The following is a 72,089-nucleotide window of genomic DNA, read 5'->3' as shown; positions in this document are numbered from 1 at the left end:
CTAAAACCGAAAAAATGCCCACTGGCCCATTTTATTCCCCCGGTGCTGCTGAACATAAAGCGTGTCTCTCCAAAGAATACTAACAATGCTTCCTTCTTCTGTTAAATGATTCAGAGGATGGCGTTTTCACAATTGCTTTCACTTTTACAGTTTGAAAGTGCCCGCATTAGTATATTTAACCCCTGACTTTTGTTGTTGTTGTTGTTGTTGTTGTTGTTGATCCTGTATCTGTAAAACTGGGTTAATTCAGTGGGGAATATGGAATGGTCCATATTTTAGCACTTCCTGCACTTTGCCTGCTGCTAAAGGTCCAGAGTTCTTCACCATGAGAGCTGGGGGCTATTACTATAGTCTTTCATACATCACACCAGAACTTACACTTGAACAGAGAGAAATTCACTCTCAGAATTGCCCTTCAAAGACACAAAGGTAGCATTATTCTCTCTTTCCTCATCATATAACCATACAGACCTGTCTTAATTATCTTAAATACCAAAGACCTCTTTAATTAGAAGATTACTTTCATGGATGGCTTGCTGGATTGCCTAAAACTACATTAATTGTGCCTTTGGATCCCAGGCGGAAAAAAATTCTGTTGAAATTTTTTAGCTGGAAGGGTACAAAATTTTCAGAGTTACCACCTATAAAACATTCACACAAATGGAAAAGTATGATTAGCCATCAAACAGTGGGACCCTTAGGCACCGGGTCAAGAAACAAGTGGAAAGAGTTTTGAAAGGCTTTGAATATGAAGGAGAAAATCAAGGGCTGGAAAGAAATGGAAAACACATTTTGCCTATGGCATACCCTCTATGTAATCCTGTGCCTTGCAAAATTTTAAAGGTTTTGACTAAGATGTTGATTTATATGCATACATATGCTTACTTGATAATACTTGGATTTAGGGTATTAATAAATGATGATTAAAGAAAATTGTGGCCTTCATGTGTGCCTAAGGGCAGCCTTGACATGCTTTCCAATAATTACCATCTTTCCGATTACAGAAGAAAAGTTGAATTTTAAAGCAGAACACCAAAGTTTTAATTAAACCTACAAGAGAAAGTTGATACTAAGTCGTACAAGAGAAAATAACTGAAGCATATCCAATTTGATCAGAAGTCAAGAATTTTTAGTAAAAAGAAAACCTCTTAAACATGAGATCTTGTTAATACCAACACACTCATCTTATTCATCGGATAACTCTGTCAAATGTTAATGAGAAGGATCCAAAACTAACATAGTCTAAATAATGTTTTCATAGAGCTATGGAGTTGCACCCTGTCCTGTGTTTTTGACACACATCCAGGATTTATATTGTGAGTGTACTAACAATAGAAAAGTATTTTTCAAATTAAAAGAATTGGAAAACAAGAGAGAGACGTGTAATAGGATTTGGGAATCCAGTGAATTGATTTTCTTCATATTGGCTTAGTTAACTATGTGGCTATTCATTTCCACGGTAGTCATTTCCACATATTAAACTACATGTTCCTTTGATCTAAAAATAACTAAAGAATTTATTAAGTTCTACATAATTTTAATAGTAGAGTGGAAATTGTTTTTAAAATTTCACATTGGAAGAACAACCACATTTATTATAGGCTCTTCATGTTACTTCATGGTAAATATGTTACAATGATTATATACTATGGGAGAAACTTGAGTTACTAAATAATGCATGATATTACTAATGAACATAATAGCCAGCATTCATACATTGTTTAAACATTGACTGCCTGCTTATTTTGTTCATTGCACTGCCTGAGGCATCATGGAGCCAGACAAAAATAAATGTCTTCTTCCTTTAAGGACTTCTTCTAGGTTGTGGGTTAATCAAGTAAAGAATCTAAGCACTGGATTAGCACTAAGAACACAGGAAGAAATGCTGGATATCCAACCACACTGGGGCCAAGAATTATTTAAATCAGAAGCTTCCCAAGTATACACACAAAAATAACCATTGGTTCATAGCACACTGTCACCACAGGTCTATGCTTAACCCTTAAAAAAATAAACTATACCATATATGTGTGTGTGTGTCTGTGAATAGTATATTCTTTATTTCTGCTTGCAATTTATCTTTTAATTCCATTTGTCTGTTTTTACTGAAATAATGAACACCCAAGAACCCGTCATTTAACTTCAAACTAAAGCAAATTGACATATATGTATATGATTGGTAGTTCATATCTTCCTATCCCCTCCATGTCTTCCTTCCATTTTTCCCCACCATCCAACACAGAAATAACCACTATTCTGAATTTCACTATTTTTTCAAGTTTTGTTATTTTTTTTTACATATACACATATACCTAAATAGTATACAACATGGCGTTGTTTCTTTTAATTTTATCAATTTCAAAACCCAAGCTATGTTTCAGGGACTGAAAAGATACTGCCTGAATCAGTATTGAGTCCTTGCTTTCTAATCCAGACTCTTGAAAGTGCTGTGGACATTTTCTCCAGGTCGCCTCTAGGATTTCATCCCTTTCTACAAACTACTATGAACGTATCAGTGTACGGGGACCACAGGCCGAGGAGATGAAAAGACAATGCCAATTTGTTCTGAGAAGAATTGTGATTTCCTCCAACTTTGTATACTCTCTTCCTGCCATCATATTTTACGCTACCTGTCATGTAAAAGATAGAGCAGAAGCGCCCGAGTGAATCTTCAAAATATAAATGTGGGGCTAATTCCCGCATCCAGACTAGGGTGGGGAGGAGACCCTAGCCTCATTAAGATTGAAGAAGTTTCCTAGATGACTGTGAATTGCTTTGTGTGACCCCATTCCCCAAATTGGTGGTGGGGGGGGAACAAAACAAAACAACTGCTAAGCTGGTTAAGTTCTCCTCAGCATGTCTGGTATCTGAAGACCTGCTTCCATCAGAAAGAGGGTCCCCAGGTACCATAGTTCGGTATACAGAGGCAAGAGCAGAGCGTCTGGGTTGACACTCCCAGCTAAATGAGCTTGGGCAAGTCACCGACTGTCTCTATGTATTCGTTTCTCATTTACTTAAAAGGGATGATACTAACACAGAATCTTCCTTACGAGTTTATAGTGACAAATACATTAATAGAGGTAAAACAGCACCTGGTAATAGTCACTGTCACTTGATTTTGTTTTCATCTCACGGGATTGTTGTAAGGATTCATTGGCTAAAGCTTTCATCAGGCATAAATTATATTAGAGATCACAGATGTAAATTGGATGTTTTCACACACATGTTTTCAATCATAATGTAACCAAGAGGGATACCAATTAATTACTATTTATGACGTGAAGCAGATGCGGTTTTATGAGGTCTGCAGCTTTATACAATTTGGAGGATTCTCTTTAAAAATACAAAATTATGAATTGAAATTTCAGTATGAAAATGAAGATTTATTTAGAAGGGAGAGATAAGTCACAAAATTAACACATTTTTGACATCTACCCCCCACACAAAAAAATTCCAGGAAAATAATATCAATGTGTTTTTAATTAAGTTTTCCTTCCAGCATAGTTTTATGATACCTTTTGCCCTATAGGTTTTGGCTTAAAACTCTAACTTTTCATATGATAATGCATTTGTAATAATTTCTGTGGAGAAAGAGTTGAAATTGCTTTTCAGCACGCCTAATAGAAACTCATTTTTTATTATTATTATTACTTAGGTCAAAGATTTGAGGGCACAGTCAAGTGTATGCCTGAAGGAAAAAACTTTGTTTTAGCCTGAGTATCAGTTGAGGGAAAGAAATTTACAGATATGGCAGCTAACAATATGTTGAACACCCTGTACTGTCCTCACTCCTCACACAAGGCCTGGGTGCTGAAGGACGGGGGTTCAAACCTTGGTACGACCTTTGGCTTTGTACCTTTTTGTCACGGTGTTGGACGCATTGTCATGCACTTCTGAAAATCATTCCTACAAGGGAATGGTGAGCAATAAATTGACAGTGTATGCGCAGAAGTCGAGGCCAAATCACAAAGGGATTGCTAAAAAGACATCCCACTAAACCCAAATACATCCCAATTGCCTCTGAGGCCAAATCCAAAACTGCCCAAGGCTACTCCACAGCCACTTGATACAGAAGCTGGAGTGAATAGACAAGAATCTGAAATGACGTTATTTCAGATTACTCACTTAGTAAATTTTAGTGAAAATATCAGACCCTGTCAATACACTGCTCGGGCCTCTTCCAAGAACCTCGGAAGGTTCTCATGTGAGTGAAGAGTTATGAAGCGTAACCCTGATCTGATGCAGGTAAAATCTTGACCATAGCAATTAAACACATTTTTGAGAATCTGTACTAATTCAGCACTAACTGTTGCTAAAGATCGTATTGGTTATAAACACGAGGAAAAATACAGGTTTCCTTACAGGATGACTAAGTATACCTTTCTTTTGATTTCACTTGAAGTTTTGGGGAAAAATATGTTACCTAATTGACAGGAAATCTAAATGATACTTATCTTTTAGTATGGCAAACCATGTGACATCTTTTCAAGAATATACATGATAAAATCTTTTGATAAGTCTCACACTTGCGATGTGTAGCTTTGGTCTACTTTTTCAAACCCTAGAGTTGTGACTTTTTTGTCCTCCAAAAAAGAGACACTAGGGTATATTTACAAAATACTTATGATGCTTTAAGAATGATTAAAAGACTCTTCATATTAAGAGATTTTTTTTCTACAAATAAACCAGAAATGGTGCCAATGATATCCAAGTATTACTAAATTTGAGAATTATTTTTTAACAATGTATTATCAAACAAGACTTCATGAGACCATTCGTAAGGGATACCTCATTCTAGTTATATCATTTCATATTATTTTGATTAAGTCTATTAACTTCAGGCTACTGAACCCAGAAAAAAAAACAGTGGCTCAATAATAAGTTATGGTCTGCCTAACATAATACAATTTTGGAAACAAGGTTAATGTTCGGGTGTTGTGGCAACTTTCTCAGGCAGATAGGTCTTCTCCCAAAGCAAATGGAGGACGCTTATCAAATGATGCGCTTTACGTGCATTTCCTAATAAAAGATTGGTATGTGATTTCCGACAATAGCATCATCATTCATTTATAAGTTTAGAAGTACAAGAATCAAAACTTAGGATCAAACAAATACTATTTTACGTGCTAGCATTATTTTCAAGTGTTCCATTAACTCTTGCTTTGAAAAGCCAGGTGTGGGCTATTTTGCATTTTGTAAGAGCCAAAAAAATATGGAAAAAGCCAGAAGGTATAATTTACCACACAGTACGAACAGCCTCAATACTGTATGTGACGGTGAGGGTCAGTTTTCAAGACCTTGCATCCCAATTTTCTCCTGTCAGTAAATCCACTGCTTTATCACAGACACATTGCAGTAGGAAAAACTCTTGCCAAATTATTAACTTCCTCTTTATTCTCCGAACCAAAATCAACCCCAGAAAAACGTACCTAAAGCTGCCTAAAGAAAGTTTTCAATAGCCATTTGGTCTTTTTATGGGAAGAGATTCCTCTTGGCTTTTTAAGACACTCTTCTCATTTTGAAGTGCACATAAAATCTGATGAATGTAACTGGACTACTTCGTATTCTTCTCCATCTATAAATTTTTGCAATCTCATATACTAAAAGAACAGTCTGGATCAGCATCCCCAAATAGAGAACAGATGGACAAGAGAGAGCATAATGAGGAAAACTACAGAGAATAAGGCATTATTATTCATATTCACACTAAGTATTTATTATGCCTCTGCCTTTAAGTGATTGTCATTGTAATACTTTGGAAAATAAAAGCTGTCCCCAAAAGTTTCCATGAATACGCTGACTCTCCATTTGTCATCTGAAACCATTATGAGTTTAACAGTGGAATGCATTTTCTCTTGATGATATAAAGGACACTGGAAAGGTCAGCAGAAAATGTAAAATATGCATAAAGCTACCTATTAGGCCATCAGGAACTAAGTAGGTACTAAGGATGTACTCATAACAGGTCCTGTATTAAAGACATTAATGGAAAGTAGCTGTTGCTAAGTATAGGTTGGTGACAGCAGCCAGAGGAAAGCGGAAAATGAATGGAGGGGATGGTGAGGAATGCCTGGGAGCTCATGCTTAATGGATAGCTTTGACAAGTACCCAAGTCACAGAAAGGGGTAGAGGAAGCGGAAAACCAGGATGAAGAACTTCGGTGAGTCTTTCTTGAGCTCTGTATCTTGCAGGCACGCTGAATACAACATTTCACTCTATGTAATTACAAGCCATCAGTCACTTTTTTTCACGGTGTGTAGAACCACAGAAATCACATGATTGCCACCACCTTCCTTTTGTGAAATGATATATGAAACAACATGACTGTAAATGATAGACACCAAAAAATCCCAGAAGGAGCAATCACCTTAATTTTTATCTAAGTTGTATGTTTACATGGTGAGTAGAATTTTTTCTTTCTTCTTTTAGAAAGCACATTATTCTTCTAACATCATAGAACATCACTGCAGATTCTTTCTCGAAGGAGGTTTTATTTTTAGGGAATATATAACACTGATATTATAACCCAGTAATAATAATGTGCCTTGTAGTTGTTGTTGCTTACACAACAGACTTTGCTGAAGATTTCAGTGTCCCTCTTCCTAACACTATCTCAAGAATCCAGATTCTCCTTTTTAATTATTGTCCTGATAAGCAAGCATGATAAGCAGACTTGGATACACAAAAAATTACTCTATGTGGGTAGTAAAGATGCATAATTTTATCATCATTTCATCCTGATGATTACCTGTTTCACCAGCTTTACACCTACATTCTCAATTAATCCCCCAACAGATCTCGATGAAGTTGATATTACTTCTGTCTCCTTTTTACACACGAGAACACTGAGGCCTGGAAAAGTCAGGTCATACCACCAGCATGTGGCTGCGGTAGGGGGGAGGGGAGGCCTTGAATCTGAACCCTTATGGTCAACCTCCTGTAGAGTTGTGCTCTTACCTCTCTGTTTTTCTGCCTTGCTATGGTGTTTGTGCATATATTATGTGCCAGAAATAGTCTCAGCTTGTTATATGTATTTTTATTTTTTTTAATTATTTTTTTAACGTTTATTCATTTTTGAGACAGAGAGAGACAGAGCATGAACAGGGGAGGGGCAGAGAGAGAGGGAGACACAGAATCGGAAGCAGGCTCCAGGCTCTGAGCCATCAGCCCAGAGCCCGACGCGGGGCTTGAATTCACGGACCTCGAGATCGTGACCTGAGCTGAAGTCGGCCGCTTAACCGACTGAGCCACCCAGGCTCCCCTGTATTTTTTTTTTTTTTTTTTGAGAGAGAGAGAGAGAGAGAGAGAGAGAGTGAGAGGGGGAGAGGGGCAGAGGAAGAGAAAATCCCAAGCAGGCTTCGCACTCAGTGAGGAGCCCAACATGGGGCTCAATCCCATAACCCTAGTATCATGATCTGAGACAAAATCAAGAATCTAATGGTCAAACAAATGAACCACCCAGGCACCCCTCAGCTCATTACATGTATTAATTCAATCAATTCTTCCTTAATGCTTCTGTGATTAGGAACCACCGTTATATTCATTTTATACATGTGGAAGCTGAGGTTCTGAGAGTTGCATAATTGGCCCAAGTCAACTTGCTCTTAAAGCAAGGGCAATATCAAAGACTTCATAAATAGGAAAAAACTTACCTGTTTAGTCTATATGTCCCAGTCCCAGATGATTTGAAGCTAGTTGGATGAAGCACTGAGAGGTGAAAACAGATTGCCTAACTCCCAATCTACTGCTTTTTCAATTCTTAGTGAAGTACAGAGTACGTACCAACTGGGCTAAGCCCACCAGAAACGATGCTGCTTTTCTCATAGTTCTAATTTTCACAATAAGATCTTGACTCTCACTTGTGAGCTGAGGTCCAGCTGGTCCAGAGATTTAGCTACAAAAAAAAAAAAAAAAATCTGAATTTTACACAGTTACCAGGATTTGTTAAAGACAAAAAAAAAGTTTAAAAAATATATATATTTATAGTTTATTATATAATTAGAGTAACTAAGGTAATGATGTATATGATATGTTGTGTTTCTGCTATTAAGTTTCATTCAACCTTTCCTCATTCAGAATTGGAGAAATCTGTAGGCATCTCAGAGCTGAAATCCATAACCTGATCAATCCTTTCTGCTATGTTCAATCCCATTCTCCTGTGTTCTAGATTGCTCACATGCTCTCTGATCTAACTAGGAATGGTCATTTCTGCACATCAGTTATACTATTACTAACTGGACGTTAATAGATGCTGTGACTTGCAGTTGTTCAATCTTTAGACTTTAAATATAGCTTCCATACAGTGATTAATTAAATATCAATTTAATTTTTAAAACGTTCCTTCCCTCCAAAATGAACTCAATAAGAATTTCACCAAAAAGTGCCTCTCTGTACAGTGGCAAGGTTTTCCATTAGTTTCACTTCCCTGTACAGTTTGGGATCTGTCCTCAGTGTAACTGCACTGGCTTTATTGAGAAAGATTGATAACAAGGTCACATCAAGCTTTGAGACAAAAGTAAGGCAGCTGAAGTGAACACCCATGGTAGAGTGAACTAGAACGTATACATTTATTCAGTACTTAGGGAATGCTATTTTTTTTCACAACTGAGAATTTATAATAATAATAAAAAAAGAATTTACAAACTAAAAAAAAAAAAATGTACCGTAAAACGTTTTCAAATTAAATACAACCAGATATAACATAAACATATGCATGCAAATGGATGAGATATTCACTTGATGACTTTGGAACTAATAATTATGTCACATGAAACATGTACCCCAAAGCTGACTTTTACCCACATATTGCTTTAATTGCTAACTACATCTCAGGATCCTGTTTGCAAAAGCTGACAGCAGACTAGCCTGGTATGTTATATTTAGTAAGCTTGGGATTTACGAGGATTTCTAAAATCAGGCAATCATCAGAATAAAGCGTAAATTCCTGTAGGGTACATCGTTTTATGGTGTCTGCAAAATAAATTTATTGTGTGTTGTAAGTAGTCAATTCATATAACTTGTAAACCAAACAAGGCAGGGAAAGTGTAGTTTGTCCAAAGTAATCTTAGCCCATGAACGTGCGTAGTTTAGGTATAAAAATGCACGTATCACATGTGCCCTGGAGACTACTAGGGGAATGAGTGTTGTGAGCTTCTACTTCTTTTTTGTATTAGACCTCCATTTTCCTTTCCTCTTGCTCAAATTATTCACTGAAGTTGGTTCTACGTGGGGGTTTCCTCTACATGAGGGAAGTCTTCTAGGAAAGAATTCTAATGGATCCATTTCTTTAGAAACATGAATACAGAACTATTTTATAACAATGTTTTGAATTTAGTGAAATGTTGAGAAAAATTAAAAGTCCATGAGTTGGTACATGGAGGCTGACTAGCAGTTTCCTTCTCTTTATCTTTACCAATGTCTTATATTCAAATCTAAATAAAATAGATCTAAAAATATTTCCTTTGTTTTGAGATGTGACCTGGTTTTCTCAATGCCTATGCTTAGGATTTTCTTTTTTCTTTTTCTTTTTTAAATTCATTTATTTATTTTGAGAGAGAGAGAGAGAGAGCATGAGGAGAGGAGCAGGGAGAGAAGGAGAGAGAGAATTTCAAGCAGGCTCCACACTGTCAGTGCAGAGCCCAACGTGGGGCTCAATCTCATGAGCTAGGAGACCATGACCTGAGCGAGATCAAGAGTCAGACGCTTAACCTACTGAGCCACCCAGGTGCCCCAGGATTTTCTTTAAAAAAAAAATTAAACTAGGGTCGCCTGGGTGGATCAGTCGGTTGAGCGTCGGACTTCAGCTCAGGTCACGATCTCGCGGTCCGTGAGTTCGAGCCCCACATCAGGCTCTGGGCTGATGGCTCAGAGCCCAGCTTCGGATGGCTTCGGATTCTGTGTCTCCCTCTCTCTCTGCCCCTCCCCCATTCATGCTCTGTCTCTCTCTGTCTCAAAAATAAGTAAATGTTAAAAAAAATTAAAAAAAAAATTAAACTAGGGGCGCCTGGGTGGATCAGTCAGTTGAGTGTCCGACTTCGGCTCAGTTCATGATCTCACAGTTTGTGAGCTCAAGCCGTGCATCAAGCTCTGTGCTGACAGCTCAGAGCCCTGGATCCTGCTTTGGATTCTGTGTCTCCCTCTCTCTCTGCCCCACCCTCTGCTTGCTCTCTCTCTCTCTCTCTCCCAAAAATAAATAAATGTTAAAAAAATTTTTTTAAGTAAAAAAAAATTAAACTACATTTGATTATATAGATTCAAGCGTACAACATAGTGATTCAACATTCATATATATTATGAAACATTCACTACAATTAGTTACTGTCTGTCCACCATACGTTACAATATTATTGACCACACTCCCTATGCTGTACTTTTCAATACTGTGGTTTATTTATTTTATGACTGTAAGTTTGTATTTCTTAATTCTCTTCACTGACTTTGCCTATTCCTCTGCCCCCTTTCCCTCTGGCAACCACTAGTTCTTTGTATTTACGGGTCTGTTTATGTTTCTTGTTTGTTTTGGGTTTTTTTATATTTCACATATAAGTAAAATCATGTGGTATTTGTCTTTCTCCGACTTATTTCACTTAGCATAATACCTTCTAGTTTATTTGTCACAAACGGCAACCTTCCATTCTTTGTATGACTGAGTTATATTCCATTGTATATATCCTACTCCTTCTTTATCCATTAATCTACTTATGGAAACAAGTTGCTTCCCTATCTTGCTTATTGTAAATAATGCTGCAGTAAACATGGGGGTGCATGTACTGCTTTGAGTTAGTGTTTTCCTCATCTGTGATTTTTGTTACCATTTTTTTTTCTTTCTGTTCTTCTTATTACTTGAATTTTTCTTTGGCATTATTACTTTAGTCCCAATGAAAGCGTGTGTGTGTGTGTGTGTGTGTGTGTGTGTGTGTGTGTGGAGTTTGAAGAGAGACACTGAGAGAGGAAACTATTTTAACATGTTCTTCAGAGAATTTTAGTATGTCCTAATTTAAGAGCCACTGCCCTAGATTTCCAATCTAGTATTCTTTTTACCCCATAGTGAAATGATGTGACTCAATATAGTTAAATTCAATAAATATGCTTCGAGTATCTGTTATTGATCATGGATTTTGTTATGAGCTGTATGTACATGTATCAGTAAGAGATAATCTATGTTCACAGAACTCACATTTAATATTCTATTTTTAAACCATTATGTACTATCACGTTGACATTTCTAGACTCTTTAAACAATACCATTGCAGGTTTTTTTATCCATGTAAGAAATCCACCACGGAGAAGTAATTTCAAAACAAACCTTTTTTGACCTGAATTACAGTTCAAGATTTTGAAACAAGTGTGTCAACAGTATATTTTCGCATGCTTCTATGAATTTCACATACAAAATTCTGTTTATGCATTTATTCTTAACAGCTCATCTGATCTCTGTAGCTTATGAGGTTGGAGAGGCTGAAAGCAGGAATATCTCCCGAGTGCCCAGAGGCATCACAACGGCTTTATTTCAAACCCTCGTTTAGAGAAATTGGTTCCAGAAATGCTCTTCAGTTTTAAAATTTCAAGGACAATGTTAATAGAAAATTTCATAACTTCTACTGAATGAAATTGAACTCGAAATGTAGAGAGCTATTTCAATGATGTATGTGACACAGTATTGTCAAAATATCATCAAAGGCATATAGTTTATTTCCCAATCTTACTGTTCATAAGAAGCCAGAACAAATTCTTATGGTTCGTAAGAATCAGGCAAGGTATCAGCTATTATTCGTTAATCAATAGAAGATTCAATATGTCAACTGGTGTTTAATTACAAAATAAACAAACAAAGTAGAAGAGACCAAAGTTTAGGGCCAATTCCTGTTCCAATTTGAAATCTCAGAGGTTTGAATGTATTTTTCTTGAGTTAGAAAATAGTTTCGGGGCGCCTGGGTGGCGCAGTCGGTTAAGCGTCCGACTTCACCCAGGTCACGATCTCGCGGTCCGTGAGTTCGAGCCCCGCGTCAGGCTCTGGGCTGATGGCTCGGAGCCTGGAGCCTGTTTCCGATTCTGTGTCTCCCTCTCTCTCTGACCCTCCCCCGTTCATGCTCTGTCTCTCTCTGTCCCAAAAATAAATAAAAAACGTTGAAAAAAAAAAAAAGAAAAGAAAATAGTTTCCAGGGGCGCCTGGGGGGCCAGTCCGTTGAACCACCTACTTTGACTCAGGTCACGCTTTCACAGTTCTTGAGTTCGAGCCCCACGTCAGACTCCCTGCTGTCAGTAGGGAGCCTGCTTCAGATCCTCCCTCCCTCCCGCTCCCTCCTTCCCCTCCCCTGCTCACACACACACACACACACACACACATACACACACACATTCTGTCTCTCTCTCTCTCTCAAAAATAAATAAAACATTTAAAAAATGGTTATCATACTAAATTCTTCATTTTTCTTTCATTCAATGTCCTTTTTTCCCCACACATTGTATTGTGTCCTGTCATCTGACATTACAAAAAACAATCTGTACTTTTTTTTTTTTCCATTTCAAACAATTGCTAAATACTGCAATAGATTCGCTCCTTCTGTGAAATTCCAGGGAAATCTTCAATTCACCTCAGACTTGACGTGCATCATAAGCAGGCTTCAGGCCCTCTTCTGAGCGCATGCGGAGCATGGCCTCTCTGGCAACATTGAGTTGTGGCCTTATTTCTGGCAAAGCAGTCATTCAGCAGAGCCAAGAATAAGAGTATTTGAAGGAACTGCCCATATATTAGGCTAAAAAAAGTGATGAGTGTATGAAATCTCCCAGTGGGTAGACAGCCATTCCCAGATTATTCTGGCTGCCTTTGCAGATGCATAGAATGCCTGTCCCTCCCTTTGTCCTCATTGGGATCTTCTGCTTTCACATAGGAGACCCACTGCGGTGACACATTCAACTTATCTGAGAAGACACATTCGAACTCCAGGCTTTTCATTAAAGGTGCAATTTATCTCACAAACATTTCTTTGAAATTTTTAGACACTTAAATGGTGCCAGGATGAAACCTTATTTCTATTCATTAAGCAATTCATCTTATCATGAATCCATTTTTCTAAGCACAAAAAGAAGAATCACCGTATACTTAGCATTGCGGGCAAGAAATGTAGGAAAAGAAAGTTGCATTACGAGTAGTAATAATAGAACTAGTAGTATAATAATAACAATAGAAAAAATAGAACAATAGAAACCAATAATAACAACCAAAACAATAGAAAAAACAATAGCGAACATAGAGCACTCCCCCTGTTGGAGGCATGGATGATGGAACAGCCCAAAGTCAGTCCAACTATCATTTCGTCTCTAAGGAAAAACATGCAGTGTTATTCCCCCCACAAGCAAAAGTCAGATTCACACAAGGCTTTTACTCACATAGCCTTTTACATTCTCATTAAACTTCATTTTGCCTAAAAATGAAGACCATTTCCATTCAACAGAAAGTCACGCCAAACAGAAAATTTCTGAAACAGATGATATAACCAGTAAGGATAGAAAATCATGTTCTCATTGCCTCTATTTATATCTAGCCACACCTTAGTTACCAGGTCTCGATTGAAATGTACATTGATTTTACACTCTTGTATATCTCCTTTGTAGATAGCTATGAAAGACTTGACTTACAAATACTTAAGATGTGGTTTTGTCATCAGAAGCACAGAAATGTGTTTAAATTAATAAAAATGATTTCAACATACTTAGAAAAATAAATTGCTGCTTATTATCTAACATGAAAATGTGCTAAAAACCTTGAGGGGATAAAACGAAGCCAGGAGAAAATCTTTTTGACTGGGCTTCTTATCACGTTTATTTATTGCTATTAGTTCACTTTGGTCACACTGTTAATATGCCTCCTTTAAGCAATGATTTATTCATCCCCAGACAATAAGCAGAGTGACATATATCACATGAAAAAAAAAAAAAAAAAAACCAAGGGGCTAAAACTTAAACCACAAGTCTACTTTGTCAAGGTCAGATAATGCACTTGGGAATGGGGAATTTGGCAGAATCAGGCTGTAATATTTTAAGGGCTGTCACAAACTTGGTTAAGGTGTGTTCTTCTTAAAAAAGCAGTTTTATTGCTTTGCATTTCACTTTTTTCATATTGACTTGTAGTTCTGAGAGACTAGCAAGGTACAAGTGTCATATTATCCGTTTCAAATTGGGGGCGCATATGAACGGATGTGTCTTTAAGCGAGACAAATTCATTTGTACATCAATTTATTTTAGATACTTTAAGTTCATATTTATGCTCAAGTTATAAAACTTTAGCCTCACCATAATCAATACATAGAGGCCTAAAAACACACTGTAATTTTAAAACATCACTGTGATTTAGATGGGACAGATTCACCTTAAAATTTTGACTTGTGCAATCCAGAGCACCCAAGAAGAAATGGGTGCAGAGAATGTAAGGCATCCTATTAAAAAATTATTCCAGGGGCACCTGGGTGGCTCAGTCGGTTAAGCGTCTCGCTTCGGCTCAAGTCATGATCTCGCGGTTCGTGAGTTCGAGCCCCTCATCGGGCCCTGTGCTGACAACTCGGAGGCTAGGGCCTGCTTCGCATTCTGTGTCTCCCTCTCTCTCTGCCCCTCCCCTGCTTGCACCCAGTCTCTCTCTCTCCCTCGAAATAAATAAATATTAAAAAAACTAAAACAAAATTTCCAAACAGTTCCTTTTGTTACAAAGCTTGGGAGGTTCACAAACATTTTCTTTCATGACACTTAATATCTTAGTAATTTTTCCTTTGCATGTCTTAGGCCAAAAAAAAAAAAAAAAAAAAAGTACCTAATAGTTCCATTTATTTAGTAGCTAATTCCACACACTTTATAAGGATTTACATCTTAATTTAGTAGGCTTCTGGGAAAAGATACGCGCAAATTGAAAGAATGAAATATTTTTCGTTCATTCTTAAATAACTAGTTATTTACACATTGGATGTATGCACCTGTTTGGTTCTGCAAGCCCTTAAATCAGATGAAGTACTCATGCCCTCTTTTCCTGTGTCATACTGCTTTTCTTCCATCATTTCCTTTCATCATGCAACCTCTGGAAATACAGCTTAACAAGTTACGATGGCACCAAAGGGCATGTAACCCCGTGTAATGGTGAACCTGTTAATAGTTCGCTGGGTGTGTGAGAGCTGTTGAGTACTGCTGTGTTTCCTCTGAAAACTTAAAATCTTATGCACCTCCCCATGAGTTTGCTGAGGCTCTTGAGAGAATGCGTTGGTGCATTGTTTGGGGAGTGTGGCTATAGATCTCATTTTTGTACAGATACACTGCAAATAACTAGTTTATTTATTTTTTTTAAAGCCGTGTCTCGCTACTAAACCCATCATCTTTTCAGCTCGCCAACCTTCCTCTTGCCATAGGCACAGAACCCTGGCTGAGCCAAGAGACTAGGAGTAAGCAGCAGCTGGTTCCACTCGGCTTTTATTGGACTGAGAAGTGAGAAGTAGCAATTGCATCAAGGCACTGGAGCCCTGAAGCTGGTCTTTCCAGGAATACTTCTTTTGAGTCGTACTTTTTGACTTAATGTTATTGGTTGTACAGGTTCCAGGGAAAGACATCTGATAGAACTTTTCCTAGCAACGGTTTGATCAAAGGAACGGTTTGATTACAAAATAAATACAGCCGTATTGAGTATAGTGAAATAGCAGTGAAGCTTCAGGATAATAGGTAAAGAGATACTTCCATATGGAAACTTTCTGTAGTCAGTTTATGGTCAAATCAGTGCACAGGGAGATATTCTGCAATGTCCAGCCACATGTTATTGTCCAGGAACTGTATCTCCTACCAAGATAAAAGGATACAGTACGACCTCACTTAAATGTGGAATCTAAAGTACAAACAAAAACAAAAACAAACAGAAAACCCCAGGCTCATAGATACAGAAAACAAATTGGTGGTTGGGGGATGGGAGATGGGTGAAATGGGTTGAAGGGGGTCAAAAAGTGAAAACTTCTAGTTATAAAGTAAATTAGCCATGGAGATGTGATGTACAGCACGGTGATTAGAGTTAATATTGCTGTTTTGTGCATTTGAAAGTTTCTAAGAGAGTAAATCTTAACAGTCCTTATCACAGGGGAAAAAATGTCACTGTGTATGGTGACAGATGGTAACTAGACTTATTGGGATGATCATCGTGCAATATATACAAATGTTGAGTTATTATGTTATACATAATGTATATCGATATTTATCTCAGTAAAATCATTTTTAAAAAGTAGCAATGAAACAATATAGAACCATGTTTCAGTACCATGAAACAATATAGAACTCTTTCTGAATATCACTTAACACTAATTTCACTATCACTCATAATTCTGCGTTTTCTTTTTTTTTTGTTTGTTTGTTTATTTTTGAGAGACAGAGTGCAAGTGGGGGAGGGGCAGAGAAAGACAGAGAGAGTGAGGCACAGAATCCAAAGCAGGCTCCAGGCTCCGAGCTGTCAGCACACAGCCTGATGCGGGGCTGGAACCCAGCAACCGTGTGATCATGACCTGAGCGGAAGTCGGATGCTTAAGTGACTGAGCCACCCAGGCGCCCCAGTAATTCTGCATTTTCTATAGTGCTATCCATGAATATTGGTTTCTAATTACTCTTTCAAAGATTATTAATGTTCCTATATTTTGTTGATGATGATAGCAAATGCAAGTCTTACCCATAATACAAACAAGCATGTGCACAGTAATTCATTTTCTGCTCAGGTAAAATTTACCTTTAAAACCTTGTTGGCATAAGGGCGCTTGGTTGGTTGGCTCAGTCAGTTAAGTGTCCAACTCTTGGTTCCTGCTCAGGTCATGATTTCATGGTTCGTGAGTTCGAGCCCCATATGAGGCTCTACACTGACAGCATGGAGCCTGCTTGGGATTCTTTCTCTCTCCTTCTCTCTCTCTCTCTCTGCCCCTCCCACGCATACTCTCTCTTTCTATTTTTCTCTGTCTCTGTTTTCTCTCAGAATAAATAAACTAAGAGAAAAAAAATTGTTGACATAAACGTAGGACAACACATCTTCCAGCCATGTCCTCTGGAATCATCAGTCAATAATCACTGCATTCCTAGAAACTGATCTTTTTCAACGTTGGCTACATTCTCGCCTGCCACACACTGAAGAGGATGTCAGTCAAAGGACCTGTTCACCCTGCAGATTGATAATCTCAAAGATTGTCAGCAGATAGACATGCCACCCCAAGCCCGTCCTGTCGTGTAGCCTGGAGTGGTCTCCCTGGGTGCCAGCGGGGAGGGGTTGAGGGAGGGGAGGGCATGGGATAACGCTAAGGCAAACAAACATTATAAACCACTTCAGTCAAAAGTTGTTTAGGAAAGTGTTATTCTCTCCAGGTTTGTTTTCCAGGAACTTAGCCACTGAGAGCAAGGTACTATTAATCCTCTTGGAGAGGCTGTCTTCCTTTTAGTATTCCTCTCCTTGGACTTTCTTTTTGAGCCTTACCCCTAATACATTGGTTTCCAAGTTAAAAACATATATCACAAAGGTTCCCCTTTTCAATTTATGTCCTTACCTGCCACCTATGAAATCGGTAACAGGATTTTATCATCTGTTGTGCCTCCTGATTGTCTGGGGTTCCACAGTATTAATGAAAACCGACAGAGGTAACTCATTCTGGAATGAATTTTAACATAACTTTGATCTTCCAAAGCATCACTGTCTTGACATAGATCTGTCACAAAGAGAAAGCAGCAACAGGAGTGGAAAATTATTAATTTTTGCCAGATAAAGATGAGGTTTATACACCATCCTCAATTGTATGTTGTTGTGACAATTATTCTGTTTATTTTGTTGTTTTGCCTGTGTATTTCTGTTTTGTTGTTGTTGTTGTTGTTGTTGCATGGGTGAGGCTCAAATCCTTGACGTGAGTCATGCTACAATATGAAGATATTTAGATTAAATGTCAGGCTGCTTGTTTCTAGACCAACTCTCTAGTGTCTGCTCCTCTACTAATCACATTTTATTAAGCTTCAACTCATCTAATACAACGATTATATTACCTGAACTCTAAGCCCCATTATGTATTGAAATTCGAGTTATGGTTTTAAGTTAATAAATAACTGTGACTTAGCTGATATAACCCAAGTTTATGTCATTTGGGCCACACCATTCCCTCTTTATATGGGATAGATTTATGGATTAAAGAAGTTTAGTTTGCCCTAGGCAATTAGTAAGATATCACTATCATTCACAGTAATACTCTCCCCAAAATAGTGAGAACAGATCTAACATGATTAACAGAACTTGAAGTAACCAGAAAATTCTTAGCTATGTATGGTAGAACTAGATCTGAGTCTATGGAGAAAGGCCTATTACTTCCCTCTCATCTTTAGGTAATAAGAGAATTGCCATTCCTTTATGCTATAAATACAGTTTTAATTAGTGATTTAAAATATCCAATTGAATTTATTCATTGATATTTTAATCATTTTGTAAGGGTAAAACTGTTTTCCTCCCTAATCAGGGTCAGAAACAGGAAGGACATAGAGAGTTGGGGATATTTCTTACTCTTTCCCCAGATATCACCATTGGAGACTGCCAAGGACAAAAGGAGGGGGGCAACAAGGTGTCGAGGGGGTTGTTGGATTATTTGTGGATTTTTAATTTATTATTTTTTAATGTTTATTTATTTTTGAGAGATAGACCAAGCACAAGCAGGGGAGGGGCAGACAGAGAGAGGGAGAGACAGAATCTGAAGCAGCCTTGGGTTTTTATTTTAAATTATGTTCCAGTTACTGATGGCTTGTTTACCTTTAGTCTCTAAACTGACTATTTAGTTGCAATTTTGTTGGCTTAGTTTTAGCATTTGTGCAGTATATATTGGAAGAGGACGTCTACCACAGGCCCGGAGCATCCCTGCATGTTCTCAACTGTGCCAGGCTGCAAGCCTTGTCTTCATACAAAGAAGTTTCTGTAACTGGTCACATAGGTAACTAAGAAGACCACAGTGAATACATGTATCTATCTGTTTGCTCTAAAAGGGGAGGAAGCCGGTTTGTTGGTTTGCTACAATGTTTGCTGTGTGCCAAAAGGAAATATCGGGTCACGGGCCCCAGGTTTCTTTCCTGTAAAGCAGATGACTGTGTGTGTGGGCAGGTATCCTCTGGCCCTCCATGCATATGGTCCTGTGGGAGGTGGAACTCTAAAGATCCAGGGAAGCATGCTGACATGTGGAATGCTGCTTTGGTCTCAACTCTGATTCAAGAATTCCCTGTCTTTTGTCAATTTCAGTGACACTGTGGCAAATTGACTTGCTATCCTGCAAGTAGGGAAAATCTCACAGTTTTTCACAGTTCTTGACAGTGTTTGGCAATGAGAATGCTGGCAGAGACTTAACTTTCAGGAAAAGGAGACAGACCTGAGACCTGATGGCTAACTGATGGATTTAAGGGAAGTTCCTGGGAGTTTGTAGTAAGTTTATTGACCGAATTGTATGGTCACATGAACAACAAAAGTTTCTGAGCCACATTGTTGCCTTTAATAAGGAGAAATTAAGCAATTAACAGTGTATTTCTTTCCTTTTTTTTTTTTTTCCTTTTCAGAGAGAGAGACGGAGAGGGAGAGAGAGAGGAGAAGAGGAACAGGGAGAGAGAATCTCAAGCTGGCTCCATATTCAGTGCAGAACCCTCTGGGATCATGACGTGAGCCTAAATCAAGAGCTGGGCACTCAGCTGACTAAACCACCCTGAAGCCTCTTAACAGTGTATTTCTTAAGTATTTAATTGGCTGTGATTAACCCCCCCCCAAGAAAAAAGTTAATAAGGGAAAAGAAGTAACTAATTTCAGTAATGTACTACCCAAATATGTGTGTGTGTGTGTGTGTGTGTGTGTGTGTATACACACACAGATAGAAACTCTATTCTAGATTATTTCTCATTAATTAAAGTAGCATTTCATACCCATATACTCATTATCAAAATTGTTACCCTAAGAAAACCAGTATCTGATTAAATACTTTCTTATACTAATGGCTAATTAATGAGAGCTAGTTTAAGATTAAAAACCAAAAATACTAGGAATTTGTTATTTATGAATTTGTGATTTAGATCAATCATATAAATTAATTTCAGTCTCCGTATTTTTCATCAGAGAGAAAAATATATGAATAACACCATATATTAATAACAGGATTACTGTAACATGTAATAAAAGATAAAATTCTGCTCCTCACAACGTGCCCATTAGAAAAGTATCATAACTTTTCATTAAACACTGCAAGGGAGAATGTATACTAGAATAGATTAAGACAATGTGCTGGAGTAAAGACCTGAGTAGAATTTGGGATTTCCCTGGCACAGACTTCATTCTTAATGAGTGGTTACTTTGTATCCAGTATTATTCTAAATGTTTCACATTCATTACTTACTGCAATGATGCTATGGTTAAAGTTCACTAATAACTACATTGCACAAAGAAAGAAAATAAGAAATAGAGTTCCAGCTCTGGTTCTAGAGTCAGTTTTTTTTTTAATTATTTATTTTAATTTACATCCAAGTTAGTTAGCATATAGTACAACAATGATTTCAGGAGTAGGTTCCTTAGTGCCCCTTACCCATTTAGCCCATCCCCCCTCCCACAACCCCTCCAGTAACCCTCAGTTTGTTCTCCATATTGAAGTCTCTTCTGTTTTGTCCCCCTCCCTGTTTTTATATTATTTTTGCTTCCCTTCTCTTATATTCTTCTGTTTTGTATCTTAAATTCCACATATGAGTGAAGTCATATGATATTTGTCTTTCTCTGACTAATTTCACTTAGCATAATACCCTCCAGTTCCATTCACGTAGTTGCAAATGGCAAGATTTCATTCTGTTTGCCGAGTAATATTCCATTGTATATATATACCACATCTTCTTTACCCATTCATCCATCGATGGACATTTGGGCTCTGTCCATACTTTGGCTATTGTTGATAGTGCTGCTATAAACATTGGGGTGCATGTGTCCCTTAAAAACAGCACACCTGTATCCCATTGATAAATGCATAGTAGCGCAATTTCTAGGTCATATGGAGGAACGTCCATACTATTTTCCAGAGTGACTGAACCAGCTTGCATTCCCATCAACAATGCAAAAGAGATCCTCTTTCTCCACATTCTCACCAACATCTGTTGTTGCCTGAGCTGTTAATTTTAGCCATTCTCACAGACGTGAGGTGGTATCTCCTTGTGGTTTTGATTTGTATTTCCCTGATGATGGGTGATGTTGAGCATTTTTGCATGTATTGGTTGGCCATCTGGATGTCTTCTTTGGAGAAGTGTCTATTTATGTCTTTTGCCCATTTCTTCACAGGATTATTTGTTTTTTGGGTGTTGAGTTTGATAAGTTCTTTATAGATTTTGGATACTAACCCTTTATCTGACATGTCATTTGCAAATATCTTCTCCCATTCTGTCGGTTGCCTTTTAGCTTTGCTGTTTCCTTCACTGTGCAGAAGCTTTTTATTTTGATGAGGTCCCAATAGTTGCGCTCTTCTCTCTCTCTCTCTCTCTCTCTCTCTCTCTCTCTCTGGAAACCTTTTGTTTCCCTTGTCTCCGGAGACGTGTTGAGTAAGAAGTTGCTGCAACCAAGGTCAAAGAGGTTGTTGCCTGCCTTCTCCTCAAGGATTTTGATGGCTTCCTGTCTTACATTTAGGTCTTTCATCCATTTTGAGTTTATTTTTGTGTATGGTGTAAGAAAGTGGTCCAGGTTCATTTTTCTTTATGTCGCTGTCCAGTTTTCCCAGCACCACTTGCTGAAGAGACTGTCTTTATTCCATCGTATATTCTTTCCTGCTTTGTCAAAGATGAGTTGGCCATACGTTTGTGGGTCCATTTCTGTCTTCTCTATTCTGTTCCATTGATCTGAGTGTCTGTTTTTGTGCCAGTACCATACTGTCTTGATGATTACAGCTTTGTCATATAGCTTAAAGTCTGGTAGAGTACGGTTTTTAGCTGCAATGCTAAGTCAGGTAACCTTGCTTTTTCTAGGTCTAAGTTTCCTCATTATGTGACAATATGGACCAGTTAACATTGAAGATGGCTCAGGAATAAGAATTTTTTACATCATCAGAGGAGAAATCACATTTATACGATTAAATTTAATTAGGAATATAATTAACTTTCTGACTACAAGCTTTATGTTCCTGAAATTTCATAACTGCAGACAGACTATTCTTTTTTAAAGTTTTTGTTTTAATTCCAATTAGTTAACATACAGTGTTATATTAGTTACAGGAGTACAAAACAATTCCATACATCACCCAGTGCTCATCATGACAAGTGGACTACTTAATACCCATCATCTATGTCACCCATCCACTGCCTTCTCCCCGCTGGTAACCATCAGTTTGTTCTCTGTAATTAAGAATCTTTTTCTTGGTTTCTCTTTCTCTCTCTCTCTCTCTCTACCTTCCTCTTTCTTTCTCTCTCTCTTTATCTTTTCTCATTTGTTTTGTTTCTTATACACTTAAATCTTACCATGTTAGAGTAGACAGAGTCTGTGTGATCACATTTTATAAATATGATCTCATAAGATTCACTATTAATTATTCAAATATTAATGACTTGGGGAGTATTAAGCACAAAAAAAATGTTTTCCAAGTGAGACCCTTTCCTATACATTTTCTTAAAGATGGCATCTTTGCTAAAATCTTTTCAGAACAAAGACTACTCTAGATTGTAGTATCTATCTTCTTTAAACAAAATTTAAATACTCCTCTCTCCAAATTCCTCACTGTAAATGTATATTAACAAAACCTATTTATTATTATGTTTTGGAGTAAAAGCAAAGGCTCACATCTCAGATCTTAAACTAAGATATAAACTACAGAGTATTGTTTGGCCAACAGTCAAATACTACAGCATTTAACCCTTAACCTTTCCCTTTTCTAAGACATTTTCTCTTTTTATCAGAATATTAATCTCTCCACGTTAGCTACTTCTGCCTTCTCGGCATAGTTAACCTTAATTCATGGTGATCTTGTCAAAATACTTCTATTTCACCTTTTTAGAGCAATTCCAGCTGTTTCTTTTTGTCAAGGAGTTTTGTTTTTACTGAAAAAGCATTCAAATTAGACTAAATAAGAGAAGTGTCCGAGTTTATTCTTTTCTTGTAGATAAAATGTTTGCATTGTGAAAAATATTTTATTTTAATTCTACCTCTAAAGGATAAATAATCCAGTTTTTCTTAGCCTAATTACAATACATTGCTTAATATATTTAAGACCAAATGCCTTAAGTATTGCCTGAACTTGGTATCTCCCAAATGGGACAAAGACAACTGCTAAAAACTTTACCCAACCAAAATTTATATAAATTCGTCCCACCTTTCTTATATTTTTCAAATATGCATCTTAAAATTGGTAGTACAGATGAGCCAAAGATCCACAGGACTTTCAGCCAAAGTATGATAATTTTTCCCAAAGTGTTAGGGTATATTGAATGAATACTTGGTAAATATTGCTTTCATTTTTTTAACCAGATTATTACCCATTTATAACAAGAAAGTGGACTATACAAATAGCACAGTTTGGCAAGTGATTGTTCATATTCTAGGTTAGTTCCAAAGTAGCCTTGTTTCCTTGTTGTTGTTGCTTTTTTTTTTTTGTCTTTTTTTGGTATGAAGAATTTATATATATATATATATTTTTTTAATTTTTATTTAAATTCTAGTTAGTTAACATACAGTGTAATATAGGTTTCAGGACTAGAATTCAGTGATTTATCACTTACATATAACACCCAGTGTTCATCACAACAAATACCCTCCTTACTAACCATCACCCATCTAGCCCATCTCCCACCTGCTTCCCTCCAACAACCCTCAGTTTGTTGTCTATTGTTAAGAGTCTCTTATAATTTGTTTCCCTCTCTCTTTTACTTTCCCCCTCCAACATGTTCACCTGTGTGACTGCTTAAATTCCACATGAGTGAAATGATATGGTATTTGTCTTTCTCTGACTGACTTATTTTTCTTAGCATAATACACTCTAGCCATGTGCATGCTGTTGCAAATGGCAAGATTTCATTCTTTTGATGGTTGAGTAATATTCCATTGTGTATACAAACTACATTTTCTTTACCCACTCATCAGTCTGTAGACACTTGGGCTCTTTCAATAGTTTGAATATTATTAATAATGCTGCCTTATTTCTTTGTCTATTATTTACTCTTTTGTGTAGTATATCATTATTATAACCACTTCAAATGAGAAAATATATTGACTATGTATTTCAAGAATTTTGCTTAGCAACCTCAGAAGTTCTGCAAAAGTGAAGCAGTAAAGTCCTTAATTATCTTTTCTTGTATTTTTCTTCCTAAATTTTATGTATCTTTCTGCCACGTGTCTTTCTTACCTCTTATCTAGATTATGACAACACTCTCCTGCCTGGTCTATCAGCCCACAACCTGTCTAACCCCTACTTCCTGCCTCTTGCACCATATAAACATCATCGACAAATCATCTTTTTGAAGAATAATTTTGATTACATTATTTGCAATCAGATTTTTTTAAATTATAATTTACATGAAATGGTATGGCCGCATTTTAATTCTGCATTATGATGCTATGACAAATGTATAACCTTTAAACTATCACCAAATACAAGATACTAAAAATTTCTATCACTCCAGAAAGTTCTTTCATGTCCCTATTCATTCAGTTCCGTCCCCAAACTCTGACCCCAGACAACAACGAAGCTAATTTGTATCACAATAACTTATTTTTACTTCTCCTAGGAGCTTATTAAAAAAAAATTACACAGGATGCATGTGTGATTTCTTTCACCAACCATGCTTGTTACAGCTATATCTGAAATTTGTTCTTGTTATCTGATGAGTAATACTCTATTGTATGCCCATATCAGTTTGTTTTTCCACTCACATGTTTATGAATATTTGGGATTTTTCAAGCCAGAAGGGGATGGAAATAAAGCAGCTATCAACATTGGTATATGTCATTGATGAACATCAGTTTTCATTTCTCTTGGGAAAATATAAACTATGTGAAACGTTAACAAGGAACATCAAAATATTTTTTCAAAATCACTCTCCTGATTTGTTCATTTTCTACTATATGGCCCAGCAATAGCACTGCTAGGAATTTATCCAAGGAATACAGGAGTACTGATGCATAGGGGCACTTGTACCCCAATGTTTATAGCAGCACTCTCAACAATAGCCAAATTATGGAAAGAGCCTAAATGTCCATCAACTGATGAATGGATAAAGAAATTGTGGTTTATATACACAATGGAATACTACGTGGCAATGAGAAAGAATGAAATATGGCCTTTTGTAGCAACGTGGATGGAACTGGAGAGTGTGATGCTAAGTGAAATAAGCCATACAGAGAAAGACAGATACCATATGGTTTCACTCTTATGTGGATCCTGAGAAACGTAACAGAAACCCATGGGGGAGGGGAAGGAAAAAAAAAAAAAGAGGTTAGGGTGGAAGAGAGCCAAAGCATAAGAGACTCTTAAAAACTGAGAACAAACTGAGGGTTGATGGGGGGTGGGAGGGAGGGGAGGGTGGGTGATGGGTATTGAGGAGGGCACCTTTTGGGATGAGCACTGGGTGTTGTATGGAAACCAATTTGACAATAAATTTCATATATTAATAAAAAAAAAAAACAAAATCACTCATAACATATGAGCATTCAAATAGCTGATGTACTAGTCGATATTTGATATTGTAAGTATTTTTAATTTTTGTCATTTTGGTAAGTGTGAAGTATCTCATTGTGGTTTTAATTTAAGCTCTTAAGTTGAACATCTCTTAATGATCTTATTAGATACCTTTATATCTTATGTTCTGAGTACCTGTGTTAGATGTTTGCCCATTTAGAAAAATGTTTATTTTTTAAGTATTAATTTAGATAAGTCCATATATGTCTTAGATAGAAACCTTTTGTCAGATATATGTTTGGAACATGCTTATCCTCCAATGCGAGCCTTTTTCCAAAGCAGAAACTTTTACTTGTTATGAAGTCCAATTTATCAGTTAATCCTTTTGTGGCTAATGTTTTTTGTGTCCTCTCCAAGAAATTTTTGCCTACTTCAAGTCTGTGAAGATTTTTCTCAATATTTTCTAGATTTAGAGCATTAACTTTTATGTTGATGAATAATATTAATTTTGAATTTTTAGAAATAATAATATAGAGAGGTCAATGGTCACATTTTACATACAGCTATCCATTAATTAATTGAATTAATTGAAAAGACTATGTTTTCTCCACTGAATGATCTTGACACCTTTGCGGGAAATTAGTTGACCACATCTGTATGAATCTATTTCTAGGCTCTATTGTGTTTCATTCATTTATGTATCTATCCTTATGGCATAGTTCACTCTCTGCTTCACTGAGCTCTATCGTGGGTCTCAAAAGATGTTAGTGTAAGTCACTGCATTTATTTTTCTTTTTCACTATTGTTTGGAATTTCTAGGTTCTTTATTTTATCACATAAATTTTAGATCAGCTTATCAATGTCTACAAAAAAAAAAGCCTGCTTGTGATTTTAATTGGGAGTGTATTGAATCTACAGATCAATGTGGGGAAATTTGATGCTTTAACAATTTTTCAAGTTCATGGGCTTGTATACCCGACTATTTATTTAGTGTTTCTAAATTCCTTCTAAGAATATTTTGTGTTTTCAAAGTACACATTTTATAGGCCCTTACAAAATTATTCTTCAGACGTTTGACTTTAGTATCGTTATAGTTTGTTATCATTATTTTCCCAACTGCTAATTTCCAGTCCACATAACTATATTTATTTTTTATAAAGTTAAATACACTGATTAGTCGCTTTGGAACTAAAATGTATTCTTAAATTACCAAAGTTTACTTCAAGTAAATCTTTGTGACTTCCTACTTCACCTTTCCCTGTTAAATATTATTACATTATGTAATTCCATTTACTTAGCTGTCAGTGTTTTTACTATTGTAATAACTTTTATTTTTATCTAATTCATAAACCCTTATTTACAATGTTATGATTCTAGGTTTATAAAGCAATTTATCTGTTATGAAGTTTTCCTAAAAATTAAAAGCAGTTTTTATATGTATCCAATTATTAACAATTTCTTGTGTTTCCATTCTTTCCTTCAAATATGGATATACCAATAGATCTGACTCTATCCAATCCATCCATGAAGGAAGTATCATTTCCCTTCATCCCGAAACGGAACATCCTCTCCCTTCTCCCATGGTGCCGTCTGCTAGTGACACAACCTCTCAACATCTGTGTATCTGAAAAAGGTCTTTTTTTATACTCTTTTTAGAAGCATGATTTTAGTGGATTTAGAATTCATATTTGACTGATATTTTTATTTTCGCAGCACAATAATGAAAAAAATTTTAAGCCTACGTGTAGAAATTTCATTGTTGGTTCGGTGCCTCAACAATATTGAAGATTCAAGCTGCATGTGTAACGCAGCTTTGCAGTTCTTAGCGTATCATTTCACAGTTCTGTGGGTCCAATATGGCTGTTATCGTGGCAAAAAAAAAATATGTCTTTAATGGATAAAGTAGGTGGAATGGTGCTCTAGTTGTATTTTTCTATTTTCATCTGCGATGTAATGAACTTTTTCCAGAAGCTTTTGCACCAGACTTCCACTTAAATTCACAGCCTAGAGCAGAGCTTTGTACTCAGAACTGTAATATGAGGCTGGAAAAGTTGGTATTTGGCTTTCCATTCTCTGTAGGGTGATGCAATGAAGGAGAACATTTTCAGTATGGATTGGGGGTCACCCATCAGTAAGATTTGCTTCGCTAGGAAAAGAAACAGAAATAGTATCATGTGGAGATTGGAATCCCAGCAAAAAAGAGAAGATGCATTTACAATGCTAGAGGGTAGAGAGAAATAAAGAGGAAGAAGAGATATTTGAAAAGTCAGTGCCTCAGAATTTTCCAAAAATTATGAAAGATGTCATTATCAACTATATACCCAAGAGGTTTCTCAAGCAGGACAAATAACAATAAACAAACTAACAAATAAAAAACAGATCAGACATTTCATACTCAAGTTCATGAAAACCCAATGGCAAAGAGCAAATCCCGAAGTCAATCAGGGAATAAAAGATCCAGGGGGAAACAGACTTAAGATTGGAGAACGCTTCTCACCAGGGACTATGCAAACTGGAAGAGAATGTGATAACATTTGTATGGCCATCTGGAAAAAGCAAAATCGTAAGGGAAGACAACTAATGAATGGTTTGCCAAAGATTGGGGAGGTTCAACTGTGTTTAAGTACAAAGCGGTAGAGAGGTAATTTCGGGTTGATGGAAATTTCCTATATCTTGATTGTGGTAATGGTTACACAGATAGATATGTATGTAAAGCTCATAGTATTTTTCTCCAAGAAAGTTGAATTTTACTGTACATGAATCATATCTCAATAAATTGCCTATTAAAGGTAGAACACAGTTTAAGTTTTCCAATAAGCATGGTAGAGTGACTGCAGATATTACAGCTTCCCCCTAGGATATAAATACAATAACAGTAAACAAACATCCTATCTAGAATATAAACTTACTATGTGGAGAAGAGGAAATGGAGGGGGAACATCAGAGTACGTGTCAGAAAAAAATGGTCAGGGACCAGCTGAGGAGGAGGGTACTCAAAGTCCACCCTCCAGCTCAGCAAAAACCCTTAGTTTGTCCTTCAGGACTGACGTAACAACAGTTCCCATCAAGTGCTAGGATGAGACAAGGGTTTAGCCACAAGGCACCTGTTGAACAACGGCAATTAGAAAGCATAAAGAGGCTTTCATGTACCTCACCCCACCTAAGTCAAATGTGTTGGCAAGTGTGGAGGCAGATTCACAGTCAGGGAAATTACTCTGTGGTGACAGAGGACAGGGTGGTAGTTGAATGTGAGTAACATTGACAGAATGCAAGAGCAACGCATTGGGGTCACCCATCAGGAAGATTTTCTTCTCTAGGAAAAGAAACTCAAAAATAGTATCATACGGAGGTTGGAATCCCAGAAAACAGAGAAAATGCAATTATAATGCTAGAGGGTGGATAGAAATAAGGAGGTGCTGTAATCTTCTATCTCCCAATTTGGAGGATGGTGACACGGATGTAAGCATAAGTAAAAAATACATTAAGATGCACGTATAAGATTAATGTACTTCACTAGATGCAAATTATATATCATTTTTTAAAAAAAAGTAGGAATTATAAACAAAATATTCACAGATGTGAGATATTATGTTTTAATTCCCACAGGTGACCACCTAAACTGGTGCCTCATATATTAGAGATGCTCAATAAACATTTATCAAATGTCAACAAAAAGATAAAGTGCAGTGTTAGGGAAATATATTTCATTACATAAAGACTTCCAATGTCATGCATTACAAATTATATTATTTAGCATGCATACACATTAAACTGTATTTGTAACTGAATTCTGAAGTCTATTTTTAAAAATTTTTTCTAAGCCTGTGTCCAAGATGATGGTAAAGCTATGATGAAAATAATATCATCTCACATTTCAGTGCTTTTAATGTAAGATGAAGCTATTGAGAGAATATCTCCAAACATAGGATGCTTACAAATATTCTCGTAATTAGGAATGACAGTTGAGTAATGTGATTTAAAATCTCTTAAACTTTCTGACCTTCGATCCTTTTTCCATATATTTACTGCTTTATGGTGGTAGAGCATAAATAATTTTAAAATGCTGTTGCGACCGCTATGTCATTCTTCTCACACTATTAAAGTTTTGTTTTAGGCTAACGGTATTCAACAAATATATCGCCAAATGCAGAAATCTTCTGATATCTATTGATGCCTGCCTTAAATATATTGCCCTCCAGCATTTCCTGCAAGATTCACTGCTGCTTCACCATCTTGGGTAAGTGATGTTGATCATATACCTGAAATATACATGTACTTCCTACAAGAAGCCATAAAACACTATTGTCAAACACTTGTTTTTGAACAAGATCTCATGGAGATTAAATGTGAAATTTCAACAAACTCTATAAAACCAATGATTTATATATGTATTTAACTACATCTACATACCCTGATATACAGGGCTTTGAAATAATTAATTTATATTTTGGAAAAGAAATCTGTTGGACTATTGTAGCAGTTAAATTTAGAAGGGTATTGATGCACTAAAATTTTATTTGGAATGTAAACTTTTGCTTTCATAAAACCAATAAAAAGGTTAGTTTTTAGAAGAATATGAAAACAATAAAAAAAGAATGTTGCTTTTACATTGAGTCATTTTATAGAGCAATGTGCATGCAATACAGCATCGTACCCTACAGTCTTGACCACTAACTTGAAACACAAAATTTAAAATAAAAAACAAAGGGAAGATCTTTGTTGTGAGACCTGAAATCATAAAACTCCTATAAGAGAGCATAGGCACTAATCTCTTTGACATTGGCTTTAAAAACATTTTTCTAGATATGTCTCCCTGGGCAAGGGAAACAAAAGCAAAATAAACTGTTGAGATTACACCAACATGAAAAGCTTTTGGACAGTGAACGAAATCATTAACAAAGAAAAAAGGCAAACTACTGAATGGGAGAAGGTATTTGCAAATTATATATCTAATAAGGGGTTAATATCCTAAATATATATAAAGAACTTATGTTCTTATGTTCACCAGAAAGACAAATAATCCAATCAAAATGGGCAGAGAAACTGAATAGACATTTTTTTCCCAAAGAAACATAGAGATGGCCAACAGTCGTGAAAAGATGCTCCACATCACCAATCATCAGGAAAAGGCAAATCAAAACCTCAAAGAGATATTACCTTATAACTGTCAGAATGACTAGAAAATAACAGACAAGAAATAACAACTGTGGATGAGAATGTTGAGAAAAAGAAGCCCGCTGTACTGTTGGTGGGAATGTAAACCAGCACAGCCACTGTGGAAAAAAGTATGAAGATTCCTTACATAATTAAAAATAGAAATACCAAATGAACCAATAATCCCACTACTGGGCATTTGCCTAAGGATAACTAAAATACTAGTTTGACCAGATGGCCAACCGACACATGAAAAAATGCTCAACATCACTCATCATCAAGGAAATACAAATCAAAACCACAATAAGATACTACATTACACCTGTCAGAATGGCTAACATTAACAACTCAGGCAACAACAGATGTTGGCGAGGATGCAGAGAAAGAGGATCTCTTTTGCATCGTTGGTGGGAATGCAAGCTGGTGCAGCCGCTCCGGAAAACACTATGGAGGTTCCTCAAAAAATTAAAAATAGAACTACCATACGACCCAGCAATTGCACTACTAGGCATTTATCCAAGGGATACAGGTGTGCTGTTTCGAAGGGACACATGCACCCCCATGTTTATAGCAGCACTATCAACAATAGCCAAAGTATGGAAAGAGCCCAAACGTCCATCGATGGATGAATGGATAAAGAAAATGTGGTGTATATATATATATATATATATATATATATATATACATACACAATGGAGTATTACTTGGCAATCAAAAAGAATGAAATCTTGCCATTTGCAACTACGTGGATGAAACTGGAGGGTATTATGCTAAGTGAAATGAGTCAGTCAGAGAAAGACAAAAACTATATGACTTCACTCATATGAGGACTTTTTAAGAGACAAAACAGATGAACATAAGGGAAGGGAAACAAAAATAATATAAAAACGGGGAGGGGGACAAAACATAAGAGACTCATAAATATGGAGAACAAACTGAGGGTTACTGGAGGGGTTTTGGGGGGGATGGGCTAAATGGGTAAGGGACATTAAGGAATCTACTCCTGAAATCATTGTTTCCCTATATGCTAATTTGGATGTAAATTTTAAAAAATAAAAATAAAATTAAAAAATTTAAAAAAATACTAATTTGAAAAGATACATGCATTCCTATGTTTATAGCAGCATTATTTATAATAACACAGACATGGAAGCAACCCAAGTGTCCATCATAGATGAGTGGATAAAGAAGATGTGGTAAGTATGTATTTATATATATACATATCTGTATAACATATAAACATACAAACAAACATACATATATATGTATAGATACATATACATATACATATACACACATACATAAAAAGGAATATTACTGAACTATAAAAAAAGATGAGGTCTTGCCATTTGCAACAACATAGATGGACCTAAAAGGTATTATGCGAAGTGAAATAAGTCAAAGACAAATGCATGGGATTTCACCTATATGTGGAATCTAACAAAACAAAACAAACAAAAAAAGAAACAAACCATAAAACAGACTGTTAAATACAGGGAACAAACTGGTGGCTGCCAGAGGGGAGGTTGGTGGGTGGATGGGAGAAATAGATAAAGGGAATTAGGAGGTATAAACGTCCAGTTATAAAATAAATAAGTTACCAGGATGAAAAGTACAGCAAAGGCAATACAGTCAATAATATTGTAATAACGCTGTATGGTGACAGATGGTGACTATACCTATCATGGCGAGCACTAAGTAATGAACAGAATTGTTGAATCAATGTCAGATACCTAAAATTAATATAACATTGTATGTTAATTATACTTTAATAAAAATAATAAAGAACAGACTACTGCAATTAATTGTCCACAAAAAATCAATACACAAACAAAAAATTACTTTTATTTTAAAAACTGATAAAGGGGCCATAATCTGTATGAAATCATTTTCTATTTTTCTTCTTATTCTCTTTTACCCATTCTATATGAATGTCAAGATCTTTGAAGAATAAAGTATTCTAAGTCAAATGGGTTAAAATAATACAATCTATCAGTGTCACACAAGGCTTATTATTTTTAAAAATAATACAACTATACTTTATAATTTGTGGTTTTAACAGGATTCAGGCAAGTCTGTATTTTCTTCTGTTCTTCTTGGGATTTACTCAAAATTTCTAAAGAGAATGAGAAATAAAAATACAAATTCTACCTTCGACAAACCTTATGGAAACCTTGTGTCGCAAGTGAACAGGATGGGATCCCAAATGTAGCAATGGTCAAAGAGGAGCATAGGAAGACACAGCAAGCTCCCTCCAGGGTACACCGAGCGGTAGGTAACACTTCTCCAAAAAAAGAGACAAGCAAAAGTGCCAACCAACAGGTCCCTGTTTGCAATAATGGGAGGGTGGTCCCTGGGATGACAGTGGGAGATTCCTTGAGCTTGGTTTGGCTTTGAATCATAAAGATGAGCAATATTTTGCATAAACCAACTTATCAGTGAGGCAGCATAGTGGACAGTGATTGAACTGGAAGCAATATACTCAGTTGCCTGAGAGCAGTAACAGATAAAAGAACTTACTTGCCCATAAAATCCTGTCCTAAAGCTAATTCACATGACCTTGGTAAAAACCTGGAGTCGCCAATGGTCAAAGACAGTACCATAGTGGAGTCCCTCGGAGAGAAAGTACGACTCAGTGACATCATACATAACACAACTATCATAAAAGCAACAGACACACTTTTGCAGTAACTCAGGGGATATACCTCACATACTGCTTATGAGTTTTGTAGAACTCACTACTTGAGGCTGAATTTCACACAATTTTGAAATAACAATGAATATATGACAAGAAGAATGCGTGACTATAAGTAAGTTAAATATGGAGTTCGGGTTTACAAATTACCATATGAATGTCATATACCCTAAGACCTTGGAAAAGACATAAGTAAAAAGAGTTGTTACAGAAAGGAGAAGAGAAATTGTGTAAAGTTATTTCCCCCTTTTTTTACATGTGTAAAAATTATTTAAGTCTAACAAAATAATAGATGTATGGGTAATTTAATTATTGGTAAGTAAATTAGCTTTTTCCATGTAAAGAATTTATTTATATGGTAAAACAGTAAAATATATGAAATGTTATGTACAGTAAATCAAGATTAAAAGGTAAATAATATAATTATGTAAAAAGGAAATACTAAGTGGTACATTGCCATTGGTATATAGGAAATTATAAGTTTTGTGAGAGAGTTCTTTGTTCAACTGTGTGAAATAAATTTGTAAATCTGGATAAAATAGATGACTTTCATGAAAATGTAAGTGATCAAAAATGACCCAGAAGGTATAGAAAGTCTAAACTGAAAAAAAATGGCCATAATTAATAAATTATATTTTCTAAGAGATTCTCCACTCCAAGAAAGCACCAGGCCTAGATTTTTCCACAGGAGTATCTTACAGAAATTACAAGTGACAGATTAGTTCTATGACATTTAGCATTTTCCTTGAAGTTCAGCACTGTGACATCAGTAAAAGGAATCGATGTATTGACTAAAAAGAAGTAACATATGTTGCTATCCAATTAGATTCATTGAACTTATGCAGTCATCCTGACAGAAATAATTTAACCAATATCCATTACTCTAGATACTAACCGCTGCAAACTGATACATTTTCATGATTCAATATTTTAACATTAACACACAAAGGACAATTAATTCATTGGAATTGATTTACTCACAGTGCTGTCCAAAGCAATGGTGGGTGGGTCGGGGAATGTAAGAAATAAAAATGTAATTTTAATTCTTTTACAAGCTTGGGCCATACAGAGCCTTGTGCCTTTCCTCATAAATACATCACTGAAAATTACAGTTCAAACCATAAGTAGTGTCTGTGATTGGGTCAGCTTTGTTTTCCATTATCAAACAAAAGATGACCTTTAAGTAATTATCTTTTAAATATATTATAATAATTAAATTGGGTATAACTTTTACCATTTGTATACAATGTACTGTAGTTTTCTCAGATTATAGGCGCCTCCAATTTGTTTTATTAGAATCAGAATGCGACTTCACATAGACAATGAAATCTCTGGCCAAATGACAAAAACCAAGCAAACAGCATTTTATTACTTTTTGTCCATGTGGAGCCAAATAACCATTTAAAATATCTCGTTAAAACTATTCAATTTATACTAATATGAAATCAATGAGGAAATGTCAAAATTGTTTATTTTAAAATCTCCACTTTACCAATAACCAATCTCAAATCAGCGTTAAAAAAAACAAACAAAAAAAAAAAAAAACACAACTTGCTGGAAAATTGGATTTGGCCCTATGGAATGTTTGTTACACTGGTAAATACTTTCTTACATATCGCAATAACATCTCACTCCATTTAGAAATCAAATGGTGAGTCTTCAAGTCAGTTAATAAATTGATTTTTCTTTAAAAATGCGACTAAGGGTGCCTGGCTGGCTCAGTTGGACGAGTGTGCTGATCTTGATCTCAGTGTCATGAGTTTGAGTCCCATGTGGGGTGTGGGTATTACTTAAACAAATATTATTACGTGACTTAAAAAAAAGAAAAAAATATATAATAAATTAATAAGTAAATGAATAAATAAATAAAATGGCTAAATTTTAAATGTAAAAAAATCCCAAAGAGTGTATGTAGAGTAACTTTGACTTCATCCTGACATGACTGTTACAATATACTTAATCACATAAATAATAATATGATGAACATTGAGGATATCCATGGAAAAAATGTCAGTATTACCAAGGACGGGAGCAGAAATAAATTACTATTTCGGATTTACAAATGGAGAAATTGAAGTTCATATAGAACCCCACTCAGAAAAGAGCCAAGAGCCGAACTACATCTTTATAAACCCCAAACTCCCAAGCCACTCGCATTCTCTGAAATCACACTTCTACCTTTATGTTTTGGACGTATATTTGTTATGGGTCTCTTTCACCACAAAGTTGGCCAAGTGGGAAACTCCCTTAAAATTGTGGGGTTTTGCATGCAGATTATCTTGACAAAGGTATGTGGGAAGAAGAAAAATGAGTTCATAATTCTCAAGCGTTGCTGGCTTAGGGAGAGAAGCTCACATTCATCATTGCATATATGACAAAATCTTTCCTGTTTATGAAAAAGAAGGAACATATACAAAAGACTTCAAGCTTCAGTTATGTTTAAAAATAGAGAATGGTGTTTCCTTCTCAGTACAATCCCTAATCACATTTATTCTCCAATTTTAGTAGACGTTTTGATATTTATGATAGCAATATCTAAAAATTATATTACTGTATGTTATTCAGTACTATAGCTCCAATTCCTCTTTTTCCTTTAGTATATTTAGTTCTTACTCTTATCATTGTGCAAGTATATTTGCTAGTTTGAATGATTCTAGGCATAGTATAATTACTGTATAATAAAACGATTATTTTAATTTTGTGACAGATATTGACTGGAAATGGCAACTCAGACGCTGGGTTAATATCTGAGATACAATGATGATTTAGACACGGTTTCTGATCTCAGGGAGCTTAGTTTAATGAGAGAAATGGTAATGTAAACAAATAAAAACAATCTCTTTGCATATCTTCCTTTCTTATGCATGAAATCACTTGGGCTCTGCAGTTTTAAATACTAAAAACATCACCTGTGAATATGTTGTTATTAATAACAGGTGTGCCAAGTTTATCTTTTTTTAAGTTTATTTATTTTGAAAGAAAGAGCTCAGCAAATAGGCTCCGAGTTGTCAACGCAGAGCCCCATTGTGGGGCTTGATTTCAGGAACCATGAGATCAGGACCTGAGCCGAAATCAAGGATCCAGTGCTTAACCAACTGAGCCACCAAGGTGCCCCTCCACCAATTTATCTTTTTGTAAAAAGTAAACACAATAACAATTCCAAATTATTTAAGTGTATTAAACTGTGCTATAAAAATACAAGGGAAAGAACAATTCACTTGGCCTGGAGAGAGACAGAGATATTTTCACACAATTGCCCAATATTAGTTTCTGTCAGTTTATCTTTTTTTTTTTTCTTTGTCAATATCCTCTACTTCTAAACATACACCTAGTTAAATGAAATTCATTATTTTGGCTTTCCTTATCTAAAAAATGAAATACGGTAATTTTTACTTATAACACATACCAAGCAGTTTGTCTGTAATTAATTGAGATTTTACTATTATTGATGTGTTCCTAGAATGGCAAAAAAATATGTCTATGTATGGAAATAGATGAACATGAAATGTAATGGATTATTTATATTTGGCATAAATAATCCAGGAGATCTGAGCCGCTGTGGTATAAGCTAAAATGTCAGTGGAGATAACTAAAGAGACCAAGGAAGAGTTTTGCCTCTGGATGTTGTGTTTTTAAATTTTCCAGTATCTTAATTCCTATTTGCCTTATTTTCCTTAAGTGTTGTAATTTTAAGTAACAAAAGTGCTTTTGCTTGTAATTTTTAACTCTCCTTTTGCTTGATATTTCAAATATAGCATCTTTGTGATCCAAAATGTAAAACCTAGTTGAAAAGTAATTGCCACCATTTAATTTAGAGAAAACCCAGATAAGTCATTTTATGAGCTGGAACCGACCCCCCGTGGTGGTTAGCAAGTTGGTGAGCAAAGTGTGTTGTACATGTGTTGAATGAATGAGTGTCCGCTTGGCATACATGATTCCCTGGCCGTGTTATTTATGCACCATGTGGTAACATGAAACAGATTTTCAAAATGAAAAGGGAGATGAGTTATGGTGTTGTCTTCAGTTGAAATTTTAGTCTAAAACCTAATGAATTCAGGTACGTTGTGGTTAGACCAAGCCTAATCAAAATTAACTAAAAGGACTATAGATTGCAAAACCTAGCTTCACTGGTCAACAACTTTCATTATTTTTTGTTTTCTTATATGTGCAACTATATAACTTTGGCTTCACAATCTCAATACGGATGAATAGGTTTTTGGTAACAACAGGTGTGCTCCATCTACAATTTCTCTTTGCATAAAAATTTGAAACTGGTTACAATTCAAAAGTATTTAAATGCATTACATTTTCAATAAGAGTCTAAATATAGAAACCTCAATTAAGGGCCCAAGAAACAATTCAGTATGCGTACTGAGCAGCATCTGGAATTTAATGGAAAGAGGAAATTTGTCACCAAGACAGCTGGAAGTTACTTGGAGATTTGTTTGAAATCATGCAAGCATCTGATCAAGAGGATGGGGACAGAGTAGAACACACATTTTGTGGGAACACCTTTATTTAGAAATTGTGGAAAATATACCAGGAGAAGTGACAAAGAAAGAAAGAAAGCAGGAAAGAAAAGAGACAGTAAAGTAGGAAACGGAACTAAATAAATAATGTCGCACAAACTAAAACCAGAGACAGAGCTTAAGAAAGAGGGGTAGCAATATGGAACAGAAAGCCTTTGTGACTGGTCACTGGAAAGATACCGCTGACCTAAAGAAAGAAATCTTTATGACGTAAGGGCAGGAGTAGAAGGCAGCTTGCAAGGGGTTAAGTAGTAATGAGGAAAAGAATCAGCAAGTATCAATTAATTTTGTAAAAAAAAAAAAAAAAAAAAAGATTAGTAGCACGAAGAAGGAAGTCTAAAAACCTGGCTTGATTTCCTTGCGAATTCTGTAATAATTAATTTTAAAAAGAAGTGAAGAAGGAAAACTGGTTGGAGAAGAGAGGTGGTTGACAGAAAGAGTCAAAGCCACATGTCAGATGAAATATTTTCTTGGAGAAATTTTGGCATACAAGAGAAAGCATTTGTTTGATCATATTATCCCATGAAAATCTCCAAAGGGCAGCAGAGAAAGGGATACATGCATGTGTACTTTCTTGCCAGATATTTTCTCTTTGTTGTCTCTTCTATCTCCTTAAGTGAAGGAATTTCCTGGCAAGCAATTACCACATGAACTTGTAATAATAGGTAGATGCTGTCATAAACGTGTGTGGAGTCATTCACGGGAGAGGGAGACAGAACCTTCCATCCCCTGGAAGCTAACTCTGGTAGCATTCCCATTGCCCCTCATCCAGACATTAACGCATTAGTGATTCAAGCCACTGAACTAAGACATCACCTCTGTGAGTCCACAGCAACCACTAAAATGTTCAATTCCAGCTCAAAGGAATTATTCCAGCCAATGGGAGATGAATATTTTCAGAATGTATCCATTTCCATCCCTCTTTGTCAGGCACTGAAGCAGCCTGACAGAGGCAGATATTAAAATTTCTAATTAAGTAAAAATATTTAATTTATTCTCAATAATTCAGGACAAAGAAGTCACCTGTGATAATACTGCACTGAGAGAAGCATTGTACTTAATAGTCAGTGAGCTAAAAACATCCATATGTTTTTCTTGTTTTCAAACCCTTAAACAGGCACAGAGGTTTTATGTTCAGTAAAGTAAAAGAACAACAGAAACAGAATTCTCAACTTCAGAGCTAGGGACACCTTACTATATTTCTATTTTTTTATTATTTATTAGATTTCTAGAGAAAACAAAGGACACTTTTCACATGCTTACCTTAATTTCCTATATATTCAGTACAGTGAACGATTTTAATGTTCACTATTTGTAACTGTTTCTTCATGATGCCTGAGCATAATTTGATTTCATTTTTAAAAATCACACCTTTGAATGATCTCTTTGTCATTAATTTTATTATAATTCATAAATTTCTATGCCATGCAGATCACTGTTTAAGGGCACGGATTATTAAAAAAAGCATGTAAATAATATAGTGTTAAAAACAGAGGGGGGAGAGCTGTCACAAATTGACTTAGAGACAAGTTTTTGTGTCATCCACGATTTCAAATGCCATGTGAGCTGCTGAGGAAACATGGGGGGTAAGCCATATTTCTCTGTGAAAATATATAAAAGAATATCATTGGGCAGGTATTCTGAAAGTCAGCTTTTTCAGCACTCACCCAAACTGAAAAATCCACAATTTAAAACATTTTTCCGTGCCTGTTGTATTGAATGGATTCCAGACAGGAGTGCTAACAGATTTAGTACTATTACAGGATTCTTTAAAAAATAATTCAGCGAAGAGCTAATATTCAGCAAATCAGAAGTTCAGTATGATTTAAACGCTCAGCTTCTGGAGTCCATGAAATGATCCTGAAGTTACAGTCAGTTGATATACCATTGTGTCTGACTGTTGATGGAATTATGAGGAACTGATAACATCAAACGTGCACAGTCACTGAGTGTAAGAACCGCTGTCCTTAATCGTCTGACAATCTAGAACTATATGTATCTGCCTAAGAAACATGAAAGTGTCCAGCGTATGACATGGGTCTTTTCCCTTAACATGTTGCTCTGAGTTGAAGATCATACTGAATGGGAGACAGGAATACGAACACATTGGAATGTGCAGGTGTATCTTATAATTTTACATATTTTTTAAAATTGAAATGTCTTTTTTTTTTTAATTTTGAGAAAGGACTTTATGTTAATGGTTTGAGGTTTACAGAAGAGATTATGATTGAAGGTCCAGAGTACACAAAAGCCCAAAGATTAGTATCATCTCTTTCTCTGTCACAAAGTCCTCTAACTCCACTAAAATCTTCTAAAAATAAACACAAGCCAGGACTTCCACCTTGGACCTTGCTTCTCTCACATTTGCGATATATTTAACACATGGTATTTTCCTAAGAAATAATTTTATGTGAACATATATTTCACTTTACTTTTTTTTTTTTTTTTTGAGGGGGTGGAGGGGCAGAGGGAGAATCTTAAGCAGGCTCCATGCTCAGCTCCCGAGATGAGTCTCAATCTCATGACCGTGAGATAATGACCTGAGCTGAAATCAAGAGTCAGACACTTAACTGACTGAGCCACCCAGGCACCCTTCACTTTACATTTTTAACACTTGTAATGGTACTCCTTCAATCATCGAAAATTCCACTGTCTGTTGTGTCATGATACTCAGTTCTCCTTTAATTTGATGCATCCATTAGGGTTCAGGGAAGGAAACAAAAAATGCTTCGGGTATTTTCAGCAGCAATCTCAAATGGCAGCAAACCAATGAGATATTCCAGCGGTGAAATCTACAAATCTGGTCCACATCCATCATGGTAGCACTCACAGACTAAGCTTAATCATATCAAAGGATTAAGTGGTAGAATTTCTCATGCTCTTATATCTGAGAGAAAGAAGGAAAAATTATTTAGCGATTAAAAATGTCTATATATTCTCAATAATAAGTCAGCTATGACTGCCAAGACCCTTTGCCTAGAGTTATTTATGTTATAACAATAAAATTGTGGTTTTCATGGCCACAAAGAAAAACTTGTCCATTCTCATCTACAAGAATCCACAGCAACAGCCTTTGCCAAATATTTTGACTGCTTATTCTTATTGCCAAATGCTAATGTCTACACTTGGCTCTGTTTTGTTAATCATGCCATTTTGATTCAGCTCTAGTTTGTCTTATGAACAATTGATATCACAAAACTCTACCCATTAAGTCATAGACTAAAAAGAGTTACTTAATGTACCCTGCAGCTTTTCAATCGAAAGCAGATAGTGACAACTCTTTTCAGAGAAAGAAATCCAGGATCTTTCTGCTAGTCTATTATGGAAAAGTTAGATTTAGAATACAATTATCTTTAGGAAAATTAATACATTGCCAGAATTGGTGAGGACCTTAGATATTGCCTTATCCTATGTTTCTGTGAAAAGAGTGCCTGAGACAAAGGATGATGTATGAATAGTTTATTTGAGACTGTGATCTCAGGAACCAGGAGTGATATATGGGAGAGCCAATATGTTATCAAATTGGCCACTATTATGGAAACAAAGTGCTTAATTTATGGGAGCCATATGAGAAACCTCATTAACACTTGGCCAAAAAAAAAAGAAGGAGACATTTATTTATCAGTTCCTATCTCTGTGTTCAAAGATTGTTCAAGAGATATTAACTTTTTTGTTGAGGATGACACACAACAACAAATAAGTACTGGGGCGGAAATATAGACTTGGCCTGATACTACATGTTTCCATTATAGAAATAGATTTAACATCCTAGAGGACAAACCCAAATTTTAATAGGCTATTTCATCACTTTATTAGATCAGCCGCTTCTGGGTGATGGGATATGTGTGAAACCAGCAGATCCCATAATTATGTACCCATTACTTTATTTCTTTTGTCATGAAATGGGTCCCTTGATATGAGGCGATATTGTACAATACACTATGCTAGTAAAAGCCGCATTTATATGGTGATGTTTCTGGGGGCAATATACACAGAGAAGGCAAATTCGTATCCAGCTCTGGGTGTCACTTCTGGTAAGAAGGATGTACTTGTCTCTCCAAGACAGAAGGGGTATGAGGTCATAACTTGCAGGCAAGAGGCTAAATTTGGCAGGAATTATGCCATCTTAAAGACAAAGCATCAAGAGTTTCCCAAAAGAGTGATAAATTCTGTGCACAGTTCCAAGTACATTCCCCTGGTTGTCCCATGTCAGAGAAGGCCAAGGGCAAGAACTAACAGGACTAGGTTGAAGACTGAGGTGAGGCACTTCTATGCCGTACCTACATGAAGCTGGAGATATCTTGTCAAAACTTAGCAACAGAGCAGTGTCTAGAATAAAAGCTGAGGCAAAGAGAATTTGAAGTGGGCACAGGACATTTCCTATAAAATATAATACAAATAATACAGTACAAATAATATAGTCTCACTTCCTGCTCATGTAGGAATTGCAACATTCCTAATAGTGGAGCATCTGACCTCTGCTAAAATGTTTTAATTGAGGTTATCAGCTCTCTATGCTTCCCAGAATTACATTTTCTGCTGTTCATCCTAGAAGGCATTCTCGTGGACCAGGAATTTGGATGATGTACCAGCATGAGATATTATATAAAATGCTTAGAGGATGGCATCATTCAGTGAACTACTAGAATCAGAAGGAAGATTCCATTCAAAATTCAGAAAATTTTAGAGTCCTTTGAACACCAAATGTGCTTTAGAGCAGATATCTTGCCACTTTAGGACCTGATGTTAGAAAAGAGACATGACATGGGGCGCCTGGGTGGCGCAGTAGGTTAAGCGTCCGACTTCAGCCAGGTCACGATCTCGCGGTCCGTGAGTTCGAGCCCCGCGTCGGGCTCTGGGATGATGGCTCGGAGCCTGGAGCCTGTTTCCGATTCTGTGTCTCCCTCTCTCTCTGACCCTCCCCCGTTCATGCTCTGTCTCTCTCTGTCCCAAAAATAAATTAAAAAAACGTTGAAAAAAAAATTAAAAAAAAAAAAAAAGAAAAGAGACATGACAGAGAATGTCTGAGGATGGTGATAAGATCCTGCAAGGGATAAGAAAAGAAGGAACCATAGGAAGGAAGAATATGGATAAGCATGCGTGACCCCACTGGCTGTAAAAGGACCCAGAGAGTACTTTGTTCCCATATCATGAGTATAGGTGCACTGTGTATTTTGAGCCCCATACACCTTATGTGGAGGTGGGGCAAGGCAGGGGACAGGGAGCTGTAAAAAGATGTCTGCAGGGGACGCCTGGGTGGCTCAGCTAAGAGTCCAACTCTTGATCTCCACAGGTCACGATCTCATGGTTCATGAGTTTGAGTCACACAGCGGGCTCTGTGCGAACAGGGCAGAGACTTCTTAGAATTGTCTGTCTCCCCCCCTCTCTCTGTCTCTGCCTCTCCCCCACCCCTGCCTCTCAAAAATAAATACACATCAAAAGAAAAAAAAGGAGGTCTACAGGTGCTGTGCGATGAAATGGACAGCTGATACAACTACTCCTCAAGATGATCATAATCCAGCCATTTCTGACATCTTAGTTGAGGGACCGTAATCTCCCTTTTTGCCATAAAAATACGAAGATGTTTAGTAAAGCGGCGGAAATCACTTTCAAGCAAAAGTGGAACAAACCAGAGGAACTGGCCAGATTACTTGGGAAGGCCGGAAAAGCAGAATCAGGATGTGGTACAAAGCAGGCACGGAAAATGGAAAGAGATGTCAAGCACACAGAAATTAGCGTCAGCAACAGCAGAGTAAAAGTGTCAGCGGTCAGCAAGAGCGGAGGTCAAAAAGCAACACACAGTTTACGGGTATGGATAGGCCACCATGAGAGAGAAGTATCTGAATCCCCAGACAATTGCTGTCCCTGGGATTGCCTTGTCAATTCTTCCCAACTTTCCCACCTACTGGCTTCATCCTGGATCTTACATATATTGTTGTAGGGCCTTTGTTTGTATACTAACCAGTAAACCTCTACGGATCCAAACAATACATGTAATCTAAGTAGCTTTATGTAAGAGCAAAAACTGTAACAGCAACAACAACAAACTTTAGTTTGGGGGTACAAAATTCCAGACAGCGTGCCAAAAAAAATATCACACATGCCTCATATTAAATATCCACAATTACCCTTAGTGGTAAGTGTTAGTACTGAAGTGGTAGGTATTTAGGTTATTTGCCGAAGGTTGCACAACAAACAAATGTCAGGATGATGTAAAATTTAGCAAACAATTTTCAAGTTTTCTACTCTTTACAAAGCAGAATGATGACTGTTGTTTTTGCAGGGAAGTCTCTTACATCACAGAGCTCATACTCTAGTAAGTGAGACAAACATACACCAAACAATTTATGTTAAAGAGCACCCTCTTAAGTGCACCATAACGGAAACTGAAGCATCGTGTCATATGTTCACACTGGAAGGAATAACTAATTTCGCCTGGCACCCTAGGGGATGGATTGGTTCTTGAAGGGTTAGTAGATTTCTTTAAGTGGAGAAAATAAATACGTAGAATTTAAATAAAACACGCCTGGTAGGAAACTACTGAAATTGTCTGCATGAGATATAATAATAACTTCAGCAAAGCTCAAATTGTACGAGTGACTAATAATATTCTCTGTTTCCAAAACAGAATGTTAATGATAAACCCAATTCTTTAACGGGAATTTCTTCTTCTTCTTCTTTAGTCTTGTAACTATTGAAATGAATTTTCTTTCCATCTCTCCATGCATTTGCTTCTACATACACTCATATATACATATGTAGTACATGTGAGATATATAAATACATGAGATATATATATGTATATATATATAATGTATATATATGTATATGTGTGTATATATGTATATGTATATACATGTATATGTATATACATGTATATGTATATATGTATATATGTGTGTGTGTATATATGTATATATATGTTTATATATATATATATATATATACACACATTATATATATACATATGCATATGCCATGGTATTATTAGTTTCTTATGGCTACCATAACAAAGCACTACAAACTTGATGGCTTAATAACAGAAATTTACTGTCTCAGAGATCTGGATGCTAAAAGTCCTAAATCAAAGCATTGGCAGGCTTGGTTCCTGCTGAGGCCTGTGAAACAGAATCTGTCTCATGCCTCTCACCTAGCCTTTAGCAATTTGCTGGCAATACTGGGAATTCCTTGGCTTATAGAAGCATCACCCTGATCCGCTTTTGTTTTCATTTGACTCTCTCTCCATGTTCATGCCCATCACCGAATTTTCTCTTTTTACAAGTACAACAATCATTCTGTATTAGGGCCTACTGTCATGACCTCATTTTAACTTGATTACCTCTGTAAAGACCCTTTGCTCAGGACGGAATGTTTGTGTCCCTCCAGAATTTTTATGTTGAAACCCTATGTGATGATATGTAAAGATGGGGTCTTTGGGAGGTCTTCAGTCACGAGGTCAAAGCCCTCGCAAGGAGACTAGTGCCCTTATAAGAAGAGAGAGGAGAATTTGCTTTTTCCCTCTCTCTTCACCAGATGAGGACACAGAGAGAAGGTGGCCGCCTATAAGCCCAAAAGTGGCCTCTACCAGAGTTGGGATTTGCCAGCACCGGGAGACCACCCACCCTTCGGAATTGCGAGACATAAATGTTTCTTGTTTAAACCACCCAGTCTATAAGTATTTTTTTATGGCAGCCTGACCTAAGATACCCCATCTCCAAATAAGGTCCCATTTTCAGATACTGAGGGATAGGACTTCAATATATGAATTTGGGGAAGACACAAGTTAACCAATAACAGCTGTGAAAAACTTGATTGTTTCAGATTTAACATTCTTAGACCCATGAAACCAGCTGTATACCAACACCAATTGCATGTGCAGATTTAAAAATGTTTAATGACCCAAATTCAATCTAGGGTAAATATTTCTTGAAGATGATATAAATTTTTCTTTATTTTTGCTAGCTATTTCATGACTAATAAACTAAGGAGTGACACTGGTAGATATATTTTTATTTGCATGTAAGTTCTATAAGAGCATTTTAAATGGCAATAATTATTCCTCATGACTATATTGTGCAATAAGCAAACACAGTGTTTTTATTAATAATAGTTATTAAATTGGAATATATTTAGAAACGATGACAGCATCAATGATAAATTGTTAATGAATTTTTCAAGTTTTAGAGTATAAGTAAAAATAATTTTGGATATGTGATTCTGAATTAAAGACCTGTTATTTCAGAATAAAAACAAATGCTATTCAGGTGATTCATTTTTAATGATGTCACATTCATTTATAAAATATTAATTTCGTTGCTGATTTCCATTAGAAAATTTAGTAATTCATCCATTGATGGAACTTGGAGCGGTTTCTTTTTTCTCTTGTTTTAATATGAAATGGCATTAAAGAAAGGGAGGAAATGACTACTACAACTCAGACTTTCCCCGTTATTTTCAATAAAGTTTTTGGCCAACGTTATATCCAAAAGAGGACTCTACAGCATAGCATGCTTTGCATTCCTGAATATTTTCTTGTTCTAATATTCTAAATTTCCTAATTTTACCCACATGGTTCCCTCCATCATATAAAGTCAAATTAAGAAGTAGAAGACTGATCTGAATCCATCTATTTGCTCAAAGGCAGTGCAGTGTGCCAAATTTTCCAATAATACTTTAGAAGTCTGAGATTAACACTAGGCTGTTGCAAATCTCCTCATCGCTTGCTTATAAGGCTGTGTTAGAAAGAACAGCCTGAACTCAGCTCAGAAATCAGCAGAGTGTCTAGAAACAATGAGTAGGCTCAGAACAAACAGACCCGGAAGTTGCAAACAATTCTTGCAACAAGCAGGCATCATGGGAACTGCAATCGATTACTCAGAGCTGTTAATTTCTCCCACGCTATTTAAACAAACGCAATGCACTGTTTGGGACTCTTTACCACAACGTGAGCTCATTTGCTCAAGACCAGATAGTATTATACCATACTTGTCAATCGACCCCTGACTCAAGTCCTGTGACACCTTGGGAATAGGAAGAAACTTACTTCTTCATTATCACTGGTTTCTCCATCTTTCGTACAATAAATGCATTTTCTACATCACTATAAAGATAAATGAAGTTTCTGCAAGACATGACCTTATTATGGTAGTAATACTAGATTTCAGAAATCTTTTGTAAATGTAAGTGAGAACAAATTTTGATGTTTGCTACTATGCTGTCTGAAATATACTGTAAGTTAATCATACAAGTGGACGAGTTGAGGAAGGACAATAAATGGGATTATGGGTCGGTTATACAGCAAATGCAAAACTGAACAGTGTTTAAAAAACGCTATCACCAGGTTTGTCCGTGATATATCCTGGTCTTTGCTATTGCTTTGCTTCAGCCACAACATGCACTCCTCTGTAAAGACTTAATTAAGGCCACTTAATCATAGGACACTGATCTCAAATGATTTCACGACATAGTCCTAGAATGTATAAATCAAGACACTCTCCATTAAGTAAGTCAGTAATTATTAATTTTCCTTTAAAATTTTAATTCTCAAATTGTGATGTAGGCATTTATGATTGGGTAATCAATTATCCTTGTGATTAAGCCTACTAAAATATTCACTTTTGTTAACATAAAAGTTTAGAGTTGGGAGTTTAAAAGACATCTAAACAACTCCATTATTTTATTTTCTAGATAAATACATTTGGCTAAGAAAAATTACGCAAAGTTTTCCAAGATCACACAAGTGACAAGCAATAAAAAACAAAAGTCAGGTCTGATTGGTCCAGCTTATCTTTATACGCCATAGCATAGCTCACTGGGTGCCTTACAGGTTGGCTACCCTGATGATTTTTTAAAATACAGCATAAATTATTTATAGCAGGATAGGATACCCATGGGATGAGACAAGTCTGTGTTTGGAGACTGATAGAAATATATGTTATATATATGGTGGATCACCTCTGTTTTCAGGGGTAGACCTCAAATAATTTAAATTGTTTTCCCAATATTAGAACTTTGAATGATATATTTTAAAGTTCACTCTGGCTAGGCAAGAGTATAACCAGAGGAAGGATTTGAAATAATTTCTGCATCTATGCAAGGCTAGCTATGTAATTTTCATTGTCTAGTGCAAAACAAATATGTGGGGTCCCTTGCTTAGTACCTTGTTATTAAAAGTGCAAAAATATGAAAATCTTTCCTTTAAAAGACTTGTTTACTAAATATAATTCTAAACATAATAAGGGCATCAGTACTACGTGGAAAATAATATTAATTTACAAATTGAAGATAAATTGTGTTATAATTTTATGTAATACCCTAAATAGTAATAATTTCTTACTGAGTATCTTGATTAATCATATAATTTTATCTCTGTTTTCATTTACTAGATCACATAAATTTATATTTATAGTAGACTTTATAATTGATACAACCGAAAGCAATGTTAGTCACTCTCAGTAAATGCAGGATTGCAAATAATTTCGATAATTTCTAATTTTGAGAGGAATTTTTCTGTGGATGCGACTGTTTCTGGAATCAATAAGAATGTTTATAAGCTATAATAACATTGGAATAAATTTCTAATTATTTCAAAATATAAAATTTAGTACATCTGGACCTGACATTTCTCATGGAACATTTTTTTTTCTAAAAAGATTTAACTCTTCATACAAATCAGTTTCTCGTAAGTCTAAATTTAGCTTAAATGTAAATTTATACAATGTCATTTTAATGTTTCTTTTGGCATTTTCTATACCTTGTGGAGGTCATATAAGAAACAAATCAGCTTCATGATTTGCCCATAATTCAAAATGCCTGTCCATGAATTCTATAACTATATCTTCAATTAAAAAAAATAATTTAGTTTAAAATTGTCTTCCTTGTTAATAATAGAGTCAACCAAAACTTCATAGGAAAATTGTGTTCTTTTCCAATAATACAATGACATTAAATTTCATTTCTTTTTTTCAAGCCTGTGGGTATTTCCTTTGCAATAGTGCATTAGTCATCAAAACTAGAGATTCTAAACTCTTTGAAGTGTCCTAATGCCTCCCAATATTCTTTATTGCAATATCCATATGTAACCTTCTATTTTACAACAATTTACTGACATAATTTACCGCTTGCCCACTAGCAGGTTCTGTCCCAGCACCCCACTGGAGCGTTAATATGGCTGCTGACAGCTCACGAATAGGCTGTGCAGCCAGATGAGCAAGCATTCCCACACCTCACATCCTGACGCCCATGCAGACCCCCTCCTCCGTCCCAGAGCCACTGCTGCTGGCATCTGTGCTGCTGCTGTGCTATCGCTACCTCCAGTCTGGCCTCCAGTCCTGACTTGCAGCCGGGGCGTAGGATTCTGTGCCATGCCAAATGCTATGCATTCATGCTTCCACTGTGCCAGGAACGGTTGACTACTGCTGAGCCACCACCAGTGAGCGCTCTGCCACCCAGTACGTCTCCTCTGCCCACACGCATGTCCTGTTGTTCCATCAGACTTCATTTAAAACACTCTAGTCCAAAGAATTTCAAGATGGTGAAAGCAAAGCATTCAGCAAAGCACTGGGCCCTTCTCAGCGTGGGATCCGTCCAGCTAGACAGATCACATGTGAGTGAAGCTGGCTATACTAGTAGGTAATAGTTTGGCTAGATGGGCAGTGATCTGGAAGTAGCCAGTTTGACAGATTACACAGTAACAAATTTTGGGGGAAAAAAAAATTAATCACAGCTTCATCGCCAGTGAGCCTTTACTAGAGGAAAACAAAAATAGCAAATAATTGCTTCAACTATCCAAGGTGACTATTATTTTTCTCCAACCTGGGTCTTCCTAATGGCACAAAACTGAAGCAACCATGGCAGTGGGGATGAAAGTGTTTGGACAAAATTAAAAGCATGACCTTCTTCTTACCATGTCCTTCTGAATTGAATCCCAATTTTCCAGGAACGAATCCAATGCTTATTTCATGATTAGTCATTGGGCCACCCACTGATGCAGTAAAATGTAAGCAAGTCTGCCACAGGCCTCGTATTAAAGGTAAAATAATGAATTATCCACCTACAGAAAAGTAAGAAATGGTTTCATGTGGTAGCATTGAGACCTTTTAAGGCTGACATGTTCTCATGTCAAACTAATATTATAAAAGGCAACGAGCCCTTTGTGGTTAAGTATTTTGTCCAAGGTCACCCAAGAAATAAGTGGGGGAAAAAAGAGGATTTGAACCCAGAAGCTCTGGCTTAAGAGCTGCAGACACAACCCACTAGGCAACACTGGCTCCCAGTATTACCTGGTTCCCCTTCAAACTTACAATCACACATCTCGGATAAGTACTCCTCACTGCCATTGCTCATCCTAGTGGATACCCTTGAAGATCATTGTCCCACTCTCCCAGTGACTATTTCTTCATAATCCTTTTCTCTTTTTGAGTTGATGATCTCAGCTTATTTCATGTGGAAAGCAGACACCATCAGATGGGGCCAACTTCATTTTCTTCCTCTAATATAATGTAAGAATTCTCTAGTATATAATTCTCCCTTTTCTAGTCTAAGGGTAGATCTGACAGTTGTGTTATTATCAATCAAAATCCAAATATACCTTAATATTAAAAAAAAAAAACTTCTTCAGAGAATTCTCTAGACTTTCTGTGTCCCCTCTATTTCATTCCATTATATCCCCAACCCATCCTGCTAAAATAGCTCTTATGAAGTTCACAAATGGGGGCGCCTTGTTGGCTCAGTCGGTTAAGCATCCAAATCTTGATGTCAGGTCAGGTCATGAGCTCAGGGTTCATGAAATCGAGCCTGATGCTGGGCTCTACGTTGACAGCATGGAGTCTGCTTGGAATTCTCTCTTCCTCTCTCTCTGTCCCTCCCCTACCCGCACTCTCTCTCTCTCGTAGAATAAATAAACTTTAAAAAATAAGAAAATAAAAAAATCACAAATGATCGCCCTAAGGTCAGTGGTCAACTTTCTATCCTCAGCTTACTTGGAATCTTAGCAGCATTTTAAATTAAGGGACTGTTTATTAGAGCATGCTATAGAATGGCTCTCATAGTACTCTCCAGATAAGCAGGGTAACACCACCTGTGGCCACTCTGAAGTAACATGAGGACACTACCCAAAGTTTGGTTCATCTATTGAGACTGAGGATGCCACACACACGCTAAGAGGATATGAAAAGGTTTATTACATAGTAAAGCTTTTTAGGAATAGCAGAATGATTTCTAGCAGGTTCAAAAATGGCTCGTGAGAGCAGGGAAAGGAGCCTGATCTCAGGCTTTTATGGTCTTTCGGGGGCAGAAGGAACCAGGTGAAGGTTCCCTCACATTGGCAGAGACTCCTGAGTTTGAACCTCTCACCAGAATGAAAGGAGGGAGAAGTCAAGCTTTCTTATCAGCTTACCTAGATGTGGGGAAAAGAGGAAGAGGGAGGAACGAAGCCTGAAAGCTGTCAGCAAACATCAAAAAAAATCTTATCAGACCCTTTACTATATGTGTGAACTTATAAAATAGGTAAATTCCTGGGCTCATCTCAGATCTACTGGGTCAGACTTGGAGGGTAATGAGCTCTCCAGGAGATGTTGATGCACCCTCCAGAATGGGAACTACAATTAGGCTCCAACAAAACAAAGCTTATCTGTTTTCTCCTACCTCCTGAGAAACATTTCCTCTGTCCCTTTTAGTAGTCTTTATCCTACCTGGTCTGTAAATTAACACAATTTCAGCCTTCTCTCCTCTACTTAAATTGACTTCGGTGGCTTTAAAATCCATCAGGAAAATTGTGACTCCTGAAACCTTCAACCTCAGTATGGCTTCTTTCCATTGTGTTCCAATTTCACTTTTACAAATACCTTCAGCGTCTCTTCTTGGATTTATAATGAGCACGCCAAATTTGCCATGATAATATAGAAAGCTTGCTCACCCCTGCCCCCTTAAAAATTCTCCAGCTAGATCTATTCTGTAGCAAATATGTCCTATCCCAGATGATCATAACACTATCCCCTCAGTTACCCAGGTCACAATTCTTGGAGCTATTGTGTAAAAACCACATAAAAACCAACACTAAATTTTGTTGGTTCTTCATGTAAAATGCCTAATACAACTTATTTTCATCACGTTCTGCTCCAGTGTAGTTCAAAGCAAAATCATTTTATCTGGACCAGATCAGGAATCTCTTACTTGGCCCATGCTACCTCTGTTCTTAATCCCCATTGAGTACATTCTCTGGGCAACAGCCACAATGCTTATTTTAAAACAGAAATCTGATCATGATACACCCTTGAATAAAAAGACAAAACACAACCAAAGCTCCAAAGGGTTTCTATTATAATTAGAGGAAAAGTAAAACTCCTTATTGTAATATACAAAGACCTTTATGATCTTTCACAGCTTGCCCCTAATCTCATCTCCCTCATTTCTCAATGGTCTTCAATCACTCATGTTAATTTATCAAAAGTAATTGATAGGCTTTCTAGCTCTCAGAAGAAACTTGAAAGCAAGGATTTTTGTTTTGTTTTGTTTTATTCAGCTCTCCATCCCTAATTTTTCCTCATATGAATAAACAGAAAATTATCCTGACACATATTGGGTTACTCAAAAAACAGCGAATGACTAAATGTGTTCTAGGTGGACAATTTTAGTTAGAAGACTCTTGGAAATGTATGTAGAAGAGTGATGTCATGTGTTTATTGCATCGAGAAATAGAAAGTAATGGAAATGTCAGTCGGTGCTTGTCCTGTCCATGCCCACACTCTTGGTTCAGAGCCACTGCCTGACCATGGTTTCTGCAGAATGGCCAGCCATGGTATGTGTCACTGTTGATTGGATCAGTGGTAGACATCTATTCCAAGACAGCTCCATCCTAGGCAGGCCAAAAGCCTAGAATATAGTCAGACATAAAAGGGTTTGGTTTAATAGAAATGAACAAGTAGTTCATAAAATTAAATAACCTTTCCTGGAAATTTAAACTAAAAACAAGGAAAAGGCCAGCAATTGCTACTATGTCAGAAAAAAAAGAAGCCATTTATGTGGGATGTCACATTCGTTAAACATGAAACTGAAGCTTCATCAGCCATCGCTCCTGAGATCTCTAGTGGTCACATCAATCAAGAGCTACCCTTCAGTTCTTTCCGCGAGCAGGCCAGGGCTAAAACAGCTACTGTTCTTAAATTGTCAAGAGAAGTGTTAGGGAAACTGAATACTAAAAAAATGAGTGACGTGCCACCTGAAAAAGCGGAAATTATGTGAGCTGTATAAACAGGGAATGTGACAGGAGGTGGTAAGTAAACATATTTTCTTCAAAAATGGCAACATGTACAAAATACGGTGGCGTATTTGCACTGGGCAAAGCCATTGTGATGTCACTAGTCTGGTTTCACTGCATTGGAATAAAATGTGGTGTGAGAGCATACCTGAGAAGAGTGGCTGAACTATCTTTCCATACAGATGAGGCACATAGGAAAGAAGAGGATCAAAATGAAAGGGCAGTTTAGGAGGTTTCTAAGCAGTAGATCAGATATTAGCTAAATGAAGCAAAAAGGATGAGAAAAAAGTCAACGTCAAAGTAGAGGAAACTAAATGAAACAGACTTTGAAATAACTAAAAGTCAAGTAAAACTGAAAGGGGGGCATATCATAAAGTTGACAAGCTCCCCCTGGGGCCATTTGCCAGAAAGAGTAAAAATTTAGCCCACCGGAGAAAATCTAGCAACATTTGTCTCGTATTATTTTTCAGTAATAAAATTTGTCTGGTAATAACATTTTGATAGGCAGGGTCCAATCCGAACAAGCGCTCAAATGGTTATGTTGTTGTTGTTGTTCATGTTGTGCAAATCCCCCGGACTTGTGGAAATACTCTGCAAAGCCCTTTAGAAATAAAAGAATATTCTCATTAGACTTGGAGGACTTCCTCTTTCAGCTATTATTGGCAAGCCTGGCTTTGTCTCCATTGTTCTTGAACAGCTACACAGTGAAACCCGTTTATTTCTGATTAAGACACACATTATAAGGGCCTGTAAAGATGTAGACAAAAGAAAAAGAAATACATGAAGCTAGCTGACATTTAGCAGCATTAAATACACACACACACACACACACACACACACACACACACACACATATATATGTATCAGGCTATTTCATAAACAAGAGTCAGAAGAGTCAGTAAACTTAGTTCGAACAAAGATGTGGCTCAATCCTTTCCACCCAGATTGGTTTACTCATTGCTAGCTGTCATGTGCCTGCGGTTATAAGGCTCCCCACAAACTGCAGCCTGGCCCCCGTGTGCTTTCAAGTACCCATAGATTTTTGGATCTGATTCAAACTCATCTGTAGGTCTGTGGTTTTAAGAAACAGAGAAATAAATTCAAGAATGCTCATCATTATGTGGCTTATAAATGGAATAGAAAGAGTGACTTTTCTCACTGTAAATTTAAAGCAGACTGAGTAAATGTACAGAAAAAAATAAGCTGCCATTTCATACATATTCCCAAATAAAAATTAAGTTATTAAATTCATATGTTAGTATTAGCACCCACATGCGCACAAAGGCAAACATACCAGAATATATAGTTGTCATAAATTAATTTAGTCTTTATGTATTCAGTCAGAAAAACTTAAGAAGTGCCTCTCTGTGCCAAGGAGTGTTATATACGAGTGACATATCAAACAGTCTTGATTCCTCTATTTGAAATCTCTACATGGTGCACTCATAGATAGAATACTTAGTATAATTCTGATAAGAATAAAAAGAGGCATAAGTTATAGTCCCCTTCTTTCAAAGGACTTAGTCTAATTGTACCGATAAAATATATGCAAAAACATGGGTAAATGGTAATAACGGTATGTGCCATCACACAATAAGATATCATCAAAGGGGTACTGGCAGAACTACTCTCGGATGTAAGAGAAGAGTGACATTTCACTACAAATTTGTCTGTGAAGGAAAGATGTCTGGAAGATTTACTTCTTACTAAATATGGGTCGAGTTCAGAATGTAAAAGGAAAAAAAAATGATTAAAAAGAGCATTCTGTATGCAAGGGAGGCTATCAAACATAGGTCAAAGCTGTCTTCAAGAAAACCATGTTCGGGTCCTGGGGCCGACAAACGTGCCAGGAGAAACTAATTGTCTTCTTAGGATACTTAACGGGAAATGCAGTTGTTATCAAATTAAGGAATAAGGGAGTTCAGTTTCGTATACAAAATGATCTATCAGTATTTGTGAATGAAAAGACATAGAGAAGTATAACAGGGTAATAATCTTTCAAAAGATATGGAACCTCTGTGCTGTGCAAAGCAGGGATGGTTGGAATCTCCTTCAGATGTCCTTCTATAGGTCAATGCAAACTTCCCCCAACCGCTGTAAACACAGGTTGCAAAAATGTCACAGCTTAATCCTTTTCTGGAAACTTCTCTTTGGTTTCACGGTAGTTACCTTGATCTACAATCCATGTGCACTACAGACTGCCCTTTCTCCAGGGATTATACCGTAATGGCAGCCAATTACCCACTGAATTTAGGGGTCTCATCACTAATGGCAGACGGATAATTGATAGTCCCTTGAATGCACTAGCATGGCAGTTGCTAGAATTTCCATCTGTGATAAACTGAGATATGACACAGGAGAAATGTGGGGGGTGTACTAGCATCTACAAATCTCAGGTGTTTGACAAGGATGGAGGACATTGCTAAAAATAAGGACTATGGAACTGGGTGATTGCTTCTACGGGCCATTGACGCATTGAAGAGATACTATGACAGGCTCAAATCTATCTATCATAAAATTAATATGAACTGAGAAAATTAGAATGTCTCCTTGGCACCACTGAGAGACTCTCACCTTCCACATTCTAGCAGTAGACAGAGGAAAACATCTGGACCCGGAACTGGGAGAGACAGGATCCTAAGACTTTGAATAGGGACACCTGAGGATCTCAAGTGCCCAGGTTCCCTGAATCATCTAGGGCAAAAGAAGGAGCCTACCTCTCCTTGCCTGAAAAAAAGCTCCCCCTCACATGAAGACTATTCAGATGCCTCCAGATGGTAAGAGCTTTGTAAACCAATGCTTTCTTTCTTCTGGATCTGTTCTCCATTCCCTCTATGAACATCACGCCCATTTGTAGAGCCAAATATCAGCAATGCCCAATTGGAAAAGCATATGTCTGCTACAGGCTGAGTGGGATTTTATGCCAATACCGCTGCTGGATCTAGCTAACATGCATGAGTAGGAGTAAATAAGAGTGGATAATAGGGATGCGAGGTCAAGGGGAAGGGAATATGAAACTAGATAAGAGGCATTGGCAGTATGGAGCTACTCTCTCATGATACAGGATTTAACAACCTGGCAAATGTCCCTGGGAGAAAATTACAACAGGCTGATGGTTTAGCTGTCAGAAGCTAGAAGAAAGTGGTAGCTTGATATTTCTGCTTCCACTTAAGATTTAGAAAGCTGGAAAGACTATCACTTCTATCATAACAAGACATTTTTTTGAAGCAATCAGTTAGCTGTAGTCATGGAGTAACCAAGTAGCCTGAAATCAAAGACTCCCTCACCACCCCCATCCCAGGAAGGAGAAATCAGATAAAATGTTACTAAATCACTAAAGGTAAAGTGTGGGCCAGCAAGACTATAGTAATCCCTAGGAACTTCAGATATATGGATAGTTTTAAATCACTCCTTGTCAGGAGCTCCACTGAGCTGGAAAAAGCTGGGCAGTGAGGTGTGTGGGAGCAACCAATTAAAGCCACAAGACAAATATGAAAGTAATAGCAAAATCTTTAATCACTTATTATATCAGAATGAGAAAGAATCTAAAATGAGAGAAACTATAGATTCTTCCCTAGAAGAAATGAATAGATTCATTTCCCCCCAATAACAGATTTTCAGGTGGTAGACATGGGAACCCATCTCACTGTTAAAGGAACCCTGGAAAAAAAAAAAAAAAACTAAACTAAACTAAACTAAAAACTTGTGGAGATTTGGTCTGAGAGGAGGGAGAAAGACAAGGGCTAGGGATGGAAAAATACTGAGTACTAAATCGGAGTGGAGAAAAAATTATCTTTGTGTTTCCCTGATGAAGAAACCTCCAAATGGAGGCAACAAGGCGAGGAATGCAAATATTCATAGAAACATGGCCAGTCAGTGGGTCCTGAGCCTTTGACTGCAACTCCCTTCAGAGATTGTAATGCACTGACTGTGCACCATGTCTTGGGTGGAGAGGGCAGATTGGCCCCCATGAGTCCTGCCAAGTAAAGCCTTTGCAATTGAATGTGGTTGGGCCTGAATGATCATGCACAGGCTTTGTTTTGTATTGCTTTGTTTTGTTTTCATTTTCGTTTTCATTTTTGCAAGTGCCAAATTCCTCATGACAGGATAGTTTCCATGAACTTTTACTGGAACTAAAAGTTAGAATAAATAGGAAACAATTTCCAGATAATAGGTTTAATCCATTGATGTCAATAATTACATTGAGTTTAAATGATTTAAGCATCCCAATCAAATGACAGAGATTTTCAGATTGGACTTAACAAAAAAAGTATGAACTATGGTGTCTACAAGGATTCCACTTAAAATATAAAGCCAAAGAATACTTTAAAGTAAAATAATGGGAAAAAAAATATGTGACATAAAGACATTAATCAAAAGAAAGTTGAACTGCTTATATCACAAAGTAAGCTTCAGAAAAATAAATATTTCCATAGATAAAAATACTACATAATGATAAAGCCAATTTAAGAAAACATAACAATCTTAAAATGTATATGCTCCTAACAATGGGGATTTATAAGTGAAGAGGCAAATAATGATGGAACGGAAGAAGAAATATACAAATCCATGATTATAGATGGTTATGTCAAAGCCACATACAGTAACTGATAGACCAAGGAGACCAAACACTGAAAAGATATAAAATAGAAGTCAGAAAACTATCACCCATGGGCAACAACTTGATTTTATAAATAAAGTTTTATTGAGTCATAATTTCATTCATATATTTCAATAATGTTAATGATTAATGTTGCCACAGCATAGGTGAAGAATTGTGACAGAGACAGTATGATCCAAAAGACTAAGATATTTATTATCCAGTCCTTTAAGAAAAAGTTTCTTGATTCCTGATATGGAATACTGAACAACACTGCTAATCAATTTGACTTTTATGAAATATTGCCCAGCAACAACCGAACTGAACAACGCATATTTAAGAGTGCACATGGAACACTGACCAAAATAGATCACATTTTGGGCCATAAAACAAACATAAGCAACACAAGAAGTAAAATCACACAAAAATGTATTCTCAGAATATAGCAAAATTGAACTAGAAATCAATAAAATAAATATATTGGGATAATCCCAAAATATTTTGGAAACTAAATAATAACCTTTTAAATAATCCATGGGAAAGATATGATATCACAAGGAAAATCAGAACACATTTTTAATTGGTTGAAAATGAAAATGTATTTCATAGTATGTGGGGATTACACTGTTTATAGAACCACTTAGAGCACTAAACACATATGTTAGAAAATATGAAAGGCATTAAATAAATGACCTTAGCTTACAGCTCAATAAATAGAAAGAGTAAATTAAATCCAAAGCAAGCAGAAGAGAAGAAAAAATTAAAATAGGAGAATAATAAAATTGAAAGAATTTTTTAATTTCATAAAGCCAAAGGCTAGTTCTCTGAAAATACCAACAAACTGGTAAGCCTCTAGCCGGACTAACAAAGTGAAGAAGAAAGAAGATTTATATTACCAATATAAATATTTATTACCAATAATATAAATTTAGAGATGAAAGTTGTGACATCACTACAGACCTTAAATGGTTAATAGTGGGATATGATGAACACCTTCATGCCCCAAAATTTGATAGCTTAGATGAAATGGACAACTAGCAGCTTTAAAAGAAGAAGAGAAAACTTAAATAGTCTTACATCTATTAAAGCCTTTGAAATTGTCACTGAAAATTTTTATCAAATATTTAGGGTAAAATAACATATGGAAAAAAAAGGAGGAAATATTTCTCAAGTCATTTTCTGAGGTCTGCATAGCAAATAAATTATAAGAAAATAGAATTACAAACCAATATCCATCATGCAAATATCCAAAATTATCTGCCTGAAATATTAGCAAATATAATGCATAAATCTATAAACATGCTAATATCTAATGCCATAATTGGGGCATATCCCAGGAATTCAAGGCTGACCCAACATTTCAAAGTCAAACAACTCAATTCATCGTATGAAACAGGCTAAAGAAGAAACATAATAGGACCTTTGCAACAGATGCAGAAAACACATTTGGAAAAATTCAGTTCTCATGTATGATAAAAATTGTAAGCAATCTATGAATTAAAGGCATATATTCAACCTGATAAAAAGCATCCATCAAAGTTCTACAGGCAGTATCATACTTGATATTAAAAAGCTAAATATTTTCTCCCTACAGTCAAGAACTGACAGGGATGCCTATTTTCAAGAACTGTATTCAACATTGTACTGAAGGATGTAGTCAGTTCTGTAGAGGGAGAAAAATGCACAAAATAGGTACAGAGTAGAAATAAATACATTCAGAGCTCTATGTTTGCAGGCAATGGTATTATTGTCCGTGGAGAAAATTTGAATCTTCAAAGAAGCTGCTAAATTGATCAAATGAGTTTAGCACGGTGATAAGATATAAGTGCAATATGCAACTATGAAACACATTTCTAATTATTATCATAAACAACTGGAAACTGAACAGAAATTACTTTTTAACACAGGATCAACCAAACAAAAAATGTTTACATCTAAAAAAGTACATGCAAGATCGCTAAAAACTACAAGACATAAATGAGAGAAAACAAAAACCCAAATAATGGAGATAAATAATAAGTTGGTGTATTTTAAGAATCAATATGGTTAAGACACCATTTATTGATTTGAACTAATTCAAAACAATACCGATCCAAAAGCCAATATCTCTTAGCTTGATTAGCCAATGCTATTTTTTAACAAAAATGATGTATTATGAGAACTCATACTACCTGATTTAAGACTTATTATAAATGTACAGTAATAAATTGGATAGTAATGAACAAAGAATATATGCATAGATAAAAGGAAGAAATTAGGATCCAGAAATATAACCACACAACTCATTCTGACCACCTGCAAAAGCAGTCAATGGGAAAAGAATAGCCCTTTCAATGAATTATTGTACAATTTGATAGCCTTATGTGACATACCTTTCACCACATAAAAATGAACTTGGAGCGAATCATTGATAGAAATATAAAATATAAAACTAAAAAATTTCTATTAAAAATATAGAAGACAAGTTTTTCAGCCTTGAATTAGGAAAAGATTTCTTTCTTTGGAAATCCAAAGCGTAAGCCAGAAAAGAAAATATATTAGACTTTGTCAGATTAGAAACGTCTGTTCTTTGAAAGACACTGATAAGAGAAAGGCCAACCACAAATTGAGAGGGAAAAAAGTTTCAAAATGTAGTTGTGACAAAAGGTGGTTACCTCAAATATATAAAGAATCTTATCACCCAGTGAATAAGAAAACAAGCATCCCAATTAAAAAAAAGAATGGACAAAACATTTACGGAGATACTTCATCAAAGAAAATACTTACATGGTAAATAACTTCATAAAAAAGGTTCAACATCATTAGACATTAGGGAAATGCACATGCAATCTGCTATGAGACAATGCTATGCACCTATTAGAATGGTAACAACAGCAACATCTGACAATGCCAAGGGCTGGAAAAGATGCAAAACAACTAGAAATTTCATCCACTGTAGGTGAAAAAAAAAATTGCTTTTTTTGGTGAGACTATTTTGCATCCTGCTTTAAAAAATTTTAGCTTTTTCTTGATTTTAAAGTAATCTCTACACCCAACATGAGACTCAAACGCATGACCCCAAGATCAAGAGCTGCATGCTCTACTGACTGAGCCAGCCAGATGCTGCCAGTCTGGCTATTTCTTATAACAGTAAACACGTACTTACCATCTGTCTTGGCAATCCTACTCCAAAGTATTAACCTCCAATAAACAAAACCTAAACACAAATGTGAATGATGGTTTTAATCAGAATCACCCCAAATGTGCAAATATCCTTCAGATGGTGAATTAATTAAGAAAATTGGCACATCCATACCATAGACCATTTATCTCAATATGAAGACAAACTGTAGATACATGTAACAACATCCATGAATCTCAAAAGACTTACGCAAAGTGAAAGAAACCAGATGCAAAAGACTACTTGAAATTTTGGCGAAAGCAAATTTTAGAACAGAAAATAGACCCATCGTTACCAAAGGTGAGGAGTTGTGAGTTGTGCGAAGGACATGAGGGAAGTTTTTTGGGGTGATGACAATGTTCTATATCTTTTTAATTTTTTTTTTAAATTTATTTATTTAAAGAGAGAGAGAGCGCGCGCACAAGGGCACGTGCAATGCACGGAGAGGAGGAGGGAAAGAATCCCAAGCAGTCTCCACAGCATCAGCATGGAGCCTGAGGCAGTACTCAAACTCGCGAACCTGAGAGATCATGAAATCTTGAGATCATGAACTGGGCAGAAAATCGAGAGTCTGACAACCAACGAGACATCCGGGTGCCTTGACAATGTTCTGTATCTTGATCATGATGTTACACCACTATGATTATTACACTTTATAGAAGTAAACACCTTAGACAGCTAGCGTTTAACACATGTAAATTAAACTTCAACTTGAGTTTTAAAAAAATGCGATGGGTGACATTAAATGTCTGAGACAAGGCAGATTTCCATGGCAGACTGTGGAGGAAGACAGCAAAAGAAAGGCACACTCATAATAGGATTATACTATGAGACTGAATGAACCCAGCAGTTGGCCAGGTTTCTTAAAAGACTAGCAGCACACTTTGCTTTTCAAAGCGGTAAATGATGTTCTGTAAAGGCGGATACAAACGTTTTCATCAACAAGAAGCTCAGTAATGGAAATAATAAAATTAAAGAGTAGCATTAGTTAGGTGACAGCCCTTAACCATCAGAAGCAAGTGAGCATATGTACTGACAAACAATTAGATCAGAATAGCCAGGGACCTGACCCTCAGAGATCTAAGGGAATGTCTAAAGGACTATAGATTTTTTTGGTAGTTGTTTTGTTTTTTGGAGGCTTTTTTTTTTTAAAGCAAAGTATATAGGAGACCAAAAAGTGTATGTATGTGTATGTATGTATGCATGGATGCATGCATGGAAGTGTTTATATATACATTTGGGGGAACAAAGGCCAAAGTTATAGAAAGTTACAGCCCCTTTCCTAGTTTCCAGAGCTTATTCTGTTCCCAGATCAGTACTCATCAGCTAAAAATGATTCTAAGTTCCCATAAGGAAGGATCCTGCAACCCTGGGTCAAATGATGAAATGGGGTCACCTGAATCTTTCACCAAAGGGACCTCAGGGAAATTTTATCAAGTGACTTTACCCTGGAGAAAGAGGGATACCAGATCACCCAAGTAATATGAGATTTAGAGTCTCAGTTGATGTTGCTAACTGAAAATCTAGAGAAACCTGCCTATAGGTGTCGGGTAATCATGAGAAGAGTCTCAGGCCCATCAACCTCATAGTGGACCCATTAAACCCATGGACAGTTCCACTATTAATTATCCCAGTTCCTACATATGTAATTGAAATATACTTAATTAGCAGCTGGCAGAAATTTCACATGAATTCTTCAACCTTTGGAGAAGTAAAGGGTAAGGTAATAAACCTAATCTCTGCCCTCTTCTCCCGGGTAAGAAAATAAATCAAAATCAGTGTTGCACAGTATGGTGAATGACAGAGACTGGGGCGGCTCTCAAAAACTGAAAGGATCCAGGTGCAGATATAGTGTATGCAGATGTGGCCTTCTTCTCCTCTCCATTCATTTCACCAACATGACCCCGGAAAACCTAGACGGAGAGGGGTGAATGGCAGCGGACTGCTATAAACGGAAAGAAGCGACAACAATTGCAGCTGCTGTACTGACAGCAGGGTGTTTACTAGAGAGGATGACCCACAGGTCCTGGTTCATGGTAGACTGCCATGGATTTGGTAAATGCATTTGCTTCAAAAGCCCAGGGTCAGAAGCAGTTCTCTTTTCCAGGAGGTGGAAAACTACGTACGTTCAACATCCCGCCTCAGAGATCTATCCAGTCTGCTGCTATTTCTTACAATGTAGATGAGGTGGAGGTCCAGCAGAAAATAAAACTGGTCCACTATATTGATGATTTCATAGAAATTCGAGCTGAACAGGAAGAAGTCTGAGTACTCCACCAAATCTTCAATTAAAGTATGGTCATGATTTTCTGTTTGCTAGTGTAGATGTGATTTTATTCTAAATTACATTTTAATATTTTTAATGCTTGCTTATTTATTTACTTATTTGTTTGTTTATCTATTTATTTTGGGAGAGAGCATAGGAGGGACAGAGAGAGAGGGAGAGAGAGAATCCCAAGCAGACTCTGTCCTGCACATGCAACATGGAGCTTGACGCGGGGATAGATCTCATGAACTATGAGATCATGACCTGAGCTAAAACCAAGAGCCAGGCTCTTAACCGAATGAACCACCCAGGTGCCCCTATTTTATTCTAAATTACATTTTAATGAGCACCGTTGTAGAGTAACACATATATACAACAATAGTATTGTAACTATTCATCAAACTTACTGGACTATCTTCTGAGTACGATAAATGTTTCTGTCATTTGTTTTTTTTTCCACTTAGATCATGACAACAGTAAAGAATTCCAGTTTACCTCATGCTCCCAATTGGTATAAGTTTATTTGTTCTTCTTAGTTTTCTCCGTAGGCCAAATTCCTAGCACAATGTTGAATAAAAGTAATGAGAATTAGAATCTTTCTCTCATCTCTGATTCCAGAGATTGGCACATCCCTACCGTAGACCATTTATCCCCAATGGACCACCTTTAACATTATTCATACTGTCTTTAACGTTATTCATTATGAATGACATTACAGTCTTAACCACGATATCCTCTATCACGTTATGACAATTCTTTCCTTGTCTACATTGACTGCTCGAGGTACCACCTATTCCCCAGTACAAGAGATTTTCAAATTGACTTCGCAGTTCCATCAAATTTTGGACGTATGTACTTTAAAGCCATATTATTAGGGAATCCATTTATATGTGTTATGATAACTGACACATTTGCATTTATTTGCTCCGTTTCATGTTGCACATCTGTTTCCACTTTTGTCTCTGACTCCTTACATATCTTTTTTGCTTTTTAAAAATTAAGAAAAAGTTGCTTTGCCCACATGCCTTCATTTTTATTGATATATATTTGAAATTCTTTGACGTGGTGTTCTTTAAAAAGGCTAGCACATAGGCTTAAAGTGTAAAGCCAAGCATATCTTTGGTACCAGTTTCCCTTCAAGCTATGATTTCCCAGTTATTAGCTATTATTCCCCAACGTTTCAGTTGTCATCCTGTGTCTCCAACCGCACAGAGTAAATATTTTCTGTTGGTTTATACTGTTCTGAATGTTTAGATTTACGCACAAGTTTATGTTTTGAATTTTTTTGTCAGCACCTCTTTTTTGCTTCTCAGACCTACTCTACAAATATATTTTTTCTACTTCCTCGGACAGCATTATTGAGCTTGTATTCATGGTAAACTCTGGTTTTGTTTATCTAAAAATATTTCCATTTGACTGTCAAATTTAAAGAATGGTTTGTTGGATATTCAATTTTAGAACACATGTTATTCTCTACAATGACTTTGGTTTCCACGGCTGGTTTCGTGAATTCTGTTGTGAATCTTGTACAAGTCCTTTAAAAAGGTAATATTTGCTTGGTAAAATTTTAAATACTCACTTTGTCTTTGGTGTATTGCTATTTCATTACATATGTCTTAGTGTCAATTTATTTTTATTTGTCATGACTGATATCCATGGTATTTCCTGAGTCTGAAAATGTATGCATTTTTCCCTCTGGAAAATCTTTATATTCCCAAATATGATATTGAATAATATTGCCAACCTTCCTTCCCACATTTCTTCTTAATTATTTTCTGGGGTCCGTTAAAATATACATTTGTCATTTTTAATCTGTCTTCCATGATTTTATTCTCACTTGTATTTTTTTTTTTTCTTTCATGGTCTTTATCAGATTCTGATAGATTTTCTCATCATATATAACTTTGTATCTGTGTCTCTATCAATCAATTTTTCAAAGATTTCAATCTGAAAAACTCTTTTCACACTTAGAAATTATTGAGAATCCCTCTCTATGAAAATACATCTGTGTTTCATTTTTACTCACACACTCACAAAAGCTCTGACACCAGATGTGTAGGGTTTTTTCTCCACACCAAGCAATCTCTGTGACATCAGCTGGTTGTCCAATAATTCAATTCAGTTCATTTCTAATACCAACCAGTCTTATGGGACTGAGTCTTTATCCTCTACAGGTCCCATAGGTTAAAGACTCAGTCCCATAAGACTACCCTTCAAGACTTCAGATTCCTGTCATTTTTAGTAGGTCCCTAGGTTGCCCACAACTTTGATTTTGCTGAAAATCAGAGATTTCCCACAACCTCCTTGGATTTGATCATTTGCCAAAACAGTTCACAGAACTCAGGAAAATACTTACTTACGGTTACCAGTTTATTATATAACAAAGGATGTAATAAAGGATATGGATAAACAGCCAAACAAAGAGATGAGATGAGATCTGGAAGTGTTCCCAGCTCAGGAGCTTGTGGATTTGGGGTGCACCAATCACCCTGTATATGGATGTGTTCAAAAGCTGGAAGATCTCAGAACCCCATACTTTTGGGATTTTTTATGGAGGCTTTATCCCATAGGCATGACTGATCATTAACCCAATCTCCATCCCGTCTCTCCTTTCTGGAGGATAGGACAGGAGTAACTAAAAGTTCCAAGCTTCTAATTATGGCTGGGTCTTTCTACTCATTAACCCCCATTCAAGAGCTCAAGAGTCATATTGTTAGCTTATAAGTGATATTCCTATCATCCCCCAAATTCCAAGGGATTAAGGAGCTGGGTGTCGGACATTCCTATCACTCAGAAAATTATCAGGAACCAGGGTCAAAGAATAAATGTTAAAATGAAATATTTTCCCAGTACCACTATTGACAAGGGTTTTAAAAGCTCTGTGTGAGGAACCAGAGCCAGAGACCCATATATGTATCCCTTATTATTTCCCCTCCCCCAAAACTTTTGCTCATCCATATAAATATCTTGAAATTGACTTATTAGAAAATGAAAAAAAAAATGTTAAGATACTTATTGACTTAAGCACATTAATTTTAAAATAATAATAGTAAATCTATTACCTGTTAGTATAAGAGAAAATATTACAACCATCACATTTTATTAAAAGAAGATACCTTATTAAAATAATCGTACTTCCAAAGAAAAAGAAATTCAGTAAGAAGTGGCATTTTTGTATATTTCTTTAATATTTGTTTTAATAGGACTCAGCTCTTTTATCTTGTACAAATTTTTTTGCTATATGATGTTTTGGTTGAAGTATATGAAGAAAACCCAAGCTTAGACAAATATGTAACTGGAAAAGGGCAGATAATAACCTTTAATAACATTTTTAGATAACTAGGGTTGTTCTATTTTGTTACTATGTTAAAATTCAGCAAGTGGTAGACAGTACCTTAAAGGATAGGATAGTAGCAATGAGAAATATGAAGCCTTATCAGTGAACACGTACACTGTTACTTAAAAATCCAATAGTTTATCTTGCACTTAAATATATACTTTAGCTCAGCGTGATTTCGTAACATCATGAATTGATCACTTGGAAAATACTTGTTCACCGAGTTATACAGATCTTCCAAATGTTGGCAGAGTCCATAACACAAGTCAAACAATAACTCTTGCTATTATCACCAAAGATCTTATCAAATACATCTTTTAGAAGTGGGAAGCTGTTGAGTTTACGGCAAGAGGGACAAGTTATCCAAAATTCTAACTTTTGCTACAGGGTGCCAATTTTATCTTTGGCAACCACATCCTCGGCTGTTTTCCTTGGTAAGACAGGCACACTTTGTTCATTTTCAAGAAGATAGCTGCCAAGTACCAAAGTACGAATAGACGTGGTTTGTCTGTTAGTCATTACTTCAAGTCAAAATACTGGGTTTCGCGGAAAAGTGGCTGCTTCAACTAGCAGTTCAAATCATCATATAGGTTATTTTCTCCGAAACAGCTATCAGAGTTCCATATGCAGCATGAGCGCTTTGTATATACTTCTCATGCAATTACAGAAAATCCTTTAAAAAGTGTACCCCAGGTTACAGATTGTATATAATCACTTTGACTGCTTTTTTTCAGGACATTTTGAAGTATACACCAGCCTTTTTTTTCTCACTTTTTTAACTACACACGCATTAAAAAGAAAAATTACTAGTATAGTTTGCTACCACTGCCTCCATCATTCGAAGATTCCAGCAGTTTTATACTATTTTTGCTTTTGCACATGTCAAGAGAGTATAAAAATTATTAACTTCCAACGGTTGTTATGAAAATAATTTTGACTTCATGGACCCTTTGGAAAGGTCTTAAAATTCCCCAGTGTCCACAGAACACTTCAAGAATGGCCTTAGATGGACAGAAGATAGATCTTTCCCAGTTTATACCGTTGTGCACTATCTGGTTTAACCCATCCAATGAGCTTTTACTTATGCATTAGTAGTTTTTGAAAAATAATCTTTCCTTCACATTTGTCTTTTATGTTCACGATCTCTTTGCTCTTATCTGCTCTCAAGAATATATTTCGTAACACGTATTTCGTAGTTAAGATCTGAACTATCTGTGGGCCTTAATCTGTGGGTCTCATTCTGCTAGCACTTTCTCATTGTGCTATCTTTCGTTGTGCATGTGCTTTGCTGTTCTCTTAAGAGCTCCTGTTCATCTGAACTCCATATGTGGGAATACTTTAAGGCCAGTATCCAAAGTGCCCTCCTTCAGAGAGGATTTGAATTCGCTTTTGCTGAGTAACTGGGAACCTTTACAAACCCAAGTGAGCCAACTCGGGTCAGCTGTAATGCTTTACTATAAATCTGCTTCATTAGGGGCATTTTGGGGATAAGTGGATTATGCTGGTTCTGTGAAGTCAGGCCACAGCCCTTCATGAGCCTCACCATGTGGTTACACACATGTAGGAGAGAGGTTGTGATCTCTCCACTCAGAGCCAAGTTTGAGGAAGATAACTGTGTGTCCTATCTCCTTTTGCAGAGCGGGTTTTTCTGTGGGTCCACGTTTCATCGAGAGTATAGCTCTTTGAACCCCCTCCTTTATGTGAGTCTCTCTCTGCAGACTCCTCATCATGTGTAAGACCTGGACTTTTATTCCTGGGTCTAGATGGCTCTTAGGCTAAAACTCAAGTTCAATGGGGCTCAGAAGCAGCTCTTCAGACTGCGGCCACCTCACCTCACTGAATTCATGCTCTCGCTTAGTCTGAGTATTTCCTGACTTTCTTTAGCAGTTCAGCAATGCACATAAAATGATATTTTTTGAATTTTGTGTAGTCGTTTTAATTGTTTGTAATGGAGATACAAATGAGATATTCCAACGTATTCTCCATTCACTCTTCAATTCACTCCAGTCTAGATTCTGCATCTGCATCTAGTACTCCATTGCCCTTGACAGTTTTCAAATGGTATATTCTTGTTTCTGGCTCCATTGTGTACAGCTTCTTGGCCAGAATCTATACAGTTGTTGTTCACTCCTTCTTAAATCATCCGCACCTTTCTGATTGCCCATTTAGTTTCTACCACAACTGTCAGAATTTCACAGACTACTTTATTAGTTCTCTTCCTCTATCTAACGTGTGTGTGTGTGTGTGTGTGTGTGTATGTATTCTCAAATAGATGTTTGTGGAATTGCAAGACTTTTTTATTTGGAATTCCAAGATTTTAATTTCAGATTCTGCTTTCCTTGCCAGACCTCTTTTCTTTGCTCCAATTAATATATCCAAATGTCTGATTAAAATCCTGGCATAATTTCCTGACTACTCAAATTTAATACTGCCTCCAAAATTGATTTCCTCTATTCAAGCTTAAGCAATGTTGATTATGTAATATTTTATACATGCAATATAACATATGTAGTCTTTGAAATATACCAAAAATTATAAAAAAGAAAAATATTAACAAAATTAATACAGATTAGTGTACTACCTAACTAAATTACTAGAATATTATCAATAGCAATGAATCTCTACTTGTGTGCTTCTCCCTAGTCTTACCTCCTCTTGGCTATTTGGATTTTGTCTTATTAATCATTCTTGTGTCTTGCTATAGTATTTTAATATCTATGTATCTCTAAATGTATATTTTGTGATTTATGGAAATATCACAATTGGTGCATGTATATGTATGTGAATTAATATTTTCATTTAAAATCTTATTTTTAAGATTTATTTATGTTGTTGGTATACTAGTTCACTTTTTCACTTATACACTGTGTGAATATAATACAATTTATTTGTACACTCTCTTGCCAAGGGATACAGGGTCATTTCCAACATTTTGCTATTGAAAATAATGCTGTAAGACGTCCCAGGCCCATACTTGGTCACATTTCATGTTTGGTGATTCGATGAACCTCCCGAGAGCGTGCCAAATTCCTTTTCAGAAGCCAGTCCTATGCAAGGGTTTTTAGTTTTCATAGAATGCATGCCTAAAAGTGCAAGGGAGTTGTACCGAATATACATATCCTACTTTATAATACTAAAATATTGTTCAAATGGCTTGTTCTAGTTTACAACCCAATCAACAGTTACTATAAATTCTGGTTTTTCTACATGCTTGCAAAAACTTATGTAATTGAACATCTCTTTTTTTTTTTTTGCCAAGTTAGAGCATGTAATAATATATCTCATTGATGTCTTCATTTTTATTTCCTTAGTTGCTGATATAAGAGTTCAGTTCACCAATGTTTATTCCTTTGTTAAGAAATATTTGTTCAGGGGCGCCGGAGTAGCTCAGGAGGTTAAGCGTCTGACTCTTGATCTTGGCACAGGTCATGATCTAATGGTTCATGAGTTCCAGCCCTATGTCGGGCTCCTCACTGATCGCATGGAGTCTGCTTAGGACTCTGTCTCTTCCTCGCTCTGCCCCTCCCCTTCACTCTCTCTCTCTCTCTCTCTCTCTCTTTCTCTAAATAATATAATATAATATAATATAATATAATATAATATAATATAATATGAAATGCTTATTCATATTTTCCCGTTATTTTGTTATGTGTCTTTAAAAAAAAAATGGATCCCAGTGAGTATTTCATATATTCTGGATACTAATTATTTGGCATAATTTGAATCATAAAACTAGCTTCTAGCTTGACTTTGTATTTATATTTTGTAGCTATTTGTTGCTGATATAGGATAAAAAATTATTTGTGGTCATATCAGTAAATGTGCTAATAATTTTTGTAGATTCTTTTGGATGGTTTTTAATGAGTTTATTAATTTTTTTTAATCCTTTTCCACATTAGACTCTAAACTCACTGACTCTAACACAATGCTTATATTGTTCAATGTAGTATCTTCAGTTTATGTCAGAATTCTTGATGCAGTCAGTAAGTACGTGCTGATTGACTGGAATGAGTTAGTCTTACCATCTACAGAAAACCATAAGTGAAAATTAGCAATCATTGGTTTTTCAGTCATCAAGTAAAAAACATTTTTGTGTATAGAGTACAAACCAGGTGCTTCAAAAAAATAAGAGATGTGCAAGATGTGTCTTCTACCCTCCAGGCATTTTTATAGCCACAGATTCCTTTCTTTTCACAATTGGAACCATAATCCCTTTATTTAGTCTACTTTGAGCAGTAGACTGTTCTCTCTAGGTAGTATTTTTTTAATACATACAGCTGTTTTTAAAACATTTTCAACATTTGTTTCACTGTGTGGTATTTACCATATAAACCAAATTTAATGTAGCTTGTATCTCCAGGAAATTGTTTGAAACACCTGCATTTAACTTTACAGAGCATTAGGAAAATTTGCCACATGTTCTGATTTCATAAACCACATACGTTGAATATCTCAAAAAACGCTAGTTGTACAGAAACAAAAAACTAGTACTTTTTATAATAATTAAGATTTGTAAAGTATATCAGCACAGTTGAGTAGAAAGCAAATTGTGCTCTTTTAAACATGGGAGGCACCCTCTTTTACTTGAATTAAAAAAAAATCAATAAATTATTATATATTATATATTCCCAGAGAGACCTGGGAATAATGTCAAACACTATGAGGTAGAAAGGTGGAGAACATAGAGCAGATGGAGAGTTTTTCTTTGTAGAACTTTTAATATTGCCTGGGCAAGACAGACCAAGGCTCAGCAAATGTTGCTCAAAGAGCAACGAAATATCTGGCCTTCATTCTACCCCCAGAACTATCTACTTACTAGAACTCATCCATTGTGCACTGAACTCATGACTTCTACCAAATTGGATGATACAGGTGTATTTTAAGAATATTTTAAACAGCTGGATGTTATAAGTGAATTTCCTTTATTATTATCTAAGCATAGGATTTATGCTAATCTTAGTAATCACAACACTGCATTTAGCCAGAAACATTCCATAATCTCACAACATAAGTTTGGCATACACTAATTTAAGTCAATATTTATATGTGTATTTGGTATCCTTTCACCCAGATGTCCACCACTCAATATGGAGTTTTGATAAAGCTTCTATACATTAAAAATAAGACTCATTTATTTAATTCGAACATAGTTCTAAGTGTTTTGCTATACAAGTATTATTTAAAGAGAGAATTAAAAAAAGAGGCTAACAGATAAGTTTCAAATTGCAGGTTGTTTTCAGTAAATCTAGCATTTGTTAAATCCTTAAACAATTAAGCTCTTTATAATTTTTTTTTATTTTTTTTTTTTAACGTTTATTTATTTTTGAGACAGAGAGAGACAGAGCATGAACGGGGGAGGGGCAGAGAGAGAGGGAGACACAGAATCGGAAGCAGCCTCCAGGCTCTGAGCCATCAGCCCAGAGCCCGACGCGGGGCTCGAACTCACGGACCGCGAAATCGT

This window comes from Panthera uncia, chromosome A2 (assembly GCF_023721935.1).
Source record: "Panthera uncia isolate 11264 chromosome A2, Puncia_PCG_1.0, whole genome shotgun sequence".
In the NCBI taxonomy this organism is placed as follows: domain Eukaryota; kingdom Metazoa; phylum Chordata; class Mammalia; order Carnivora; family Felidae; genus Panthera; species Panthera uncia.
The sequence above is the reverse complement of the archived record's forward strand: the minus strand, read 5'-3'. Positions refer to the sequence as shown.